The 72,089-nt window shown below is 39.3% G+C and overlaps 2 protein-coding genes across 5 annotated transcripts in view; one reads left to right on the forward strand and one right to left on the reverse strand.

The window, feature by feature from the left end:
- Window positions 1-101, forward strand: part of LOC138907492 (uncharacterized) — a 534-nt gene extending 433 nt beyond the window's left edge. The window contains exon 2 of the mRNA XM_070198091.1: window positions 1-101. This exon is cut by the window's left edge and continues 206 nt beyond it. Within this exon, the coding sequence (XP_070054192.1) occupies window positions 1-101 (101 nt within the window).
- Window positions 102-5,917: 5,816 nt separating this feature from the next.
- Window positions 5,918-29,462, reverse strand: LOC104108499 (uncharacterized). 4 transcript variants are annotated; one of them, XM_009617556.4, is made up of 15 exons: window positions 29,393-29,462; window positions 29,084-29,171; window positions 28,228-28,329; window positions 28,023-28,117; window positions 27,702-27,923; window positions 27,301-27,560; window positions 22,450-22,603; window positions 21,738-21,847; window positions 21,545-21,632; window positions 9,149-9,484; window positions 8,998-9,072; window positions 8,112-8,722; window positions 7,138-7,246; window positions 6,858-7,037; window positions 5,918-6,455 (listed from the first exon to the last, which is right to left on the reverse strand). In XM_009617556.4, exons 5-15 carry the CDS (start codon window positions 27,864-27,866, stop codon window positions 6,279-6,281), a joined length of 2,265 nt encoding a protein of 754 aa, XP_009615851.1. In that variant the 5' UTR covers window positions 27,867-27,923; window positions 28,023-28,117; window positions 28,228-28,329; window positions 29,084-29,171; window positions 29,393-29,462; the 3' UTR covers window positions 5,918-6,278. The 4 variants fall into 4 exon arrangements, with proteins under 4 accessions (XP_009615851.1, XP_009615850.1, XP_009615852.1 ...); XM_009617555.4 differs by having other exon boundaries at window positions 29,252-29,393; XM_009617557.4 differs by lacking the exon at window positions 29,393-29,462 and having other exon boundaries at window positions 27,702-27,908; window positions 29,084-29,380.
- Between the last annotated feature and the right edge of the window lie 42,627 nt (window positions 29,463-72,089).

Below are 72,089 nucleotides of genomic sequence, written 5' to 3' on the forward strand. Positions count from 1 at the left end.
TTGCAGTAAATGCTAATGGAACTATATTTCCCTTAGCTTTTTCTATTTGTACCAATGAAAGCCAAGAGACGTGGATACTATTTTTGAACCACTTGAAATAGCACGTTATCAAACAGCGTTCAAGCATTTGTCTAATATCTTATCGGCATAGTGGTATTTTAAGTTCTGTACAGAATTTGCGTGCATGGCAGGAACTGTATGCCTACCACTGTTACTGTGTGAGGCACCTGAAGGCCAATTTCCACTGTTATTTTAAATGTTAGTTTATTATTTATATGTTAGTAGTTTTATTAATTTATATGATAGTTTTATTATTATATATTTTTGTTTATGACTCACTTATATTTTACTATAATAAAATTAAATAATTAATTTTCATAATTATATAAGATTTAATTATTAAATATTCACATATGGGTTCCGGGCTCGATATTTGAGGTCTAGTAGCACCAAGATATCCTGAATTCTTGTGTTCATGATGAGAAAACTTTCTCGATTTATCACTCAACATGTCTGTTATTTTAAATGTTAGTTTATTATTTATATGTTAGTTTAATATTGTATATGTTAGTTTTATTAATTTATATGTTAGTTTTATTATTATATATTTTTGTTTATGACTCACTTATTTTTTACTATAATAAAATTAAATAATTAATTTTCATAATTATACAAGATTTAATTATTAAATATTAACATATGGGTTCCGGGCTCAATATTTGAGGCCCAGTAGCACCAAGATATCCTGAATTTTTGTTGTTTTCTCATGTTATTTTCTTACGATCGTTGACTAGAATTGGACAGAGTTTGTGTTTGAACTATCAACAATTCTGACGTATTTTTGGGTATAATAGATACTTAAATGATTAATTTCAATAATTACAAGGATACTACGCTAAATGGCACTACATTTTACTACGCTAAAAAGGCACTACATTACAAATATAAGCACTATATTAGGCCACAAGATACCACTAGAGGGAACTAAAGTAACAATTTATCTATTTTACTAGTCTTTAAGCAAATAAATAATCTAAACCAGATAAAAATAACAAATAAATTTAATCACAAAACATTCACAAAAATACATATACCATAGTAAAAAGTAACTTATTAATATTTTTTTTTAACAACTAATAATAATTTCTCTATTTCTACTAACTTTTTTAGCACACTAATATCATAATCCGGATAAAAATAACAAAATAGTTAAATCGCAAAACAATCACAAAACAACATAGAACACATTAAAAACAACTAATATGTATTTTTTATACGAGTTTCAACAAAAACTAAGTCGGAATACCTCGATTTAAGGTTTTAGGAAAGTTGAAGATTTGATGATTTAGAGCCGAAACGAGCCAACTACAACGAGAGAACGCAGGGACCGCTGTAAATTGTTTTGTTTTAATTGGGGGGGGGGGGGATCTGTTTGGTGGGAAAGGGAAGGGGACGATTGATTATGTAGGTATAGGGTTATTAAGGCGCTATACTATAACGCATTAATAAACGGCGCTATGCTTACCCGTCTTTTCATATTCAAGGTATAGTGTCATTTAAAAGGGCGCTATATGTATTTTGGTCACTAACTTATTTTTTCACCTATTTTTGTGTCTTGAGTCCAAAAACTCATTATTTTGGTTCCGGACTCAGTATTTGTACCTTTACACGTGTGTTTTGCCAATTTGTCCCAAGCCCTTCACAAAAAGTCCTTGGAAAAATAAAAGCAGAGAAAATACTACTCCAAAAAGTTATTTAAAATTCTAAATTTTTTACTCGAAAAAGCTCCATATTATACCCCCCTCTAACTCGGTATTCTTATCTAGTTTGGTCAATGATTATTATGTTCCGCGCAACTGTAGTATAAAAATAAAAAAGAACAATGAAATATATATACATATATTACATCTATTTAAAGTTTCTCTCGATTAGCATATCAAAATATTTATTCCCTCACAGCATATAATTTTATGCACCAACGAATGTTGGTAATATATTTTATTTTTCTTTCTCATAATCAACTCTCAAAGAGAAATTCCTTTTTTTTTAAAACATAAAACGTAATATTCAATGGTAACTGCTAAGAATTTTGGTGGGGTACGTGTATACCTAACAAGAACTGGAAATAAAATACACATTTCATTTTCAAAATGATCTAATATGCCAAAAATAATATTAGGTTGCCAGCATCATTCTGTTTCTTTCTAATTATGCAACAAATATAAAAGTTGGAAGTTGTAGGTTGTAACCTTTTGGCTCCACCATTATTCATACAGACAACTGACTTACCAACTATTTATTATACCAAACCTTATTATAAACCTAATATTTATTGAAAATGACCACTCATATGTCTTAACAAACAGGATTTTTCTTTTTTGTTCTTTCTCTAATTCTTTCAATAATTGTACAAAAATAAAAACAATAATGAAAATAAACCGTCAATCGTGAGGTTTTATTTATTTTTTACAGCAGTGATATTTGTGCAAAACTCGATTATTTCACTAAGTTCTTATTACCTCCATTAGTACATGTATTAGGTAACACTATACACCAGACTTTTGACACATGAAAAAATAAAAAAACCCTATGTTTTGTCTCTCGTGAAATTTGATGCATAATCTCTATATTTGTCACACTTTGTTAACCGTATGACCACATAAATACATACGTTCTTAAAATACATATTTTTCTTTGTCCGATAGCTTATATTTTCTCAAATTTGTTGTGCTTATTCTGGATGGCTTCATGTATTGATTATTTACACTATTCCAAATTTCCAATCATATTAGCAAATGCTTTCATTCGTCGTTATTTTATTGAATTGGTATCTTTATCACTGTAAAGTAAAGGGAAAATAATAAGAAAATAATAAATATAAAATATTAGAGTTGCATGATTAAAGTAACTCACCAAACGGCCTAGATGTTGATGTCAGTATCAGCTAACTAATAAAGGTCACTATTTGTCTTCTAATATACTTTCCATAATAAGTCCAATTCAATACATCACACTAAGATACTATAAAATATAACTCCCCCCCCCCTCCCCAAACCCCAAATAAATAAAGAGAAAGGCAGAAAGCTGCTGTTTTGTAATTTACAATCAAAATCATGACCCTCCTATCTCTCCCGGGGAAACCCAACAGAGTAGGTTGCATAATTCTAAGAGAAATATTTGGGGCATATCACTTTTAGCCCGCGCCAGAAACTATTTATATTCGGTAGCTGAAAAGGGTATAAAATTTATATAATTTTTATATATAATAGACAGAATGTATATATACAAAAAATATATATTTTTCGGCTATTATTTTGATAGCGACTATACAATGTCATTTTTTCGAAATAAAATATTTCTCTTTATTTTAGTATTGTGATTTGATTTTTTTCTTTTTGCAAAATCTGGCACATAATTCAATAGCCCATGTTACGCACTGTACAAATAGTTGGTACAAGTTTCTTTTTGGTGTTAGACGGAAAAAAATTAGTCCATATTACCAACCGGTTTTTATTTTTTATTTTTTATTTTTATAAGATAATATAAAGAATTATGACCTCCATTCCAACTAAATGTTAAGAGGAACTGAGGAAATCAATCGAACCACTAGACTCTGAATACCAGATTTTCAAATGAAAACTTTTCTATCTTAAATTTGTACTAATAGTTTATAATTCTCTCCTCAATAAGCTTATCATCTTTTCCAGAACTGAAAGGAAAATCACGGACTCGTTTTTAAATTTCTCTACTAATAAGTTTTCCAACTTCTTATACTTTCTTATAATTAGTATTTCTGTTTTTTTTAGTTTTATAGATTAAATTTCTCGGTGTGCAACTTTGTGTAGTACAATATTATGTAAACACGGGGAATACGACTGTTTGCAATAAATTTGTGCAGAAAAATAAAACTGCAATCACAAACAACTATAAAGAAAAAAGAATTTTATTGATAATATTGCGGGTTACAACTCTATTTATCCCTTGATTCTTCCCTCCCATTTGTTATCCGTAATTTGAGGGCCTTAGCGGCGTAAACGTAGGATGATATACATCTCCTTGATGTATTTGATGATCAAGAAGCATGTAGTAACACTTCATTTTGATTTTGAATGTTGCTAGAACTTTAAGAAACATATTTTGACATGCCTTCGAGCTCTTAATGAATATTCCAAGATTTTAATGGAATTTCGGAGATCGTATATTTGAGTGCATATTGCGGGAGTTTATGGAATTTCTAAGATCATTTTTGAAGGACATATGTAGCCTTATTTATAGGTATGAATTAGGGTTTGGGTGGAGTATACACCAAGTAACCCTAATAGACTCCTAATATTTCAAGAGTCGTCTTGAATTTCAGATTTATCTTGATATGCTAAAACTTCAGTGTCTACAAATGCCCCTACTTCAAGGTTTGTCGAGGTGTAGGCTTGCTGAAACTTGAAGACAAGACTTAAAGTACCCGACCATCACAACAGATAATCTTGAAACTTGTAGTTTTCAATTTGCAGGAGGAAGAGATGAAGGGCAGAACTGTACCACTGGACGTGCCAATTTGTTTGCAATAAATTTGTGCAGAATAATAAAACTGCAATCACAAACAACTATAAAGAAAAAAGAATTTTATTGATAAACATTGCGGGTTACAACTCTGTTTATCCCTTGATTCTTCTCTCCCATTCGTTATCCGTAATTCGAAGGCCTTAGCGGCCTATTTCTCGAACATAGGATGATATACATCTCCTTGATGTATTTGATGATCAAGAAGCATGTAGCAGTACTCCATTTAAATTTTGAATGTTGCTAGAACTTTAAGCAACATATTTGACATGCCTTTGATCTCTTAATGAATATTCCAAGATTTTAATGGAATTTCGGAGATCGTATATTTGAGTGCATATTCTGAGAGTTTATGGAATTTCTGAGATCGTTGTTGAAGGACATATGCAGCCTTATTTATAGGCATGAATCAGGATTTATGTGGAGTAGCCACCAAGTAACCCTAATAGACTCCTAATATTTCAAGAGTCGTCTTGAATTTCAGATTTATCTTGATCTGCTAAAATTTCAGTATCTACAACGACTTCCTTCATCTAGGCCTACTTGGCGATTGCAAAAATATGATAAGTATAAGTCCTATGAGGCTTTCGTGATTGCATAGGTAAGGTATGATAAGTATAATAATTCCTTATTATACAAAGTCATGAGTTCGAACTCTTAGAAAGATAGTAAGGACAACTTTACCCCCTTCATGAAAGGAAAAAAAAATCAAAAATAGCCTGATTTACAATAACTAATTGAAAACTAGCCACAATTTTAAAAGTAATTAAAATTTTGCCATTTTTCATGTAAAAATAAAATCTGAACAAAAATACCCTAGACCAAATCTCCGCTTAGGAAAGAAGTCCAAGTTTACTTTTTGCGAAAGCAGCCATTCTTTTGCAGCTAGGAGACATTGTTGTTATGTTTTCCAGTTATAAGCCATTGTTGTGTGAAAAAAATTTCAAGCGTAATATGCTTGAGCCGAATTTTTTATATATGAGATTCCAACATAATGTGCTAGAGTTCCAATACAATATGTTGAAAGTTCATACGCAGTACCTCCATAGTCCCGCATAGTATGTTGAAACTTTCCGGTGTTTCAGCCAAGGTATTTTGGTCCAAATTTTAACTCCACATAAAGTAGTTGCTATTTTTCAACGACTTTGCAAATGCTGGCTATTTTTCAATTACCTTGGCTAACTCATGTTATTTCACTCCATGGACCTACTCGGCGAATATGAGTGAGTAAACAAAAAAGAAAAAGAAAATACCACCTCCATTATAGCCATAGACCTACAACACCAAAAGACAAGATTGTACAAAATTTGTTCTATATCAACATATACTAGTACAATTAGACGTCAAGGACAAAGGCAAGTTGTTAAAAGGTCACTTTACTATTGCTGGGAGTACACGAGCAATTAGGTCGATTTCCCATCTAATATGGAGTTACGGTATAAAACATGCATTTCATTTTCTTCGTCACAACGGTTCATGTGTACCCGAAACACCCGACGAAAGGGTAAAGAATCTAAAACTTAGAAATTCAAAAGAAAAAAAAGAGTAAATTACTACATTCATGTCTTATTAATCAACACCTCAAAGTTTTTTCTCTAATACATGTTCCAATCTGTTTAGCACAAATTTACCTGCATCATTCAAAACTTTGACACTGAACAAAAGGTTGGTCTTCGAGGAAGAACAAAGGGTTCAACTTCTTGATTTATGTTGAGGTGGCCTCAAGCAGTAACCACTGAATTCATCTCAGCAAGACAACGGCTATATGTTTGGTGGTCAGTAGTGCTATTGAACCCAGGAATGAAGTCTGAGAAAAATCTTAGAACTGCAGCCAGGTGTTGCGAGTCATTAGAAGCATAAGCTGCTTCAAGAAACAATGAAGGCTGGACAGTATTCACCTGAATAAAACTCAATTATGTCAGAATCCTCAGTCGTACAAGAATTTTTTTTCTCAAGTTTGTATAGAGTAAAATCACAACAGAAACAGAAGATAAAGCCCAGTCAGAAACCACATTATGTGGCACATTAGTGAAACAGTGTATCAATAGATGTAAAGTACAGTTGAAGTGGTCAGGCAGGTGTAGTGTGCTAATCTCAACAAACCAATCCCATATCCAACATTGGCATCAAGTACAGAAGACTTAAAAGAATGAAACCTTCAGGCTTTCGCACATGTAAACTTAGCATGCACATATGAAAGAGCTGAACTCAAGGTTCATTTTATCTTTATTATTCTAGTTCTTTGACAGGATTGACGGTTAGGTTTTGGAATTAGCGGATGCAGGGAAACTTAAGAATACCTTAGTTTTCCGGGCATAACGTAAAGCTTCAAGATAGTATCCATCTTGAACAAGTAGCAACACATAGTCATGGTGTAACGTGAGCTCTCTGAGCATATCTAGGCCCAACTTCTTTGTTTGAAAATTCTGCCTGCCTGACGCCAATAATTTCATTGCAACTTCTTTTGAGGGCTCAATTGTCTGAAACACAATAAATACAAGTTTAGGGTCGGGCTCATATGAAGTGTTTATCACAAACTCTTGGCATGTCTTAAAATACACACTACCAAGATTTGCTAACCTTATTCATGATTAACAATCCAAGTTCCGCATAATTTTCATTCCGTGCTAGCAGCTGTATCATCAATATATAAATATTCGGAGGCACTTTCAACCTTTCCAGGTTAGCACTGATAAGAATGGATACATGATCTATAAGATACAGAACGAACAGTCCATGCATCAAAAGAAGATAACTGGTCAAAAAGAAGAACAAGCAACTTTTTGTCCTTTTACCAGCAGTAAGAACATGGTAAAACTGTAGCAGTTCAGACGGATGAGGATTTAGTTATAGACAAGGTGAGTCCTATATTTTAGGAGAAATTTTGGATGGGGTTTGAACAGTTTGGTGGTAAATTTTTCTTAGTAAGTTTTCTTTCGGAAAATTTTCTGAAAAGCAATGAGTGTTTGGATCCAAAAAGGATTGAATATTTTAACGACACTAAAAACTAATTGGCAATCATTTATTTTTTAAGACTATCAATCAAACATCCACATTACTAGTTCATCAAGATCATGTTAGCATTGTAACAATATTCCTGAACAAGCATTAGACTAATAGTAAATTTGTAACATAAAACAACATAAAAAGAAAACAGATAGTAACTTTTCTTTTAAACAAATACATAAACTGGAATAAATTATAAAACTTTTTTGAAAATAACAATATGGATATAATGTAGGTAACTTCTTAAAAAGGATAATAACGTATAAGAAAGGGGGCAAGGGGAAGAAGTGAGATCATTTAAATACCTGTGACCTACTGTTGAGGTAAGTTTGGTTTGACTCAAAACTTCCATTGAAAAAGTCTTGTATATTTCTTTCGGGGTCAAAAATGGATCCTCACAGACGAACTATCTTTTATTAACAGCAGAATTATTGCATCCTATATTACTGAATGTAATATTCAAATTTTTTCTTTCTTTCTAAATGTGATTAGATAGCGATGGCATCAAGGCAGTTACTTATTTATGAGATAGCTCCGAGAGAGCGTACCTGCGTAGGAACTCAACAATGACAGCAACCAAGTAAGACGAATCACCGGCTATTTCTTCCTCTACAGGAGCAAACACAAAGCTGCACAGATCATCAGGGGATATTGCAGCAGAAGTTACCATAGACTCCTGCTGCTCATCGGTTCTTAGGGGAGTGCTACCTGGTCCAGGAGCTTGAGGTTGTATAACAGAAGGCTGAGCTTCAGCACAAGAAATATCTGTGCCCACCAAGTTACCTCCATCTTGTTTACTACTAGATAAATTGACATTTTTAGATTTGCCTCTATTTGGTGCAAAGCTAACATTGTCCTCAGAGTCTGAAGTAAAGGAAGAGGATTTGACAATAGACTTGTCGTGCATGCCACTACCACTTTCTTGTTTTAGTGACCTTTCAGATGCATCTGCTTGATTGATGGATTCGCCAACAGCACTGTTAACATTAGAACCACTGGCTGTTGAACTTCTCTCCACTTTTGATCCTGCCTGATATATTCCAGTTTTTATTGAAAGAGAGAAACAGTTCACTAAGACATCTATTGCCCTCGCGACCATGGGCACAGGTCTTCGTTCCAGAATAATTGTCCGAGCAATTGCCAAACACAACTGTTTAGCCTGAAACAGACAAATTCAGATGGTGAAAATATTAACTCACTGCAAAATATTCAACTAAGACATTTTTGGGAGGTATTATTGATACAACAGTATTAATGTCTCGATGGAGTTAACTTCAGTAAAGGTGAAACTGCTTCTATCCCAACAAATAAACCAGGGAAAATCGCCCATTATATTTTGTAACACAACATGTCACGCATAAAACAGGAAAATTCAACATTTCTATGTGAGCAAGCAGCAGCTGCATTAAAGAAATTAGAACCGAAAGATGAGACCTTTTTTGCTTCCAATTTCCTCCTCTGCAAAAATTCAAGGATTGTTTGCACTTCTGAGCTGCTAGCAGAAATGGCCTGCAAAAGATAAAGACAGTAGTACAGTAACTTCCATATCGTGATATTGACTAGCAATCAGAGATTCAGAATTTACCTCCAGGTCTAAATGGATCTTCCACAAAACTCCATTGGCAATATCACATATAAGGTCCGGAACAAGAAATACCCACTCGTCTGAATAGATGACTGTTTCACCATGATTTGAGTCCTTTCCCTCCGGACCTTCAACATTTTGGCCCATCAATTGAGAGGCTGCAGCATTTGCTCTAGAGAAACCTCTAACTAATAATGGAAGTGGAGCAGATACAGGCGCTCGAGAATCTGCAAATATATCATATATAATAACCACCTTCGCATCCACTTGGTGAACAAGCAGTACATTGTCGACCACACTGACAGCTATCTTGTTGGAATAAACTGGCAAAGAACCCTGGAAGTACAATTAGGAGTCATCAGAGAATAATGAAAAGTTATTTCAGACAAATATTAAATAAAAGTTGGTATCTGCCAATAAATGCAAGCAGAGCAAATACCACATGAAATCCCCCAAAGTGTGACTTTAACCTATTTCATTACGTTAAAGCATCTGTTCGCCCTCAAGTTCTAGAAGAAAGCCAACCTCTCTAATACAATCAAAAAGCAGACCAATATATGTTTTAAGGACAAGAAGCTCCAGAGATGAACTAGAAGTAAGAGCAAATAAAAACAAGACACCATTTCAATTAAACAAAACCCAAAAAAGGGGATGAAAAAATAGAATGTCATGAATATCAGATACACCATATTCCTCTCAGAAATGTTTTAAAAGAGACATTTCTGCCTACACTTGGTCATAAAATACATTCTGATGCACTTGGTCACCTGAATGTTGTCCATTCCTAAGAACTAGTTCAGCATCACTAGTAAAAATCAAATTAGGAGCAACACACACAAATTTATACAGATTATAGAAAATTAACATACTACTCTCTCCGTTCCAATTTATGTGAACCTGTTTGACTGGGCATGGAGTTTAAGAAAAAAGTGAAGACTTTGGGAATTTGTGGTCCTAAATAAGTCAGAATATTTGTATGGCTATAATTCTTTTAAAACTTGTGGTGGTAAACATGCCAGAGTATTTGTGTGGTTATAAAAGCTTCTCATTAAGGGTAGAATTGGAAGTTTAAACTAAATTGTTTCCAAATTTAGAAAGGGGTCATTCTTTTTGGAACGGACCAAAAAGGAAATAGGTTCACATAAACTGGAACGGAGGGAGTAGCATTTTTGTCGTCAGATCAAGAGCGGATGGGAAGAGCCAAATGATCTGGTCAGAAACCTTAGAGAATAAGCTAAAGACAACTAGAAAGTTTGAGAAGGCATAGGAGATGTTAGATTAGGGCTTCAGTCAAACCCTCCACACCCCGCAAGAATGCTACCAAACCCTTCATGTGCCATCATGCACCGCCAGAACCTCCTAGACTTTGTCATTATGCAATGAGTGTAGTCTGCCTCAGTTAGTTTCAAATCCACTTTGTTGGATTCTTGGTGGTGGACTCCTCTTCCAACTCCAACTTAATTTTAAACTTCCTGGTGGTTGGAACCCTATTCCACTAATGTAGACTTTCCATGGGAATCGTTCACTTTCTAGCCATTCCAGTCTTTTCCATACTGCAGCTCGAGGGTCGATTCAGACCATTGTGCAAAATCTTTTGACTACTTTCTGAAAAAAAAATCCAGCAATTTCCAGCAAGTTCAATTTAGGTGGCATTTGTATTGAAAAACTGAAATTCTTTTTCAGTTTTTGCAAAAGGCATTCACAAAAGGGGAGGTGTTACTTGTTATAGAGTTAAATTGGTGATGGAGCCAATTTCAAAAAGGACTACAGTGACCTCGGGAGCCGAGCGTCTATCGGAAACAACCTCTCTATCTTTATAAGGTAGGGGTAAGGTCTGCGTACACACTGGCCTCCCCCGACCCCATTTATGGGAATACACTGGGTTCGTTGTTGTTGTACTACAGTGACCTCGGATAAGGGAAACGGGTTGGTTGAGTAGGATGAATCAGTTCGATAAGTCCAAAACTGCCTTAATACCCAAAAACCAAATGGTTTAAAGGACCAAAATCGAACCGATATCAAACGTAGAGGAAAGAAGGGAGGTTAAGGATGGATCAAGGGGAAGGAAGGAGGGAGAGATCAAGGATGGGAGCCTCCATGAGAGTCAATTAAAGCTTGGAGCATGCAGAAACCGAGGCAAATCTGTTTAACTGGGGGAGAAAGGTGGAGGGCAGCTGTGGGCAGACTCTAAAATTTAAAGATCCTTCTCCGTTGGCCTCTAATCTCGCAAACCGGCCTCCCAGGGATATTGCCGAGTCACTAATGGTCGCTGCCAAGTCCAAGTGGGCCCAAACAACGTGGTTCGAGATTGTCCGAATTGGCGAGGGAACAAATACCTCAATTTTGGGGAATTTTTGGGTATTACTTTTGAGGGCAAGGAGGATAGGGCCATAAAACTTCTACTTGACATTGAATATGACCCAAAGGAGGTAGTGGGGAATAGGAGAGGGAAGGTGAGGATAGCAATAGAGCGGGAGTTGACTAGAAGACATGAAGGGAGGGGGGAACATTATTTATGGTGTATAAGAAAAGGTTTAGGGAAAGAAGGCGGGGAAAGAAGGAGGGAGGGATTAAGGATGGGGAATAGGAAAAATAGTAGTTAACGGATATTAAAATCATTACATGAAACGTGAGAGGGATAGCAGTGTTATCAAAGAGGCGAAAAGCGCAAAAAAGCTCTAAGGTCTGTTGGGGCTTTAAGCGCAAAGTACAAATAAAGCGTGGGCTTTAGTGAAAAAAGTTGCAAATAGAGAAAAAAATACAAATACGTATGTGTAGTCCAAGATTAATAATTATAAGCAAGAATAACGAATATGAACCAAGAAATTGAAAAAACAAATTACGATAAAGTGAAATATTACTCCCTCCGTTCCAATTTATGTGAACCTGTTAAACTGGGCACGGAGTTAAAGAAAAAATAAAGATTTTTAGAATTTGTGGTCCTAAACAAGTCAAAAAGGGGTCCAGAGTATTTGTGTGGTTATAAAAGCTTCTCATTAAGGGTAGAATTGGAAGTTAAGTTAAATTGTTCCCAAATTTAGAAAGGAATCATTTTTTTTGCAACGGACCAAAAAGGAAATAAGTTCACATAAACTGGAACGGAGGGAGTAATTGTTTATGTTACATAGTTATGTAAATAATATGAATTAGACCTAGTTCCACATAGAATAGGAGTATGATACGTATTGTATAAATAGGGCTCATTGTATTATAAATAAACAAAATATCAATAATAGATTTTTCTTCCGTGAATTTTCACATGGTATCAGAGCATTGGTGAGATAATTATCGGTGTGCATCATTCCAACGACATCCGGGAAGAAATCAGTCATCACCGTGCAATTTTCCGGTGACTTAAGAAGTTGTTTGAGTCAAAACCATTTTTTTACGGTGTTGTGCATAAACCAACACCACAATGTTCTCCATCCTCCGGCGACCAAACCCACAAAACACCACCGGAAAAATCCCATCCACATGCCGTCACGCGCCGACCAGAGTGAGATTTTCCGGCGAGATCTATCGACGCGCCGGCACGTGGACCACCTTCCGGCCAATTTCCGACGAAGCTCCTTTTGGACTGATTACTCAAGACGTTATTCTGAGTCTGTCCATTCAAGTTTCATCAAATTCCGACAACCTTTTTTATTTTCCGGCGAGTGAACAGTGTTTTCCCAAAAAAAAAAATGATTTGGCATTCCAAGGTTAACCAATACAAGTTGTAGTCAAGAATTTGAGAAATTGGTTGTATGGAATCCAATACTATGAATAGTTGGATGGTTTCTCTACCGGATTATATTGAGTTCCTTAATACAAAGCATATAAACATACATATTCAGGGATAGCTTCTGTTGTTCAAACAGATAGTAGCGCGACTTGTGTCTCCCAATCTTCAACTCAGAGTCTTGGGTCATTAATTCAAGTGCATCTGATCATATTTCTGATAACAAATCTCTTTTCACTACTATTGCATGTTCTCAATCTCTCCCAATAGTCACAATGGCCAACGACTCTCAAACCATGGCAACTGGAATAGGTCAAGCAAGTCCACTTCCTTTCTTACCTTTAGATTCAGTTCTGTATGCTCCCGGTAGTCCTTTTAATCTCATAGTCGTAAGTCGCTTAGCCAAATCACTTAAATGCTCTATTTTATTTCTTGCTGACCTTGTTTTTATACAGGAACGCAGTACAAAGCGGATCATTGGTACCAAACGTGAATCAGATGGACTTTATTACCTTATCTTTGCAAAATCACATGGACTCACATCTTGTCTTCCTTCAACAACTTGTCATGTTATTGATTCGCCAGATTTATTACATAAACAGATGGGACATCCTAGTTTGTCAAAACTTCAGAAAAAAGGTACCTGGTTTATCTCACTTGTCCACTCTAGAATGTGAGTCATGTCATCTCGGTAAGCATACCCGCTCCCATTTCCCTCGGCGTCTTGATAATCGAGCAGAGTCACCTTTTACTTTAGTCCATTCAAATGTTTGGGGTCGTAGTCGGGCTAGTTCTACCTTAGGATTCCGCTACTTTGTGAGTTTCATTGATGATTATTCTAGATACACTTGGATATTTTTTATGAAGAATCGATCTGAGTTGTTTTCTATTTTCCATATCTTCCACGCTGAAATTCAAAATCAATTTGGGGTTTCTATCTGCACATTTCGTAGTGATAATGCCCTGGAGTATTTGTCTTCCCCATTTCAGCAATTTATGAACTCTCATGGGATTATTCATCAAACATCTTCTCTGTACACATCCCAATAAAATGAGGTAGCTGAAAGAAAGAATAGACATCTTATTGAAACTGCTCGGACTCTACTCATACAATGTCATGTTCCGTTGCGTTTTTGGGGGATGCAGTTCTTACATCTTGCTATCTTATTAATCGTATGCCATCTTCAGCCATCCATAATCAAGTTCCATTCTCTGTCATGTTTCCCCACTTACCTTTGTTCTCCCTTCCACCTCGTATCTTAGGGAGCACGTGTTTTGTTCATAACCTTACTCTAGGAAAAGATAAGTTAGCTCCTCATGCTCTTAAGTGCGGATTTTTGGGTTACTCGAGAACGCAAAAGAGATATCGATGCTATTCTGCTGACCTCTAGCGTTAAAACCCAATCAAACTTCACAGGTCCAGGTAATCACTTAGATATTTCTGAAGTGCTACCAGTTTCATCTCTTGGAGATTCAGTCACTATCTCCCATTCATCTTTCTCTATAATTCCAACTTCACCACCTACAGCTCCAGTTGCAATTCTGCCACCTATAGCTCCAGTTCCACCACCTAGTCCAGTTCAACCTTCTACAGCTGCACCACTCCTGACTTATCATTGTCGTCTGCGCCCAGCATCAGGCCCAGCTGATTCACGTCCTGCACTTGACCCTGCTAATACTGCGAACTTGTCTCCTCTTAGTCAACCGATTGCACTACGGAAAGGTATACGGTCCACACTTAATCCTAATCCCCATTATGTCAGTTTAAGTTACCATCGTCTATCATCACCCCATTGTGCATTTGTATCATCTTTGTCCTCTGTTTCCATCCCTAAGTCTAAAGGTGAAGCATTGTCTCATCCAGGGTGGCGACAGACTATGATTGACGAGATGTCTGCTTTACATACAAGTGGTACTTGGGAGCTTGTCCCTCTTCCTTCGGGTAAATCGACTGTTGGTTGTCGTTGGGTGTATGCAGTCAAAGTTGGTCCATATGGCTAGGTTGATCGACTTAAGGCTCGTTTTGTTGCCAAAGGGTATATTCAGATATTTGGGCTCGATTACAATGATACTTTCTCTCTCGTGGCTAAAATAACATTAGTCCGCCTTTTTCTATCCATGGCTGATGTTCGCCATTGGCCTCTCTATCAATTGGACATTAAGAACGTTTTTCTTCACGGTGACCTTGAGGATGAGGTTTATATAGAGCAACCACCTGGTTTAGTTGCTCGGGGGGAGTCTAGTGGCCTTGTATGTCAGTTGCGCTGGTCCCTCTGTGGTCTAAAACGGTCTCCTCAAGCCTGGTTTGGTATGTTCGGCACAATTATTCAAGAGTTTGGCATGACCCGTAGTGAAGCTGATCACTCTGTGTTTTATCGACATTCTGCTTCAAATCTCAGTATTTATCTGGTGGTTTAAGTTGATGATATTGTCATTACCGGCAATGATCAGGATGGTATTACTAAGTTGAAGCAACATCTCTTTCAGTACTTTCAGACTAAGGATCTGGGCAGATTAAAGTATTTTCTAGGTATTGAAGTCGCTCAGTCTAGCGCAGGTATTGTAATCTCACAACGGAAGTATGCCTTAGACATTATTGAGGAGACAGGAATGACAGGCTGTAGACCTGTTGACACTCTTATAGATCTGAATTCTAAACTTCTACCAGGACAGGGGGAGCCGCTTAGCAATCCTGCAAGATATAGGCGGTTGGTTGGTAAATTAAATTATCTCACAGTGACTAAACCTGACATTTCCTTTCCTGTGAGTGTGGCAAGTCAGTTCCTGGATTCTCCCTGTGATAGTTATTGGGACGCAGTAGTCTGCATTCTTCGATATATAAAATCAGCTCTAGGCAAAGGATTATTATTTGAACATCGAAGCCATAAGCAAATTGGTGGGTACTCAGATGCTGACTGGGCAGGATCACCTTCTAATAGACAGTCTAGGTGTGGATATTGTATTTTAGTAGGAGGTAATTTGGTGTTTTGGAAGAGCAAGAAACAGAATGTGGCTGCTCATCTAGTACAGAAGCAGAATATCAAGCAATGGCTGTGGCAATATGTGAGCTAGTTCGGATCAAACATTTGCTTAATGAGTTGAAATTTGGTGAGATCGGCAAGATGGAACTTGTGTGTGATAATCAAGCTGCCCTTCAGATTGCATCAAATCCGGTGTTCCATGAAAGAACTAAACACATTGAGATTGATCGTCACTTCGTCAGAGAAAAGATACTCTCAGGAGATATTGCTACAAAATTTGTGAAGTCGAATGATCAGCTTGCAGATATTTTCACCAAGTCCCTTACTGGTTCTCGTATTAGTTACATATGTAACAAGCTCGGTACATATGATTTGTATGCACCGGCTTGAGGGGGAGTGCTAGATAGTTATGTATATTATATGAATTAGTCCTAGTCCCACATAGAATAGGAGTATGATATGTATTGTATAAATAGGGCTCACTGTATTATAATTAGAGGTGGAAAATGGGCTATTTGGGCTAAACTTGGGCGGGTCAAAATGGGCTGAGCCAATAAATGGGTCATTGCCCAACCCTGCCCAAAAATTACATGGGCTAAGATGGTTGAGTCAAGATGGGATAAATAATGGGTGATAACCCAACCCGCCCAACTTGATCCAACTTTTGTTCTTTCATATATATTACCAAAAGTTATAAATTTTCTAAAATTACCGTCACAAATTTTTGAAATACTAAATTATCGCTAATTAAGCATAATTACTTTCTACGTTTTACCGATTCATGCCAATACTTCATCACAAACTTTTTCTATTTCAACAGTTATTGAATCAATGCTAATCACGAATAATTAACAAAACTCTCTCGTGATCAATATCAACTAAGCAGTGGCGGAGGCAGGATTTTCGCTAAGGGGGTTCAAAAAAGGAAAAAGTTAAAAAAGATTGTAGCTAGTGGGAATTGAACAAATGACCTTACAAAAGTTTTAAACCCCCTTGACCACCAAGCTATGCTTTTGGGCTATGCCAAGGGGATTCAAAACATAATATATAGAGGTAAAAAACAGATTTTGCCTTATATATATAGTGTAATTTTTCGGCGAAAGGGGTTCGAGTAACCCCCTTCCGCCCCCCTAAATCCGCCCCTGAAACTAAGTGTATGGCTTAGAAGTAGAATTAAATTTAACAAGCAACAATTAAATTATACATATTTTTCTTTCTCACTAGTTATAGCCTCCACCAAAAAAGAATAATTTTTTTTTAGGAATGCAATTATTATGAATTTATAACTGCGGATATTTAAAAATGGATTTTCCAATAGTATAGCTTTTTCAATGATTGATTCTTCTCGAATAATTTTTTGTCCCAAATATATTTAAGACTCTTTTTTGTCTTGATTAGTTTTATTTTAAGTTTCAACCACTCAATGATTGTTGGTGGGCCAAAAAGGTACTACTTTGTAGCAGAAAACGCTAATCCCAGCAAAATCTTCATTACGTATTGACAGGTTAAATTTGGGCTAAACTTTGTCACGGGTCTAGATGGGTTATGCCCAAACCAACCCATCAAGAAAAATGTTTCAAGCCCAAGCCATTAAATGCTAGGCAGGTTGGGCGGTTTACATGGGTTTGGGTTGTTTTTGCCATCCCTAATTATAATTAAACAGAATATCAATAATAGATTTTTCTCTCGTGCATTCTTACAGTTTAGTGTCACCTCTTTAGGATTACTCATTGGCATGAAAAAGTATGTCTTAGAGCCTTCATGACGACACTGAAGCGCTCAACATGTTTTTCCCCTCGCTTCAGGGCTTAAGCGCACCTTTGACAACACTGGGATGAATGACCCAAACAAAAGGGCCATTATCAAGGTAGGAGTTAAGGAATTTGGGGGGGGGGGGGGGGGGAGACCATCCTTGTACTTCTAAGAAACTAAATTATAAGAGATGACATGCTATAGAATCCAAGACTTAGAGAAAACTCGCAAGATTGACAAATAGAAGAGTCCAAATCTCATCGAATCATTTTAAGGAAAAAATGGTAATTCATGGATCTGGACATGCGGACATGGAAGGGATATATAGCAAAGAGCTATTCATGCTGAAGTCTTTTCTATCATAAGTGACCATCCTTGTACTTCTAAGAAACTAAATTGTAAGAGATGACACATGCTATAGAATCTAAGACCTAGAGAAAACTCGCAAGATTGACAAATAGAAGAGAACAAATCTCATCGAATCATTTTAAGGAAAAAATGGTAATTCATGGATCTAAACATGCGGACATGGAAGGGATATATAGCAAAGAGCTATTCATGCTGAAGTCTTTTCTATCATAAGCTGCTGGTGAGGAAGATCAAGACTTTTCCCATTGTTCGGAGTGGGTCTAAGAGCACCTAAAAGAAGTATGTTCTTTTATATAGCTACCAGCATGTAACAACTGCGAACTTGAGAAAGAGGAAAAGAGTTCACATAAGCTGGTCTTTCATGAGTTTTTTTTATTTTATTTTATAATTTCATGAGCTAGCTATCGGGATAAAATTAAACTATATGTTGCTTCACTATCAGGTACCACACTGGTTATGGAGCATAGTATGAAACCTGCTCGAAATCGAATGGTAATGTCAGCCATAGTAAAAGATTTGTCAAGCTGGACTCTCAGGAGGGATAGAGCACAGGAAGTAGGCACCTACAGACTCGTGTGGACTATCCGGAAGGAAAGACACAGTAAAACTTTTGATGGGATCACAATAACTTAGTCCATTTTAGTGATATATTTTGTGAATTTTGGAGCACTTATGATTCTGACTAGATAGTCTTTGAAGAAAACCAAATTTTTGTGTGAGATTTTCTACTTTTTGTATTCCTCTTTATATTGGGACAATCATAACTTCATCACAAATAAGCTGTTGAAGGAAGTAAAAAGCTTGAGAATACCCGAGAGCAGTTTTTCTTAGAGCCCTTGAGACTTTCAAGGATTCCTTCTCTCATTAAGTAAGGGACACCCAGTCGCACTGATAATGATATACTATTCCTACTTAACTTCTTGATTTCTCTAACTACGGGATAACAATAGTTTTGGGTGACCTATTCACAATCAACGGAAACTATTGCCTTCTAATCTAGAAAATGCCCACTAAACTCAGCCTCATTTGAGCAACTAGGGTCTCCTAATTCAGAGGCGGATCTAGGATTTCTAAAACATGGATGCACCACAAAAGAAAGGAGAAAAAAAATACTAAGTGGGAATCGATCCCTATTCCTTTGGGTAAATAACTTAACCTTCAACCTAGTGCACCATTCAACCTTTTTGGAGCATGAGTGCCAGCAAACAATATTAGATCATATATACATAAAATACCTAAGTTGACGGTGAAAGCATGTTTGGGTCGGGAAAATGAATCCTCACTTCTTTCTTTAAACTCAACTCATATCATTATCAAAATAAAATAATAGTAGTGAATATAAGTTAAATATATATATATATATATAGATAATAGTAATAATAATAATAATAAAATTATTAATAACAAAAAAAGTTCTCTAACAAATTTAAAGACTATTCCTATCTAGTAATTATAACCTATATGGATCTTTTTTTTCTATTGTACTCTATCTTTAACTAAGTCTACATTGATAATTGATTCCAAAGATTTGTAGGTCTTTCAAGACAATTTACTTCAATGTGATTTTACGTCTATCTCGTCCATTTCTAACACCTTCATTTACCATAGTTTCACACCTACAGACTAATGCTTCTGTAATGCAATGCAAGACATGACCAAACCATTAACCATCTCAAGTGACCTCTCATTTTGTCCTCAATGCATGCTACTTGCACCTTCCGGCAAATTTGATCATTTTTAATTCGGAAAAGGATTATTTATACCCCTTTACTATTGGAAATTAGTTATCAGTATCCTTCGTTATACTTTTCGAAGGTATTTGCCCTCGCCATTACCTATTTTAATATTTTTACCCCTCAATCTAACGGACAACTCAGACCCATCTTCAAACGGACACGTGGCAACTATCTGTTGATACCCGATTAAATGGCTTACCCATATCAAAGTTCGGATCTTTCCTCCCAAATCCGACTACACTGTGTGCCCTCTTTTTTTTTTTTGGTATCATAAAATTTTAAAAAATGTGCTATAATCATCTTCAACATGCCTTCCATCCATTCTTCCTCATACCCACCCAATGACAAACTCATACCAAAAGCTCGTAGAATCTCGGTCAATTCCATTCATAATTCCAGCATCTCCTTAACACAATATGCCAATTTCACTCAAAATCAAGAAACTTGCTGCAGGCAATCGTATTCATTATCCCCCAAATAGAACTCTAAATTCCAATAGAAAATCAGAGAAATTAATTTTTAGTTTTCTCAAATGCATAATTATTGCTCTTGTTCTTTCTCTTCTACTTGTTTTCTCCTATTCCTCGGCTTGGCCGCCCTTGCTCCTCTCCATTTTCTCGTCACCTCCACTGTTCACGTTGTCGAAATATTGGTCAAGCCACACAAATTTCAACTCAGAACCTCCAAATGGGAAGATCCAATTGAACTTCCTAAAAGTTACCGATCAAAAATGAAATTGTGCAAAATTGAAATGCTTTCATGAGTCTTGAATTAGGGTAACTGAAAACAAAACAAAAACTGATTTTGACTCTTACCCATTTAGATAATTGAAGATAAATTAGCTCTTGGTAGCTTGTGGCTACCTGGTGCCTGCTGGTAGTTTGAGTTTGGTTTTTGCATCATGTAAGAGATTTTGTATCACCATTTTTAAGTGATGGAGTACAGAGAAAAAGAGAGATAGAGAGACAGAGAGAGAAAGAGATTTTTTTATTAATTACTAAGTATATCACCATAATCGTTCGATGTACAGAGAGATAAAAATGGGAGTAAGGTATAAGTTTGTGAAAAAAAGAAGAAGGGGAAGGTGTGGAAGATGGGAAGGGAAAGATCAACTCATTTGGACATGACAGGTGGGGGTATCGGGTCAGGGCTGAACGGGTGGGGTAAATGGGCATGCTTAAGTTGTTTAATATTGTGCCACGTGTCTTATTAAACGAGTCTGTTAGTTGTGGGGGCAAAAATATTAAAATGGGTAGCGGTAAGGATAGATAGATAGTGAAGGAAAGTATAACGGAGGGTACTTATAACTAATTTCCGATAGTAAAGGGACACATTTGGACCTTTTCCGTTTTTAATTTTATCTAATCTTGTATGACCGCCCATCCATCTTAGCATCCGCATCTCTGCAATACTTATCTTGTGGATATGTTGGACTTTAGCAGCCCAATATTCACTACCATTTAGCTTTTTAAAATAGATATGACATAGTTCACTGGAAATAGCTTCCAGCAAATGATTGGTGTATAAGCGTTTTTTCTTCTTCTTTTTGATCGGTGTATAAGCTTATTTATCCATAAGTTATAAGAAGCGTATTCAAATTTAGACCTTTCTGTTATTTTGAGAAGCTACAACACTGTCTCTAACATAATTAGAATCATCAGTACCATTTTTTATAAGTATTAGAACAATCAGATACCATAATCATAGAGCACTAGTTTTCTCTTAATCTATCTCTATAGCCACTACTACTTCAAAGTAATTTCTAAATCTCAAGGGTCAAGAATGCTATGACATATTGCGCAAATATACGCATATCTTGGTGTTGGTAATAGCTTACCTGTTGTATCACGGCATCCCGATAAAATCTGTAACAATGGAGCTGCATTGCTATTCTATCAAGTTGCAGGCAGTAAATCCTACCATAACTGTGAATTAACAGGGAAACATATCTTAATTTAGGTGAAAAATCTACTTAATGAAGATTAGGTGAAAGATCTCACTTAAGGAAAGAAAACAGGAAAAGCTCTTACACTGTGACGATATGAATGTCTTCTGCGGCAAGGACAGGCTTATTATTTGACTCAGATTTTGCCATTGCCATGTCAAACCTCGGCAATCGGACTATTCCCACTGATGAAATCTATAAAACAGAATCAAAACTGACGTCAAACTATCAAAATCAAAAGGATTTCAGTGATGAATGCCACACATCTCACGAATTCTGAACACAAAGGATTGCATCTATTTTAATCTTAAAAGGCATAATAGGACAAATGATATGCCGAGTAAATGAAAAGATCTCACTTTATAAAAAAGAATTCAGCTAAAAGCGGGCTTATCATAAAATGTGAATAACCACTAATTATCCTGAAAGGTGAAGACATGGATATTTCTTCCTTGGAGAACAGATAGTGCTTTCCTACCAGTGAAGCTTCATATACTTCAGCTCTGAAGCTTAAGCTTGAAACCGCCAATCATGAGAAACCTTAAAGACTAGGATGGTAAACTATTCAACCCCACTATAATTTTGATCGTCCTAGAGATTATTAAACCAACCAAAGCAAAAAAAAAACTCTGTTTAAGTTAACTATCCACTATCCAGAGACTTCTTAACAATTGCTTCATTGTATTTATCATGTATCGTCAACAATCATGCTGAATTCTGCAAAGGTGATGTAATGTATTTTCATCCCAACAAGCTAGAGATCTAAACAGAAAAGGCACGAAAGACTAGAAATAAACCTGATATCCTGTAAAGCTCTTGCACTGCATTCCCGAGGCAAGGAGCACCAATCTACTTTCATGAGTATAGACATACCAGCTCACATTCAGTTTCTTAGTCTCTGCCAATTGAAGTGATCTTGATTCAAAATTGCATGAGAATAACTCCAGTCCACTGCAGTTGCGATCTAGATCAGAGACGCATGCCAATAATGTTGAAAATGTTCAAAATCATATATATTTTAGTAATTTAATGGCAAAGCTTGTTTGGAATTGAGCTCCCTTAGGGGTCAAGAACAAAAATGATACTTTTTCCTAATGGCCAGGGTAATATTAGACCAAAAGTTAATGGAGGACAAAGTTGCTCAATTTCGGATAGTACAAGGGCAAATTTGACCCTTTTCCCTAAGTAGAAAGCATTCTACTTCCCAGAAACTTAACCTCTGAGAAACCTTTTTTCTCACTTAAGCGTTAACACAACAAAATTACCAATACCTTGTCCACAGGAAAATCAAATATAATACATAAAAGCTTTTCAGTAATTATCTACCAAAATGCTCATGTGGACAAAGATTTTTAAAGAGGATAAAGGCCCGGTGCAAGTAGCATCCCGCGTTCACGCAAGGCCCGGGGAAGGACTGCACCCTAGGGAGTGTGATGTAGACAGCCTTACACAAGCATCAATGACTGCTTCCACGGCTCGAACCCGTTATCTATGGGTCACGTGTAGACAACTTTGCCGTTGCTTTAAGGCTCCCCATCCGACACATATTCTCTCTTCTTCCTTGCTCCCCATTTATAATCTGTCAATAGTCTTAAGTTACTTCACAATTTCTAATCCCATGTATGCCCTTTATCTGTGCTATCAATCACGCCCATAATTTTCTCTTTCTATGTCCTCATAACTATGTTACATGTAATCTTCATTTGCCTTGACGTACTTGTGTGGAATGGTTCGTGATATTTAAGAATATGCGAAAAACTTACTTAAGGTTTAGCATATCTATACCGAATAATTACTCATGTATATATAAGTTATCACTTGTATTTACTTTGATTTTAAACAACTTTGTTTCTTTAGTTTAGGAACTGAAACCTTTTAAGCATCCTTAAATCATTTTTTTTCCTTTTATTTAAAAGCAAGGTATTCTCAATGCTCATTAAAAATTTCATTTTCCTTAGAGCACTATTTCTTTTTCCTTTCTACACTAGAACAATTGAACTCTTTCGCTTTCATTTTAGTTAAGCAAAAGAAAATTAAATAATTTATACAGAGTGAGTGTTGCTGGCAAAGCACAAGTGAACAACTAGTTAGGACGAATTAATTATCATTCAATGCGAATATTAGCTACTAGGCACACAGAGTGATGCTACAAGATTTCTAGTTGGATGGGGTTGCATAGCTTGAGACAAAAGGTAGTTACGGGAATAAATTATGGATTTGGAGGGGGGGGGGGGGGTTACTAAGGTGCAGTTTAGTTATCTGACAAACATGCAAATGTGTCCGCCTATTTCAAGATAAAGTTTCACCAATGCTTGGTGTAATAATCATATTTACCATAATGTCCAGTCCAATACGTTTCGTGATATTACTGCATTTTAAAATTCGGTCCGACAGGTATGGAATGTGTTCGCCTATTTCAAGATAATGTTTCATCCATGCTCGGTGTTGTAATCATATTTACCATAATGTCCAGTCCAATAAGTTTCATGATATTACTGCATTTTATAATTCGGTCATAGCATTATTTGGACCAAGTTTGACGACTCAAAATTTAAGTTCACATTTAGACAAATTCAATGTGCAAATTATGTGAAAGAATCTAGGCATCCAACATAGCACCTTAAGGCCATGGGTGGAGATTGTGGAGTAGGCGCAGACCTTTATAAACCCCTTTGGACGCCCTTATACAATCCATGAGGGACTGTGCATGTGTAACCCGAAATTGGGGTTCAGACATGAACACTAAGGCCATCTCCAACCCTTGCCTCCATTTTCTCCTCCATAATGGAGTAAACTCCAAAATGGAGTAAAGTTACTCCAACCATTACTCCATTTTTTACTCCAAAAAAGAATATTCCATTTTATATTCTTCTCCCTCTTCAATATTATATTATTATCTTTTATTTAAATTTTATTTTCTTATTTCTATTAAAGAATTCTATCTTTTTTTCTTTTTTACATATTCATCACATATAATTTATATTCCTTTCTTATATAACCATTTAATATAAAATTATTTTATACCATAAATTTTTAAATAATATAATTTGTAAGCAAATATTATAGATTATATATATTAACGGATAATTCAAATAAAAGTGAAATCATTGAGATACAAGATAATTAAATACATCTAATATTTTATATTTGCACCATTCATTTTTTGAGATGATTGTATATTTTTTGTACAATTATCACTTATAATAAAATTAACTTACAATTTTACATAAAAATAATAAATGCACGAAAATTAATTTATCAAAATTATACGCCAAAGTTAAGATGTAAAATTAATATTCTAAAAATATTACATAAACATAATTAGGTATATATGAAGACATAAATTAAAAGAGTTAAATAATAACAATAATAATAAAGTAATGATGAATACTAATGGAAGAGATGAATAGTGTCACTCCAAACTTGGAGTAACACTATTCATCCCCCATTTTGCAGCCAAAAATGGGGGAGCATTGGAGCCCATTTTGGCAAAAACTGACTGCATTTTGGAGAAATGCAGCAGCGTTGGAGATGCTTTAAATGCAGAGGGGTGACCTCTAAAGGCAGAGCTATGGATCTGAGAATAGGCTTACAAAAGGTTTTAATACCACGTAAAAGAGAAAATGACCAAAATTGTCCCCTAAGTTTAAAAGTTGATCTAACTTTATCCTTCAAATTTCACATTGAACATAAAATGTCCTCCAAGTTTGCATTTTTGGGTCACTTGTGGTCTCTAGCAAATGGAGAGTGTTAAATTTAACAGAAGAAAACTAGAAACATGCGACAAATGCAGCCATTCTCCTTCATCTGTGGAAACTTCTTTCTGCTATAACCTAAATTGCGCGGACTCTTCGATTTTGGTGCCGTCCCCGTCCGGATACGGGACGGATATGGGGACGGGGACGGGATACGTCCCGGATACGGTCAACTGACTTCGGACACTTTGACCGGAGTCCATCGACAAATTTGGGAGAAAATTTGAGATTTTGATTTCTCAAAATCAAAAATAAAACAGATTTAGAACAATGAAAGAATAATGTCCATCTTGGAGAATGAAAGATTGAATTGTACAATATTCATGTAAGTATTTCACAGATTGAATATCTCTCAAAATTTACAATATTTTTATAGCTCTTTTTTTTATTAGTCGAATTCCCGCACCCGTATCCATATCCGGATCCGCACCCCCGAATCTTAAAATTTAGATTTTGCCGAATCCGATACTCGGATCCGTCCCCGTATCTGATACCCGCACCCGAGTCCGAGCAACTTGGGCTATACCAGTTTTTGCCTCATATAACCCATCTATAACAGATGATAATGAATTAATAGCAAAATTTTGCTCTTCTTCAGGAAAATGCTTCAACTTATCCGGGCAGGGTTAACATTTTCATCAGTACCGAAGCACGTGCTAATCAACAACTTATTAGAGATTGCGTATTAATATATTTCATCATCTGCCAACAAGTAAACCAAGGTGCACATCTTTATACTTATTTCCTTTACATATATAAAGAGATAATCTTTCCCACTTTCTCAAACAACTTACCAGCATCGCGTCTTCACACAAACACAAGCAGCCCATTAGCCCAGTCATAGATTGAACATTTAGAAGGAGTTCTCACTTTATAGTAGAATAATCCGTGTCAGCATTTGGTGCACATCTCAACTTCACAATACATTCCAACCTTGACAGTAAAGCAAGCAAGTCACTAAGGAATATCAGTACTCAAACCTTGTTTTCCTTTTTTTTTTTTTGATAACCATGGTATCCGGGCTAGCTTGCGCGCACCTCGGCTAATACCACGGGAGACCTTGTTTTCCTTTTTTCCCAAGGTTCTTCACCATTTTCCAAAAAGAATAGGCGTTCCCACCTTCACTGCAGATTGCCTAACCAAGCAACTTTATTTCATATGAAACTTTAGTTTCGCCCATACCCACTTGGAAAAGGAATCAAATTCTTCCCAGGGAAAAAGAGGCTCTTCGGGACTGACCACAAACTTTGCATTTATAGCCAAACTCATCACCTCAAGGTTAGACTTTAGTGATCCATCAACAATACTGCTTCTCTGCAACAGAGGCAATACACTCAAATTTCTGCCAATCTGCTTCTTTTATCCCCAAAGACTGCATTATTTTTCCCTCCATGTCAATTGATTCAGCGTTATCTCTAAACCCAAAACCACTATGAACTGCAACATTATTCTCCAACTCCATTAAACAATAACAAACATTCTTTCAGGCTTCACAATAACAGGCTGTTTAGTTTGGATTCTGAAACTGATTTCTAGATAGTTGATTATTGCCTCATTAAACAATTGTCAGCTGTTTGCTGAAAAGTGCTCCTTTCTCTTTGTACCAAACTCTAGTTATGAGTATGAAAATGACTAAATTCTGAAATAAATAAGGTAAATATATCCAAACTAAACATGCGAATATACCGAATATCATAAAGATCAATCTGAGGAGGTTAATTTTAAAGTCAATTATGCCAATTTCAGAAAGACAAAAAGTAGCTTGAGTTACTAATGCAAATCCATTTTTTCTTTTGTTGGGTAAACATTTAAGAACCATGAAGTAATCAAATAGTTATGTTTGAAAGCCAATAAAGACAAGAAACTTAAGAGATAAGTATTTGTGCTATATACCTGGTCTTCACAAAGACAATATCACACGTCGGAGAATCTGTCCAAAAGAATCCAAGAATCCTTTCTGATTCAGACCTGCACTTGTGACTGAAAGTATCCCCACTCTCTCTGTTCCGGATATGAACCTCAAGAGGGGATCGTTGTACAGCCAAAAGCTTTAAATCTAAAGAATATCGAATGGACAAAACTGGACCTTCGCCTATTAAATCAGAGGACGGGGTCACATTTGGATCAAATGGAACTGTTTTCCAAGAAAAAACCTGCAAAAGGAGTGACCGCTATTTAGTTCAATGATAAGAGGCAGCAAAGAAATATTGCAGTATCATTCGTCAAAACGTCAATGCCGACCATGTTTGATTAAGTATAAATTTTGAGATCATCTTTCCTTCTCAGCATTTTACCTGATCAAATGTGAGTACAATAAGCTGTTTCGTGCCATCATCATAAAAACTATTTCTTGCTCCTGGGATGTTGCTTCTTAAGGGTGGATACTGGATATACACATGTGATAGAGCACCAGAACTACCAAAACCAGAAGGCTGAGAAGAAGATGCTTTTGCTGACATGTTTCACTTCCCCCTATGTAGAACTACTGACCTGAGAAACACCTAAACTATGCCAAACTGCAAATGAGAAAATAATAATGGTGCAACGAGTTATATGCTAAAACATTATAATTAAGCGAACAATACCATCCTTCAAAAACAACTAAAACGTCAAACCTTTTCATGGATGATTTAACTTTCAACAACAGCTGCTTTTCACTCTGATATGCGCACACACACACACTATTCAACTTTCAACACTTTCTTCTTAGCTGTTAAATAAACAAGAAAAACATCAGGCAAACGAAGGAATGACATAATACCTGTGGTACACACTTTGAGAACTTTTCTTTATCAAATAATGATGGTGAGTTTATCATACCACACTCTGCATGCAGCTCCTTAATTCAAGGAATTCTTTTAAACACATATCACGTTCTACTTCTGGAACCTTTGCCGCAACACAACTGCCGTACACTTTCGCCTGTGTTTTATGAAGAGCAATAGAAATAAGTAGTTAAAAGATCCCGGTGCTTTCAATATTCCTCAATCTCTGACAAAAGGATTATGGAAACAATTGAAACACCACCAGGAGGATCAGCTAGGTGGCGGGTCTCATTTTAAGTATAATTCATCTCCTACATTATCTGAAGGTCATCAGGTCATAATTTAAGATACGCATAAAAAATCATCCTCCTCCTCCTTTCAACCTTTCTGAAACTAGAGTTAATTCTAATTACCACAAGCCTCAATTGACATGTAACAAAGTCTTGTAGGAGAGACCACCCACCCCCACCCACCAAATATCTTTTTTATGTCATAATTCTTTGAACTATCCTACTCATAACAAATCAAGTATACATGATCATATAAATCCAAAGAATATCAAGAAAACATCAAAAATTCACCAAAGGACGAATAAAGTTTACTTCTTTATGTATAAAATATAAGAAAAAACAAACAATGAAAGGAAATGATATCAAGAAAACATCAAATATATACCATGGGACATAAAAAGTTTACTTCTTTAGTTATATGCATAAAGTTTAAGAACAAACAAACAAACAATGAAAAGAATAAAGGAAGTTAAGGGATACCCAGGCCATATTGGACAAACCTGATATTTACCATGGGACATAAAAAGTTTATTTCTTTAGTTACATGCATAAAATTTAAGAACAAACAAACAAACAATGAAAAGAATAAAGGAAGTTAAGGGATACCCATATTGGACAAACCTGAGCTGAACAATTCAACAATACTTTCTTGAAAATTGAAGTAGTTGCAGCAGCAGCTGTTGGGTTCTTCTCTTTCATCATCACATGCCTAAAACACACACTTTCCGATCCTCAACAAACATTTCCTCAAATAATTCAAAAATTAACAAAATTAATGAATAAATTCACCTAAATCGTTGAAAATTAGTTAAGGCTGTTAAGCATCTGAATTGAAACTATTAGTAATTTATTTAGTGCACTTTTTCTGACTCTTTTCTGCAAATTTCCGAGGTGAATTTCGAGAAAGGAAGTAGAAAGCTGGAGGTCTACCTAACAGTCTTCGCCTCATGTAGGCCCGATGCCAAATAGACTACGATTTGGCCCAAATTAGTTATGTTAAGGGGCGAAGTGCATAAATAGCCCATTTTAGGACCCCTATTTAAAGAATAGCCGAAATTTATAATTTTAAAGTTTAATTGCCTATGAATCAACTTTAGACATACCGGTTTGAAGTTGAAAATAGCGAGTCTCAAGTTTTCAAGTTAAGTATTACGATTATGAAGTTAGGATTCGCCTAAGCTTGAAGTTCAAATTCAAACCTTGAGTAGAGGTTTGAAGTTAAGCTTTTGCAGCGCCTACATCCATACGTGAGCTCTGAATTTGAAGTCTTGTTTTAAAGCTTTAGACCCTCGAGTATGAATTTAGGCTTTTGTAGAATCCAACTTTTGATTCGAGGATCTGAATAAAGAGAAGAAGAATAAGAAAATAGCAATGCTTTTAGGTTCAGTCTAAAGTTTGTGAAAACTGACTAAACTTTAAATAATTTTTAAGAATTGAACATACTTTAATCAGTATTTTTAAAGGAATTTTTCTGGGCGAGCCCTGGAGCGAGACGTACCAAACGCACTGAAGTATACTGGCGGGGCGTAAGTACCATAGGGCGTAAGCCTCAACATTCCGAGCGTTTGCCTAGGCATAAGTCCCAACGTTCTAAGTATTCATTTGGGACATCAGCCCCGAGAAATTTTTCAAATTTGAGCTGAAATTGCTTAATAGTTTTTTTAAACTTAAATATCCAAAAGTTAACTCTAGTAAATTTCAAACTAAAAATCTTAAAAGCTAAATTTTTCTTTCTAATTGTTTATTTTAATTTCATAATTTACTAATGAGTAACAAATACATTTTAGACATTTGTTTGCAAAGTGCAAACTATAAAGCAAAGAGTTTTGTCCTCTAATTCTTACTTTGCTTTCACACTTGCGTTTTGCTTCTTTATACTTCATTTTCTTCAATTTTTTTTTTTTTTTTTGTATTTTTTATTTATTCCTTTCAAGTTAATTTTTGGTTTTAGAATTTCATTCAATATCTCTCTAGTCTATCTATATCTATACTATATTAAAAGTACGAAACCTCTATCGAATATTGTTCGCCTTTTTTACCCCTTTAAAATAGATTTTATATTGGATAAAATTATAATTATAAATTAATTATTTTTCTAATATTTAGGAATTTCAAATCAACTAAAAAAGTGGTTATTAAAACATTCCTTATTTGAAATTATGCAAAGTCCCTAATATTTAGGAACTTCATTCACATGCGGAATTTGTATCGTTAACTTTTTTTTTAATCCTAATTAGACTATTCAAGATCATACGTGTGCATGAATTTTCATTCTTTCTTCCTATTTTTTTATGGTAGACTAGAAACTCATGTTTTAGTCATAGTTTGTACTCTAATCACTGCATTCTACCTGTGGTTGTTATTAATTAATGGTGATTTGCGCTTATTACGTATTTTATGCCTTGCATGAAATGATTTCGAGCTATTAAGATGATTTGGAGCTAATTTTAACAAGTTGGAGCTTTGAAGCCTGAGTAAAGCCCAAAATATTAAGTCGGGATCACGTTCGGGGGTCGGGAGCCAAGTTTGGATATCAAAAATTTGGCAAAAATAAAATACTTTGTAAAATATACACAGTCGCGCTGCGTGGGGCGGCGTGGCAGTGTAAATCTGTTGAGGTCCGTTAGAAATCGCTCTCTGAACTTTTCCACTAGCACACCGCGTGGGGCGGCGCATGTACAATTTTCTTAGAGTATTTTTCTGTTTTCTACTTGAAAAGGGTAGTTTCGTTCGGGCCCTCTCCTATATAGTATAAATACACCAAAAAGGCATTTTTGAAGTGACTTTTGACCTTGGAAGCTTTTGGAGAGCATTGGTATCACGCCCCAAAACCGAGGAGCGCGATCGGCGCTCAACCGAGTGAACCCGACCGAGCAAGCCTATTAGATTTTCTTCTACCCAAACTCATCCACGACTAGAGATAATATGTATTTTCATTAATTAGACAAAAAGGTGTTCATATCTACAATACAAATCCATTACCAATAGTTTCATCATTTTTAAAGTCTCAAATTGACAAGTAATTGTAATGACCCGGCCGGTAGTTTCGAGAGTTATAACCCCGTTTTTCCCATTTCTACTTCTTTTTGTGTTATTCAGCTATATTATGTTATATCGGGTTAGTTGGTTCGGGAACCGGAGTGGTTTCAGAGTGAATTGAGATACTTAGTCTCTTAAGTAGAAACTTAAGTTGGAAAAGTTAACCGGATATAGACCTATGTGTAAACAATCTCGAATTTGAATTCTGATGGTTCTTTAGCTTCTTTAGGTAATTTTGGACTTAGGAGTGCGTCCGGAATGTGATTTGGAGGTCCGTGGTAGAATTATGTTTGAATTGGCGAAATTAAAAATTTGGCGATTTCGGTCGGCAGTGAAAAATTTGATATCAGGGTCGGAATGGAATTCCGAAAGTTGGAGTAGGTTTGTAGTGTCATTTGTGACGTGTGTGCAAAATTTGAGGTCATTCAGACATGGTTTGGTTGGTTTAGGCATCGGTTGCCGAATTTGGAAATTTAGAAGTTATTAGGCTTGAATCCGAGGGTAATTTGGTGTTTGGATGTTGTTTTGAGTGATTCGAAGGTTCGACTAAGTTTTTATGTTGATATAGAACTTGTTGGTATCTTTGGTTGAGGTCCTGAGGGCCTCGGAATGATTTCGGAAGGTTAATGGATTTGTCAAAGTTGGAATTTGCAGCTGGAGCTACTGCTTCTGCTATTTCCGCACCTACGAAAGAAAGGGTCGCAGGTGCGAGGCCACTGGTGCACAGGGGGAATGCGCAGGTGCGGGCGATGCTGGGCCAAGGCTGGGAACGCAGGTGCGAATAATTGGCCGCATATGCGAGCCCACAGGTGCGAGGCTTTGAGCGCAGATGCGGAGATGTGAATTTTGGGCTGGTTTCGTAGATGCGCACCAGGGACCGCAGATGCGAGTCCGCAGGTGCGGAAGCTGGGGGATTAAGTGAGTTGCAGAGGTGCGTCTCCTTGGACCGCAGGTGCGAGAAAATGGCCGAAGGTGCGAAAAACCTGGGCAGAAACCATAAATAGAACCCTTCGCGATTTTGGTGCATTCTTCACCATTTCTATTCAGTTTTTGGAGTTTTTGGGAGAGATTTGAAGAGGGAATCAATGGGATTTCATTGAGGTAAGTTACTTAAGCCCTAATACTTGTATATATGATGATTTTCCGTTATTTAATCATGGTAATTAGTGAAAATCAGGGGTTAGGGCTTGGAATTTTTAAAAAGTAATTTAAGGATTTGAAGGACCAAACGATGCCGAATTTTGATGATTTTGGTATGGTTAGACTCGTGAGTGAATGAGCTTTCTAGTTTTGTAAATTTTGTCGGATTTCGAGATGTGGTCCCGGGGCCGGGTTTGTGCCAATTTCGGGTTTTGGTCTAATTTTATAGCTTTTCTTATGGAATTCATTCCATTAGCGCGTATTGATGGTATTGTACTGATTGTGAATAGATTCGGAGCATTTGGAGGCCGAGTCCAAAGGCAAGATCATTGCGGGGTAGAGATTTGACCGGTTTGAGGTAAGTAACGATTGTAAATCTAGTCCTGAGGGTATGAAACCCCGAATTTTGTATCATTCTACTATTTTTAGTGACGCACATGCTAGGTGACGGGCGTGTGGGCGTGCACTGTTAGGGATTGTGACTTGGTCCGTCCCGTAGCAACTGTAAAGTTGCATACTTTGTTGAAACTATATGATACTTATATGTTTAGAAAAAGTTTCTGTAAATTTGGGCTGAATGCCATGTTTGGGCCTTGTGCCAGTGCTGTTTGGACCCTTAGGGGCTGTTTCTTACCATCCTCATTGTTTTCAATTGAAAATCTATACTCAGTCATGTTTATACTTGTTTACCGCATAACTCAGTTTTATGACTCTATTTTGATGCACATAAATGTTTTGGGCCGAATGTCCTATTTTACTGAAATGCCCGAGTGGCTTGAGAGGTTTATGACTGAGTGAGGCCGAGGGCCTGATTTGTGAGGATGAGTGTGGATCGGGGCTGCCCGCCTGCAGCATACTTTATTATTACAGCACGTGAGTTGTTCGTGCAGATTATAGCGCTTGAGCTGAAGGAGCCCCTCCGGAGTCTGTACACACCCCCAGTGAGCGCAGGTACCTACTGAGTGCGAGTGCGATTGCCGAGTGCCGAGTGCTGAGTGACTGGGAGGCATGAGTGATTGTGAGGTATGCCCGAGTGGCACGAGTGACTGTGAAGTTTTGCCCGAGGGGCTGTTTATGATTTCATCATTTTTGCTCACCTTTGCATTTTCCTCTGTTTGAAAACTATTGGAAAATATCTTTAAATAATTTTTACTGGAACTGGGTTTAAACGAGATATTTTGATTCAAATCCTGATTTTAAAAACATGTGGTATTTTACTGATATTTCCTTATATGAACGTTATATGCTTTATTGCTCGTCACTACTGCTTAGTCTTTATTTATTATTGTTACTTACTGAGTTGGCATGCTCACGTTACTCCCTGCACCTTGTGTGCAGATTCAGGTGTAGCTAGACACGGTAGCGGTTATTGATTGTTCTAGTTGCAGATTTTCTTGGAGATAGCAAGGTAGTTGTTCGGCGATCGCAGCCCCTGCTCTTCTCCCCCTTATCTTCCTCTAGTTGTATTTAGCTATTTTTCAGGCTGAGTTAACCTTGATATTGTTAGACAGATTGTAGTAGATGCTCATGACTAGTGCCACCCCGATGTCGGGCATTTCCTTCCACACTTTTATTTTGATTGGAACTCCTTTACGGATATTTTTATGTTAAATAACATTGAAATTATCTTTGAAATGAAAATATCGGTTTGTTTTGGAAATGAGTCGGCTTGCCTAGTTCCACGATAGGCGCCATCACGACAGGGGTTAGTTTGGGTCGTGACATATTGGTATCAGAGCCTAGGTTACATAGGTCTCACGAGTCATGAGCGGGTTTAGTAGAGTCTTGCGGATCGGTACGGAGACGTCTGTACTTATCTTCGAGAGGCTGCAGAACCTTTAGGAAACTCCACATTCTTGAATTCTTGTCGTGCGAATCTGTTGATTCTAGTAACTAAACATCTGTTGTTTCATTCTCTCACAGATGGTGAGGACTCGTACTATAGGTCAGGAGGGCCAGCCACCAGTACCACCAGCCAGGGCTGCGAGAGGCCGAGGCCGCGGTAGAGGGCGTGGTAGGGGAAGAGGTACAACCCGTACAACAGCTGGGGCAGTACCTGCAGATCACCGGTTGTCCCAAATTGGGACCAGGTTCCAGTTGTTGATGCACCAGCTCAGGCACCACCTGTGCCTATTGTGATTCCAGGCCTTCAGGAGGCCCTAGCTTAGATTCTAACATCGTGTACTGGCCTTGCTCAGGCGGTCTCTATTTCGACGGCCGTAGCCACTTCTCAAGCCATGTGAGGCACTCAGACTCCCGTCGCTCGCACACCCAAGTAGGTTATTCAGGGACTTCAGACACCAGAGGCACCACCAGCCCAGTCGGTTGCTGTTGCTCAGGATTATATGGTTCCTGCTATGCCTGAGGATGATCAGCGTAGGTTGGAGAGGTTTGGGAGACTACAGCCACCACCTTTCAGTGGCACAGAGAGAGAGGATGCTCAGGACTTTTTGGACAGGTGTGAGAGGATACTCCACACTGCTGGATTCTGGAGACTTGTGGGGTCTCATTCACTACCTTTCAGTTTTCTGGGGATGCACTCAGATGGTGGGAGACTTACGAGAGGCGTAGGACTGTTAGCGCAGCACCCCTTACTTGGCAGCAGTTCTCCGTGGTCTTTTTGGAGAAGTTCGTGCCTCGACCCCACAGAGAGGAGCTGCGCAGACAGTTTGAGCGGCTTTGCCAGGGTGATATGTCTGTGACACAGTATGAGATGTGATTCTCTGAGTTGGCTCGTCATACGATCTGGTTGGTTCCCACAGACAGGGAAAGGATCATGAGGTTTATTGATGGTCTCACTTATCAGCTACAGTTGCTCATGACCAGAGAGAGGGTTTCGGGTGCTACTTTTGAAGAGGTTGTCGACATTGCTCGACAGATTGAGATGTTTCGCGGTCAGGAGAAGGATGAGAGGGAGGCCAAGAGGCCTCGTGGTCAGGGTGGATTCAGCAGTGCTCCTTTTGGGGGGTCATTTCCAGCACGGTAAAGTTCGTCATTTCAGACAGGCTTAGTCAGCTCGGCCATTTCATCGGGGTGCATCATCTGGCCATGGTTCTCACTCTTCTCATCAGGGCCACTCATCACTTAGTGCCCTAACAGTTCAAAGTTCGTCCCGTGCTCCACCTGTTCAGGGCTCTTCCATGCTAGGTTCTTCTACCAGTCATCCCGGTGCTAGGGGTTCCCTTCAGTTTCCGCCGCTAACACCGGGGAGTTATTTTGAGTGTGGGGAGCTTGGGCATATGTGGAGGCAGTGTCCTCGTCATCATGGAGGTCTATCTCATCAGAGGAGTCATCCTCCGACTACAACACCAGTTACCTCACCACCCGCCTAGTCAGCTAGGGGTGGAGGTCAGTCAGCTAGGGGTTGCCCTAGAGGGAGAGGCAGATCAAGGGGTGGTCAGGCCTGTTTCTATACTCTCCCCGCCAGACCAAATGCTATTGCTTCAGATGCTGTGATTACAGGTATTGTCTCAGTTTGTCACTGAGATGCCTCAGTATTATTTGACCCCGGTTCCACGTATTCATATATTTTCTTATATTTCGCCCATTTTCTGGATATGCCCCGTGAGTCCTTAGTTTCATCTGTACATGTATCTACTCCTATGGATGATACTATTATTGTGGACCGCTATATCAGTCATGTGTGGTGACTATTGGGGGTCTGGAGACCCGAGTGGATCTATTTTTGCTCAGTATGGTTGACTTTGATGTGATATTGGGTATGGATTGGTTATCTCCATGTCATGTTGTTCTAGATTGTCACGCTAAGACGGTGACGTTGACTATGTCGGGAATTCCGAGGGTTGAGTGGAGCGGTTCTGTAGATTATGTACCAAGTAGGGTGATTTCATATTTTAAGGCTCAGCGCATGGTTGAGAAGGGTTGTCTATCGTATTTGGCTTTTGTGAGGGATGTTAGTGCAGAGAATCCTGTCATTGATTTTTGTTCCGACAGTACGTGATTTTTTGGATGTGTTTCCTGTATACCTGCTGGGCATGCCGCCTGACAGGGATATTGACTTTGGTATTGATTTGGTGCCGGGCACTCAGCCCATTTCTATTCCACCGTGTCATTTGGAATCGGCGGAGTTAAAGAAATTGAAAGAGCAGCTTTAGGAACTCCTTGATAAGGGGTTTATTCGGCCTAGTGTGTCACCTTGGGGTGTACCGGTTCTATTTGTGAAGAAGAAGGATGGTTCCATGAGAATGTGTATTGATTAGAGGCAGTTGAACAAAGTCACAGTCAAGAACAAGTATCCTTTGCCTCGTATTGATGATTTATTCGACCAGCTTCAGGAAGCGAGGGTGTTCTCCAAGATAGATTTGAGGTCTGGTTATCACCAGCTGAAGATTCAGGATTCAGATATTCTTAAGACAGCTTTCAGGACCCGATATGGCTATTATGAGTTCTTGGTGATGTCTTTTGGGCTGACCAATGCCCCAGTAGCGTTCATGCATATGATGAACGGTGTATTCCAGCCCTATTTGGACTCATTCATTGTTGTATTCATTGATGACATCCTGGTGTACTCTCGTAGCCAGGAGGAGCATGCTCAGCATTTGAAGATTGTATTACAGAGATTGATGGAGGAGAAGCTTTATGCAAAGTTCTCCAAATGTGAGTTTTGTCTCAGTTCAATAGCATTCTTGGGGCACGTGGTGTCCGGTGAGGGTATTCAGGTGGACCCGAAGAAGATAGAGGCGGTACAAAGTTGGCCCAGACTATCCTCAGCCACAGAGATTAGGAGTTTTCTTGGTTTGGCGGGTTACTACCGTCGCTTTGTGGAGGAATTTTCATCTATTGCATCGTCCTTGACCAAATTGACCCAAAAGGGTTCTCCATTAAGGTGGTCGGATGAGTGTGAGGAGAGCTTTCAGAAGCTCAAGACTGCTTTGACCACAGCTCCAGTGTTAGTTCTGCCATCAGCTTCAGGTTCTTACACCGTGTATTGTGATGCCTCGAGGATAGGCATTGGTTGTGTTTTGATGCAGGAGGGTAGGGTGATCGCCTATGCCTCGCGCCAGTTGAAGACCCATGAGAAGAACTATCATGTCCATGATCTTGAGTTAGCAACCATTGTTTATGCCTTGAAGATTTGGCGTCATTATTTGTATGGGGTTCATTGTGAGATCTATACTGATCACCGGAGTCTGCAGTATCTGTTAAAGCAGAAGGATCTTAATTTGCATCAGCGAAGATGGTTAGAGCTTCTTATGGACTATGATATCACTATTTTTGTACCATCCGGGGAAGGCTAATGTAGTGGCCGATGCTTTGAGTCGCCGGGTAGAGAGTTTGGGGAGTTTAGCATATCTTCCAGCAGCAGAGAGACCTTTGGCATTGGATGTTCAGGCCTTAGCGGGCCAGCTTGTCAGATTGGATATTTCGGAGCCTAGTCGGGTATTGGCTTGTGTGGTCTCCAAGTCTTCTCTTTATGATCGTATCAGGGAGCGTCAGTATGATAACCCCCACTTGCTCGTTCTTCAGGACATGGTTCGGAGAGGTGATGCTAGGGATGTGACTATTGGTGATGACGGCGTGCTGAGAATGCAGGGCCAGATATGTGTGCCTAATGTAGATGGGCTTCGAGAGTTGATTCTTGAGGAGGCCCACAGCTCGCGGTATTCCATACATCCGGGTGCCGCAAAGATGTACCAGGATTTGAGGCAGCACTATTGGTGGAGGCGGATGAATAAAAATATAGTTGAGTTTATGGCTCGGTGTCTCAACTGTCAGCAGGTTAAGTATGAGCATCAGAGACTGGGTGGCTTGCTTTAGAGATTAGAGATCCCATAGTGGAAGTGAGAGCGGATCACTATGGACTTTGTAGTTGGGCTCCCACGGACTTCGAGGGAGTTCGATGCTATTTGGGTTATTGTGGATCGGCTGACCAAGTCCGCGTACTTCATTCCAGTTGGTACTACTTACTCTTCAGAGTGGTTAGCTGAGATTTACATCAGAGAGATCGTTCGCCTGCATGGTGTCCTAGTTTCCATCATTTCAGATAGGGGTACTCAGTTCACATCGCAGTTTTGGAGGGCCGTGCAACAAAAGTTGGGTACTCAGGTTGAGTTGAGCATGACTTTTCACCCTCAGATGGGCAGGCAGTCCGAGCGCACTATTCAGATATTGGAGAACATGTTGCGTGCTTGTGTCATTAACTTTGGGGGTTCATGGGACCAGTTTCTGCCACTCGCGGAGTTTACATATAACAATAGTTATCAGTTGAGTATTCAGATGGCTCCGTACGAGGCTTTATATAGGAGGAGGTGTAGATCTCCGGTTGGATGGTTTGAGCCGGGTGAGGCTAGGCTCTTAGGTACAGACTTGGTTCAGGATGCATTAGATAAGGTGAAATTGATTCGGGAGCGGCTTCGCACGGCGCAGTCTAGGCAGAAGAGCTACGCGGATAGGAAGGTCCGTGATGTGTCTTTTATGGTTGGGGAGAAGGTTTTGCTGAAGGTATCACCCATGAAGGGTGTTATGAGGTTTGGGAAGAGGGGCAAGTGGAGCCCCCGGTTCATTGGGCCTTTTGAGGTGCTTCAGAAAATAGGAGAGATGGCTTATAAGCTTGCCTTGCCACCTAGCTTGTCGAGTGTGCATCCAGTGTTTCATGTTTCCATGCTTCGGAAGTATATTGGAGATCCGTCCCATGTTTTGGATTTCAGCAAGGTTCAGTTGGAGGGTGATATGACTTATGATTTGGAGCCGGTGGTTATTTTGGATCGGCAGGTTTGAAGGTTGAGGTCAAAGGATATAGCTTCAGTGAAGGTGTAATGGAGAGGTCTGCCTATGGAGGAGGCCACCTGGGAGACCGAGCGGGAGATGCGGAGCAGATATCCACGCCTATTCGAGGCTCCAGGTATGTTTCTAGACCCGTTCGAGGACGAACGGATATTTAAGAGGTGGAGGATGTAACGACCCGGCCGGTCGTTTTGAGAGTTATAGCCCCGTTTTCCAAATTTCTATTTCTTTTTGTGTTATTCAGCTATATTATGTTATATCGGGTTAGTTGTTTCTTGACCGGAGTGGTTTCAGAGTAAATTGAGACACTTAGTCTCTTAAGTAGAAACTTAAGTTGGAAAAGTCAACCGGATGTTGACCTATGTATAAACGATCTCGGATTTGAATTCGGATGGTTCCATTAGCTCCGTTAGGTAATTTTGGACTTAGGAGTGCATCCGGAATGTGATTTGGAGGTTCGTGGTAGAATTAGGCTTGAATTAGCGAAATTGGAAATTTAGCGATTTCGGTCGGCAGTGGAAAATTTGATATCGGGGTCGGAATGGAATTTCGGAAGTTGGAGTAAGTTCGTACTGTCATTTGTGATGTGTGTGCAAATTTTGAGGTCATTCGGACGTGGTTTGGTTGGTTTAGGCATCGGTTGTCGAATTTGAAAATTTAGAAGTTCTTAGGCTTGAATTCGAGGCTAATTCGGTGTTTGGATGTTGTTTTGAGTGATTTGAAGGTTCGACTAAGTTAGTATGTTGATATAGGACTTGTTGGTATCTTTGGTTGAGGTCCTGAGTGCCTCGGGATGATTTCGGAAGGTTAACGGATTTCTCGAAGTTGGAATTTGCAGCTGGAGCTGCTGCTTATGCTATTTTCGCACCTGCGAAAGAAAGGGTCGTAGGTGCGAGGCCGCTGGTGCGCGTGGGGAGTGCGCAGGTGCGGGCGACACTGGGCCAAGGCTGGGAACGCAGGTGCGAAGAATTGGCCGCATCTGCGAGCCCGTAGGTGCGAGGCTTTGAGCGCAGATGCAGAGATGTGAATTTTGGGCTGGTTTCGCAGATGCGCACCAGGGACCGCAGATGCGAGTCCGCAGGTGCGGTAAAGGTGTCCGTATGTGCGGAAGCTGGGGGATTAAGTAAGTTGCACAAGTGCGGCTCCTTGGACCACACGTGCGGTCGTGTGGGTGCGAGAAAATGGCCGCAGGTGCGAAAAACCTGGGCAGAAACCATAAATAGAACCCTTCGCGATTTTGGTGCATTCTTCACTATTTCTATTCGGTTTTTGGAGCTTTTGGGAGAGATTTGAAGAGGGAATCAAAGGGGTTTTGTTGAGGTAAGTTACTTGAGACCTAATACTTGTATATATGGTGATTTTCCGTTGTTTAATCATAGTAATTAGTGAAAATGAGGGGTTAGGGCTTGAATATTTGGAAAGTAATTTAAGGATTTGAAGGACCAAACGATGCCGGATTTTGATGAATTTGGTATGGTTAGACTCGTGAGTGAATGAGATTTCTAGTTTTATGAATTTTGTCAGATTTCGAGACGTGGGCCCGGGGGACGGGTTTAAGCCAATTTCGGGTTTTGGTCTAATTTTGTAACTTTTCTTGTGGAATTCATTCCATTAGCGTGTATTGATGGTATTGTACTGATTGTGAATAGATTCGGAGCATTTGGAGGCCGTGTGTAGAGGCAAGATCATTGCGGGGTAGAGATTTGACCGGTTAGAGATAAGTAACGATTGTAAATCTAGTCTTGAGGGTATGAAACCCCGGATTTTGTATCATTCTACTATTTTTAGTGATGCACATGCTAGGTGATGGGCATGTGGGCGTGCACTGTTAGGGATTGTGACTTGGTCCGTCCCGTAGCAACTGTAAAGTTGCATACTTTGTTGAAACTATATAATACTTATATGTTTAGAAAGAGTTTCTATAAATTTGGGCCGAATGCCATGTTTGGGCCTTGTGCCAGTGCTGTTTGGACCCTTAGGGGCTGTTTCTTACCATCCTCATTGTTTTCGATTGAAAATCTATACTCAGTCATGTTTATACTTGTTTACCGCATAACTCAATTTTATGACTCTATTTTGATGCACATAAATGTTTTGGGCCGAATGTCCTGTTTTACTGAAATGCCCGAGTGGCATGAGAGGTTTATGACTGAGTGAGGCCGAGGGCCTGATTTGTGAGGATGAGTGTGGATCGGGGCTGCTCGCCTGCAGCATACTTTATTATTACAGCACATGAGTTGTCCGTGCAGATTAAAGCGCTTGGGCTGAAGGAGCCCCTCCGGAGTCTATACACACCCCCAGTGAGCGCAGGTACTTACTGAGTGCGAGTGCGAGTGCCGAGTGCTGAGTAACTGGGAGGCATGAGTGATTGTGAGGTATGTCCGAGTGGCAAGAGTGATTGTGAGGTATGCCTGAGTGGCAAGAGTGATTGTAAGGTATACCCGAGTGGCACGAGTGACTGTGAGGTTTTGCCCGAGGGGCTGTTTATGATTTCATCATTTTTGCTCACTTTTGCATTTTCCTCTGTTTGAAAACTGTTGAAAAATATCTTTAAATGATTTTTACAGAAACTGGGTTTAAACGAGATATTTTTATTCAAATCCTGATTTTAAAAGCATGTGGTATTTTACTGAGATTTCCTGATATGAAGGTTATACGCTTTATTGCTCGTCACTACTGCTCAGTCTTTATTTATTGTTGTTACTTACTGAGTTGGCGTGCTCACATTACTCCCTGCACCTTGTGTGTAGATTCAGGTGTAGCTGGACATGGTAGCGGTTATTGATTGTTCTGGTTGCAGATTTTTTTGGAGATAACAAGGTAGCTGTTTGGCGATCGTAGCCCCTGCTCTTCTCTCTCTTATCTTCCTCTAGTTGTATTTAGCTATTTTCCAGGCTGAGTTAGCCTTGATATTGTTAGAAAGATTGTAGTAGATGCTCATGACTAGTGACACCCCGATGTCTGGCTTTTCCTTCCGCACTTTTATTTTGATTGGAACTCCTTTACGAAGGTTTTTATGTTAAATAACATTAAAATTATCTTTAAAATGAAAATATCAGTTTGTTTTGGAAATGAGTCGGCTTGCCTAGTTCCACGATAGGCGCCATCACGACAGGGGTTAGTTTGGGTCGTGACAGTAATACAACCACAACAAAACATATTTGACTTTCCCAGCACCAATACACAACCCACACTATGTCTACGGAGCCTCTATAGATAAAGAAGAGTACAAGGCTATACCTCAAACAGAATACACAAGGTACAAAAGATTCATGACCCTGGGATGAAGTGGGGCTCACCAAGTCAGTTGGGAAGAAGGTGTGCTGCTATCACTGATCAATATCTCCTGCTGTGGAATCACCTACATCCATTTAAAGATGCAGCGCCCCCGGCAAAATGGATGTTAGTACTGCCGAATAGCACTAATATGTATAACTAAACACCCTCTCAATAGAATGACAAATAATACAAACAAGATTATCATAATGTCAATGGAAGCTTTAATCAACATCAAACCTTAATTTAGGATCAAGACAGTGTTTCAATTAATTTCCATATCTCATATTGGGAGATTTTTAGTATCGATATACCATTGTCCATAATACCATTATTCACAATACCAGTACTACCGTACTCTCAGCATGGAGTCCGATCACGACCCGATTGGCTAGGCTATCTCATTAATATCAATACCACTGTCTTTAACATGGAGTCCGATCACGACCCGACCGGCTAGGCTATCCATTAGGGACATCAGCCACAATCACAATTTCAATTTACAATTTCCAACACAGTCACCACCATGTGTGTGGCATGGTGTCCGATCACGACCCGATCGGCTAGGTTGTCTTATTAGAGACATCAACCTTTATGTATCAATCATCGCATTTCATATTACTTTCACATCTTTTCATTTCATTGGCACTAATGGCCATCATTATAAGATCATTCTTGGCACATTTGCCGTATTTAGTATTTCATGCTCACCTTTTCACTTTCTTACATCAACATCATCAACAATAACAATAACAATTCAAATCAAGGTATATAGTACACATGTGAGCAATTAAGAGTCTAAGGCACATAGAGATTCTTCACAAAATTTGGCATAATAGCCTTCGTTTGAACTTGACTTGAAGTCGAAACATTATTAATGCACAACCCATATTTTAAAACATCCTCAATCGATAACATAACATGAATAAAATATTTGGGATACTTGTTGAACATATATCTTTCAACCCAATCCAATTTTATAATGAACCACTCGAGACTTACATAATTCACATGAATATTGTGGGATCCAATTCTAAGAGAATATTTTAGCCAACATACATCAATCGAGCTTCCTTAAACTCTAAAACGTTTCGAAATTCTTAGCAACTTCAATCTATTTTAGAAATATAACAAATTGAACCAAAATTAGGAAGATGGTTATGGTTCTAGCTCATTTGAGCATTTTATCAAACACTAGGTGTGCATTAAGATTTCAAGGTCCTTTTATGGAGGATTTCATTATCCCACAACCCAATCTTTACCAGTTTTAGCTCAATAATCTTCATACACCCTTTGATAATACATGCATGTAAAATAAACAACTCTCATGCCCAAAAATTATCTTCTTAATTACCAATTTCTAGACAAAACTCGAAATTGAGGGTTAGGGTGTAGAATCTTACCTCTAGGATGAAGACCTAGTGAGTTTTCCTTCCTAATCTTCCAAACTTGAGCAAGAATTGAAGAACAATTATTGAAGAACACCTTCTCACTCTAGGGCACTCTCTCTCACTCTAAAATGTCAGATTATAGCTCAAAAATGGCCCAAAGAGTATATTTAACGAAGTAGGATCGGGTTTTAAAAACCCAAAAATGGAGCTCCGGAACAAGATCTGCGGTCGCATATGCGACCGCATAATGGTTATGCGGACCGCATATCGGTCGCATAATCGGTGTCCAATACTAGAAAACATCTGTCTGTGTATGTGGTCACTATGCGGCCCGCATACCTGTTCTGCGGTCGCATAGTGATCGCAGAACAGTTATGCGGTCGCATAGTCGACCGCAGATTTCATCCAAACTGGTCCTCTTCTGCCTCACTTCTGCGGCTATTATGCGGCCCGCAGAGTGATTCTGCGATCGCATAATGGACCGTGGAAATGTGTTTTTCCGCCTAAAATTTTCTTTTACTTTCCGATGCATTGTTTAACCTAAAAATCCGAGCCGCTCTTTTGCAAAAATTTTACGGGGCCTTGCAATTGGAGGTTATAAGACATAAGATTTCATCATCTTTCCATCAATTTAATACGGGAGTTGGGATTGAAACGTTAGGTTGATATTTTCTTACTTTTTAATTATATTTGTGATGACTTTCTCCATGATTATGGAGTAGTTTAACTTAGGGTTTGTCATGGATTGGTGACTTGGTTATTGTTTATGGATTTGACTATTGGTTAATTGCTTTAGTTTATTGGAGAAGCTTTAATTTTAGTTGTGATTTTATTCTTTATAGTGCTTAATCGAAAGAGGAACATCTTATTGAATTCCATTGCAGCGTATGCCTTAGTTTATTTTGGTGATTCTTTGAAGTAATCGAGAGAGATTTTTGAGTTACCGTTTAAACTAAGATTGAGAAATATTCGCGAGAAATTTCTCTTAGATCATTCCTACAAATTGATTCTTGCAAGTTTCACTTCACATTAGTTTATTTGAAAGCGTTAGATTTTATCGAGAGAGGAGTCTGAATCGTAAGTATAAGCTGATCACCTATTGAATTCGTGAGAATCGATAGAACCTCAAGAGTGAAATATAACAGTGTCATATCCAGGATAGCAGTCTCGCACCTATCATGTTAAACCCCTTATTTTTTGTCTTGATAATAACCCATTGCTTTACTCCCTAGTTTTCTGTGATCAATTACTTCTTGCTTTGATTTTAGTAGTTAATTGTAGTTCATAATGAACCCAACAAAAAATATTAATCATCTCGAATAGCGCTAAACCAGAAATTACTTGAACATTATTTAAATCCAATCCCTGTAGAGACGATAATTAAACTATACTATCTTTGGATAGCGAGCATCAATTTCGTATTGTGTTTTGCGCTCGTCAAATTTTGGCACCGCTACCAGGAATCGAACTCGGGTCACCCGTGTGACATGCGGGAATACTCACCACTATACTATATGTGTGTTTGTTTTCTTGTGTTTTGTTTGAATTTTTTTGTTTGACTTTTCCCGACGATGGATTTTCTCGACTGTTTTCTCGAGGGAGCGAAGTCGAAGAAAAAATATTTTGCTTTTCTTAGGTAGTGTAATAAGTCCCCATTGGTTTTTCTTTGTGCCGCGGTTCTTTTCCAAGGGTTTTGCTTGAACCGGATGTAGTTAGTTTTTCTTTTGTTTGGAAATTTGAAGTCTTGTACTATGGTACTAAATGGAGATGACTTTTCTTAACTTTGTTGTGCCTTGAGAGTAGTGAGTGCCTTAGTTATGACGCCTAGGCTCAGTTCTTGACTGATGTATAAGTGCCTTAAAATGTTTGATTTTGGTATTGCTTAACTCCTTCCACAACCCCAATCTCCCTCTGTAGGATATCGTAATGGCACCTAATCTTTAAGACTAGGTAAGCCTAACATACATGAAGAAATAACAGAAATAATAATAGAATTTCAAATTTAAAACCAACCAGCTACCATAAAAGAACTTCACAATACAAATGACAAATAACTCCCAAAATCTGGTAAAACTGAGTCGTAAGCTCTACACGAGTATACTAAAACATACCTAATACATCACAATCTAAATAAGAGTACGCAATAAAAAATGGAAGGGTAGAGGGTGACTCTGAGGCTTGTGAATACCGACAGGTATACCTTGAAGTCTCTGATCCGAAAGCTCAACTTCGTGGTGCCTAGCCTGGTAAGAAGTACCTAGATCTGCACAAAAAGATGTGCATAAGCGTAGTATGAGTACACCATAACAGTTCCTAGTAAATATCAAGCCAAAACTCGATAGAGTAGTTACGAGGCCAGGTCAAGACACATACTAGAATAGGAATAAGAAATTGAACAAGTATAATACAGTCTAAGACTGTACACAAGGAAAATGAGGCAAATAAGAAATACAACAAGATAGACTACAACTGAATGTAAAGCAATCAATGCAACAGGAAAGGATAAGAACATCAAGGAAATAATACAGACAAAATACAAGTAAGTTAAATGAGAGATAACAACAAGAATCATATCCGAGGTACCGCCTCATATTCTCATTTCACAATTTCAATTACAATTTTTTCTTATATCACCGCGGAAGCCTTACATTTAGTTTTAAAAATTATTTTTTCCCGAAAGAGATACCCGCGTTTTAGCCCAACTTATCACACCGCGTGGCTTCAAGTAGTTCCCCTACTAGCAATACGTATATCAAGCCTACCTTATCTCACCGCATGCATATTAACCCTTATCCTTATACCACCGTATGTGTATCAATATCACAATATATCACAACTCACATCTCAAGTGCCCCAATACCACAACTTTCTAAAAGAATCAACAATAACAATGTGCCCACAATAAATAGCCCATGGCTCAACCACAATGTGTACAAGAGTCTCAATAATAACAACTGAAAGTGAATAACTCAACAAGAATGGTATTTCAACAATTTACAACTTTGGCTCAATGTGATCACGACTTTTACAACTTCAACACCAAAACTCAACAATAAGATATTCCCAGAAATAACAACTTCAAGAAAGGTAACTCAACAGTCAAGTAATTAACAAGGCAATAAGAAAACAATAACTTCAACTAAGCATGTAAGGACAAATAACAAGTAAGAGATGGGAAAGTATTAACAATGTCAAATAAAGCGTGTAAGGATGGATTAACGATGATGGTAATATCATGTTATGACAATTCGATTAAAGGCATGAAAAGAATCTACATAGCTTAAACCGGTCAACTACCATATATAGCCCGTGTACCCACTCGTCACCTTGTGTACACGGCCTTTACGTACCACAAATGACACAAAACAACTCAAATCCTAAGGGGTAATTCCCCCACACAAAGTTAGGCAAGATACTTACCTCAAACAAGCTAACTCAATCCTCTAGTAAGACTTTTTCCGCAAATATTCGACTCTGAACAGCTCGAATCTAGCCAAAATAACTTTATACCATAAATACAAACCATAGAAAACTATTCCGGATAATAAAGTTACAGTCTTTAAAGAAAAACAAAAAGTCAACACCGGGCTTGCGTCTCGAAACCCAACCAAACATATAAAATCCGAACACCCATTCAATAACGAGTCCAACCATACTAAAACTATTCAATTCTGACCTCAAATCGACCTTCAAATCCTCAAAATGTAGCTTATGAAGGTTTTCACAATATTTCCCAATTTTTTCAAATCCAAACACTAATTAAATGATCAAAACAATGATGGATTTATGTATAATAGTCAAATCCGAGTTAAAATCACTTACCCCGATCAACTCCTTGAAAATCTCTCTCAAAATTGCCCAAAACCGACCTCTATAACTCAAAATATGGATAATGAAATAAAACCCTCGATCTGCCCCTATTTAGCCCAGTGGTTTCGCTTCTGCGGATCAATAGCCGCATCTACGGATCCGCACCTGCGGAAAATTCATCGCATATGTGGCTTTTCATTAAGCCCAGGGAATATCCCATATGCGGACTCTAGAGTGCATCTGCGGAACTTAACCGCTTCTGCGGAGAAACAACCGCACTTGTGGTCACAGCTTGCCAGCCCAACCCTCGCTTTTGCGGCTCACAGGACGCTTTTGCGGTGCCACACATGCGGCCCAAAGTGCGTAGGTGCGATTGGACCAGAACCTTAGCTGGACAGAATTCTTCCAGGTTCAAAATAAATTTCAGATTCAATCCGAATCACATCCGGGGCCCCCGAGACCCATCCAGGCATACCATCAAGTTCCAAAACACCTAGCAAAACTAGTGGAGGCCTAAAATCACATCAAACAACATTGATTTGACGAATCACAATCCAATTCAAACCTATTGAAACCATGAACATCTAACTTCCAAAACTAATGTTGATTCATACTAAACCAATTCCGATTGACCTTAAATTTTGCACACAAGTCATAAATGACACAATGGGCCTATTCTAATTCCCACAATCGGGATCTGACTCGATATTAATAAAGTCAACTCTCGGTCAAACTTCACAATCTTCCAAAACTTTAACTTTCAAACTTCCACCAATTCCAGCCAAAATGACTTACGGACCTCCGAATTAACATACGAATATGCTCCTAAGTACAAAATCACTATACGAAGCTATCAGAACCATCAAAACTCCATTCCGGAGTCGTCTATACAAAAGTCAAACTCCGGTCAACTCTTTCAACTTAAGCTTTCAACTTTGGGACTAAGCATTCCATTTTACTCCGAAACTTATCCGAAGCCAAACCAACCATCTCGACAAGTCACACAACCATAATATAACACATAGGAGGAAATAAAATGGAGAACATGGATAAAATAATCAAAACGACCAGCCGGGTTTCTATATTTGCTTGCGTGGTTTCTTGGTCTTCTTTATATGATTGCATCAGAGCGCATTAGTATGATGACCCTTATTTGCTTGTCCTTAAGGACACGGTATAACACGGTGATGGAAAAGAGGTTTCTATCGGATATGACAGTGTGTTGCGGATAAAGGACCGATTATGTATGCCCAATGTGGATGGGTTACGTGAGTTGATTCTTTAGGAGGCCCACAGTTCGTGGTACTCCATTCATCCAAGTGCCGCTAAGATGTATCAGGATTTGAGGAAGCACTATTGGTGGAGGAGAATGAATAAAGACATAGTGGAGTATGTAGCTCAGTACCTAAATTGTCAGCAGGTGAAGTATGAGCACAAGAGTCCAAGAGGTTTGCTTCAGAGACTTGAGATTACCGAGTAAAAATGGGAGCGGGTTACCATAGACTTCGTTGTTGGGCTCCCACAGACTCAGAAGACTACCTATTCTTCAGAGCAGCTGGCTCAGGTCTAAATCTGCAAGATTGTTCGACTTCATGGCATGTCGCTATCTATCGTCTCTGATCGGGGCACGCTGTTTACGTCTCTCTTTTGGAGAGACATACAATGTGAGTTAGGCGCATGGGTTGAGTTGAGTATAACATTCCACCCCCAGACGGATGGACAGTCCGAGCGCACCATTCAAATATTGGAGGATATGCTTCGTGCTTGTGTTATGGATTTTAGGGATTCTTGGGATCAGTTCTTGCCTCTTGCGGAGTTTGCCTACAATAACAACTACCAATTAAGTATTCAGATGGCTCCTTATGAGGCCCTATCTGGGAGACGGTGTCGTTCCCTAGTTGGTTGGTTTGAGCCGGGAGAGGCTAAGTTATTAGGCACAGATTTGGTTCGAGATGCCTTTGGAGAAGGTCAAGTTGATCCAGGATCTTCTTCGTACAACCCAATCTAGACAGAAGAGTTATGCGAATCAGAATGTTTGTGATGTTGCATTCATGGTTGGAGAGCGAGTCTTGCTCCAGATTTCACCCATGAAGGGTGTGATGAGGTTCAGAAAGAAGGGCAAGTTGAGCCCTAGGTATATTGGGCTTTTTGAGATCCTTGAGAGAATTGATGAGGTGGCCTACAAGCTTGCATTGCCACCTAGTCTATCTGTAGTTCATTCGATGTTTCATTTTTCCATGCTCCGAAAGTATTACGGTGATTCGTCCTATGTTTTAGATTTTAGCTCATTCCAATTGGACAAGGATTTGTCTTATGTTGAGGAGCCGGTGGCCATTTTGGACGGGCAGATCTGAAAGTTAGGGTCAAAGAACATTGCTTCAGTAAAGGTTCAGTTGAGGGGTCAACCATTTAGGGAGGCGACTTGGGAGACCGAACATGATATGAGTAGCCGTTATCCTCATCTTTTCATCACTTAAGGTATGTCTCTATACTCGTTCGAGGACGAACGTTTGTTTTAAGATGGGGAGGGGTCAGTATAGACCTCACAAGGGACACCGTACAAATAGTTCCGCCAAATCTTCAAGGCATGAACAATAGCTTCCAACTCCAAGTCATGGACATGAAAATTCTTCTCAAGAACCTTCAGCTGCCTAGACGCTTTGTCACGCCCTGAACCTGGGCCTGGACGTAACACGACACCCGATGCCTGACTACATGTGACCGAGCAAACCAACTGGCTAACTAAATCAATATGTGATATCATAACATACTGAATGTGGAAGATAAAATAACACATGTTGATATAATGAAAGTCTGAATGATATAAATCAAGTGCGAAAATACTAATATAAGTCTGAAACATATATGTAGCAACATTGCTTAATATGAAAAGCATGTGACTCTGTCTAACTGTTACTCTAGTCTATGAAGCCTCTAATGAAATACTAAAAACACCAATTATCTGTAAATATTGGAAGACTATAAAGTAATGATAATGGCCCGAAAGAACTGGGGCTCACCCAATAAATGGTACGAGAATCCTAGCGCTCTGAATTGTCAACCTGTAAATCATTACCTGCATCGTAAGATATAGGCCTCGGGCAAAAGGGACGTCAGTACATTTGAATTGCACTGGTATGTAAAACAACTAAAATAAAGAACTGTAAATGTTGGAACTGAAACTGAGCTGATAACCGAGAACTTATAACCGAAAACTGAAATGATAACTAATAACCAATAACTGAAATGATATATGATAATTGATAACTGCTGAAACTGAAGCATGAAATGGTAACTGATAATTGATAACTGATAACTAAACTGAACAAATGAAGTAAGGATATGAATACTCCATCTTCTTAATGATGAACCACCTATTTATCTGAATAAACTATGGCCTTGGGCCCAATATATATGTGCACAAGCTACGGCCTCAGTACCAAGTATACGTATACATAACTACGACCTCAGGCCCAAAAATGCATAAAGAATAAACTATGGCCTCAGGCCCAAACATGCACAAAGCATAAACTACGACCTGATGCCCAAATATGCACAAAGCATAAACTACAGCCTCAGGCCTAAATATGTATAAAGCATATAAATACGGCCTCAGAACCAAATACATGTGTTCAACATTTAGGAATTTAAACTCAGGAACTGAGAATCATACTGCAATACATGATACTGAATCACACTGAGTTACATGATACTGAAATACTGATTAGGACTAGACTGAGACATGTATTCTTTAACTGATTTTGAAAACCGAAACTTCAATTGTTTATGACATGCTGAGAAATCTAGACTGAGACTCATGGGCATCAAATCCAAGTCCATATTGATTACGTATTGAGCTCACAACGTTCGGAATGAAAGACATGAACGAGTTACGAAGCTAGAGAATAGAAGTTCTTAAACTATTTAAGGAACTAGGCTTAACTATATATTTCTGAGGCAATTAGTAACGTTGTAAAAGAAATGTAGTGTAGGGAGAATCATTAACATTCCAAAACATAGAGAGTTAGCCTCACATACCTCGACTCTGGTCCTTTTAAGTGTATCACTATATTCGTCGCCTCTTTCAACGATAATCTATGGCAATATATATCAAGAGGAACCAATATTAGAACTAATGCTCATGTTTTAGTCACTTAGGCATTTTATCAAACACCTTATGGGCGTAAAGCCTCATAGCCCTTAGTAATTGGTCTTTGCTTCCCCAAGTTCTCATTCTACTACTTCTAGGTGATTCTACAATCCCAAATAGATGTAACTAACACCATTTCTCATCACCCAAATGTTTACAACAATCATAAGTCAACAATACAAAACCCTAGCATAATTCATATGGTTCTCTTTATCAAACCCATTTACTATTTTCTCAAAACTCATCAATTCATAGCTATAAATGATTTGGGAGTAGAATCATTACCTTTTTGACGTTCAATCCTCTTGATTTCGAGTTCTAAGGTTTCTTTTCTCAATAATGGTATCTCGATCGAATATCTAATGATTTGAAGGATTTATCCATGTTAATAAGGTGTTGTAGAATTGAAATTAAATTATAATCATCGTTAAAACTTACCTTGGATGATGGAGGGACTTTGGGGAAGTTGGGTTCCTGAGACCTCCCCTTTCTAGAGAAAATGTACGTGTTTGAGGTGTGGGGGATGAGGTAGGGTTTAAATAAGTGTATGCGTCCCAAAAATTTAGGAGGAAATAAAAGTAGCTCGGATAAGCATCGTCGGCGCGGGGCATCGTTAGGGGCGCCAAAACTACAGTGCCTTGCACTATCAGGGGCGCTGACTTTAATGCCCCAGACAGTGCCTTGCACTGTCAGGGGCACTGAGGTTAATGCCCTGGACAGTGTCTTGCAATGTCTATGGCCGTGAGTTTTCATGGCCTTGCACTATCTAAGGCTATAAGACGGACCTCCTATAAACTTAGTCGATTCTATCAAATTTTATACACCTCACTCCCGGTCTTGATTCCAACACAACTATTTCCACCATAATCATAATCATCCCGATAGGACTTCACATGTCTAAAAGGTCACATTAATACTCATTTAACGCATCCACAACTAATCTGGATTTACATAGTGTTACATTATCTCCCCTTGGGATTATTCATCCTCGAATGATTGTCCTTATTATAACTACAACTAACTCTGGACCTTAACGGGACAGATAGACACCTGTGAAAGCTGAACCGTCATGAACACATGCATACTAAACTGAATGAATACACGATTACTAAACTGCTGAGATGCTGAACTGAATAGGTACTAAACTGAAAGGCTACTGAACTGACTGAATACTGAAAGACATGGAGATTATAACATAAGGTCTGAATGAGAAGGTTAGTTACCTTCAATATTTCTCGAAAACACCTGCTAGTAAATAGAGCATAACATTAGTTTCAAAGGGCATCATAATACGCATAACATTAAACATATACATGAATCTTGGTCTGTTATGGATATGTGAATTCTGAACTAACATGGATATATGAATACTGAACTGGCACAAATATTTGAGTACTGAACTGAAGTGAATATCTAAGCACTGAACTGACATCAATATCTGAGTACTAAGCTGACATGCATATCTGAGTACTGGACTGACATGGGTATCTGAGTACTGAACTAACATGAATATCTGAGTACTAAGCAAACATGAATATCTGAGTACTGGACTGACATGAGTATCTGAGTACTGGAAAGTTGAATGTTATAATATGACACGTGAAATACTAGGTTACAAACACAAATTCTAGCTAAAACTCTAACTTGTAAGCTACTTGCCCGATCCTTCACAGGATCCTATATGGACCGATGTATCTGGGATTGAGCTTTCCTTTCTTCCCAAATCTTATAACACCTTTCATGGGAAAAACTTTCAGAAATATCCAATCATCAACCTGAAACTCAAGGCCTCTATGTTGAACGTTCGAATAGGACTTTTGGCGACTCTAAGCTATCTTCAAATGCTCTTGAATCAACTTGAATTTATTCATAGCTTGATAGACCAAATTTGGTCCCAACAACTCTGCTTCGCCAACTTCGAACCAACCAATTGGCGATCTACACTTACGCCCATACAAATCATGCTTTCAAAATGAGCGAGATGATCCTATTATAAAGTCCTTATTTACCATCCCCACTAAAGGATATGTGTATTCAGTGGTAAAACGATGGCCTTTTTGCTGCTTGACTTTCACTTGCTGACAATTCAAACACTTGGCCATAAAGTCTACGATGTTCTTTTTCATGTCGTTCCACCAATAAATATCCTTGCAATCATGATACATCTTTGGGGAACCTAGGTGAATAGAATACCTAGAATTATGGGCTTATAACATGATCCTCCTTCTCTAAGTCCATCTATGTCTGGAATACACAATTCGTCTTGGCACCTTAAAGTGCCATCATCTCCGCCCTTTTCAAAAGCCCTCATCTTATGCTTGTGAATCCTCTCTTTCAGCTGCAACAAGTAGGGATTATCAAACTATTTCTCCTTCACTTCAGCTACTAAGGAGGAACAAGTCCTGTTATGGACAATAATTCCACCATCTTCGGAGTCTGAAAGTCGAACTCCTAACTTGGCAACCCGGTGAACTTCTTTCATCACAGTTCTCTTGTCTGCCTCAATAATGAGCTATACTTCCCATACTTGATTATATCTTTAAGGTAATTCCTGAAAACACTTATAGTGTTGTTGTGAGCTAAGTCTCTGACCATTGCTCGAAAGATTAGAGTCTCGTGCAATGGCACTACCCTTTGACACATTATTGGCCATGATTTTATAGTTTTTATATCCCAAGCTAACTATGTGGGTTTCAAATCTCCAACTGGACTTATTGACGATTTTCACATATCCACCTTAGACCAAATGTCTTATACTTGCGGATCCTTCTCTTTTGTTGGGATCCAAATAACTTTCCTTATCTTCTACAATTCTTTGCACTTTATGAAAAAAAATGACTCATTTTCCAACATACTTCTAAGCAATCTTTCTTACTAGGAAAAAGTAAATTATTCACATAAACGGAAAGCTAATGTATTCAAAACTATCATACACAATCTTAATTATGTAACTCCGCTCACACTAACAATCTTGGGGGAAACCCCTTTTTGATAACTCTTAAAGGATATTCTTCTGTAGTTTACTCTCTTACTGCCCAGCTGATTGTTTTTCCAGTACCACTTTGCTTCAGGTTTAACTTAAACTCTTTTGGTTCTAACACATGTTCGGTGTTTCAAATTGTTACACACTCACTAATGTTAACCTAGCTAAGTAAATCAAATCGCACCTCTACTAGCTCTGCTGAAATTGCTAATTCACTGTATCTACTCAAAACTTACTTACTATTGTTTTATTAACCACCTGCTAGCATCATATTTTCTTGGTCTCCTTTGAATGACTAAAGTGAAGCATAAGGTTATTCCTAACTTCTCTCACCATCCGACCTTATTCTACGGTAGCCTACTATTTTTTTAAAAATATTATGTACATAGATCACACTTAGGAAAATTTTATTTGTCTTAAACAAAATTTGAATATCTAACCCCAAATATTCTACACAATTCAAAATTAGATCAGACTATAAACATTTGGGGCAAACACTTACTCACATAACATACGGGGGACTGTCATATCCTTTATCTCACAATAATAGCTGCTTCTTATTGTAACTTAGTAACGTGGTACTTTCTAGTTCTAATATGAATAAATCAGAACAATTTAAAATCATTCCCTGAAATTCAATATCGATTGCTCTTGATTCTCATTTGGTACATCAAATCTTCTTAGTCATATGCATGAATCGTACGAAAGACATATATTTGGTAATAACACACTTTTCTAACTCCTATTTATTTTGCCCTTAGGCTCTAGTCTGTCCAAAATTATAATGATCAATCTATGCCTGCTACGATTAAATTCTTAACATGTTACACTGTGGGTTCTGACATCTGAACTATCATCATCCAACCCGTGGCTCCATTCCCAAGAATTAAAATAAAATTGTTCTATGAGGTAAAACATATATGGATACACTACCATACACAAACATGTCCTTCAAAGTATATCATCATCTCATAAATCACTTCCTGCACCGTCTGGCGACTCTTGGGTCTTAATCTGGACCTAAAAATGGGGAGATTTTTCTATAATTACTGTTACTTACATTTTCTTTTATCACCCATAGGCATCACTGTATACTCAGAAGTCACCAAAATTTGGATACACTAAAAATTGGAGATCTAGTAACTGAATTACTGGCATACTGGATAACCATAAACCTGCTAATTGAAAGACTGTACAACTGGTAACTGAGGTAAACTGATAACCATAAAATATGATAACTGCTTCTGTACTTTCCAATAATGTTATACTCTAATATGTACTACTATCGATTGTATCCCACTTTCAACATCCTCTCAAGTCTTATTTGTTACCAACCTGTACTCCATAATTATACCCCAATAGGCTATCATATCCTCTAGGACCTTGGGTTTTTTCTGCACGTTGCTTGGCATTCGATACGTCTGGAATACGATAGGAACAGAAGGCTACCTATTGCTCTAAGTTTCATGCCACGATCTAGAGTAGAAAGAGATGAGACAATCCTGAATGTCTTGGTAGTTACTCATTTATATGTGTGGCCGACACACACATATAAAGGATACTCCACTGGACACGGCTTCATAGACTCCCTAGGACACCTCAACCTGGCTTTGATACCAAGCTTTGTCACGCCCTGAACCTGGGCCTAGACATAACTTGACACCCGGTGCCTGACTACATATGACCGAGCGAACCAACAGGATGACTGAATCAACATGTGATATCATAACATACTGAATGCGGAAGATATACTAACACATGTTGATATACTGAAAGTCTGAATGATATAAATCAAGTGCGGAAACACTAATATAAGTCTGAAACATATATGTAGCAACATTGCTTAACATGAAAAGCCTCTGACTTTGTCTAACTGTTACTCTAGTCTATGAAGCCTCTAATGAAATACTGAAAACACCAATTGTCTGTAAATATTGGAAGACTATAAAGTAATGATAATGCCCCGAAAGAACTGGGGCTCACCCAATAGATGGTACGAGATCCTAGCGCTCTAAATCATTAACCTGTAAATCATTACCTGTATCGTGAGATGCAGGCCCCGTGTAATAGGGACGTCAGTACATTTGAATTGTACTAGTATTTAAAACAACTGAAATAAAAAACTGTAAATGCTAGAGCTGAATGAGAACTTATAACCAAAAACTGAAATGATAACTAATAACTGATAACTGAAATGATAACTGATAACTGATAACTGATAACTGCTGAAACTGAAGCATGAAATGGTAATTGATAACTGATAACTGAACTGAACAAAGGAAGTTAGGATATGAATACTCCATATTCTTAATGATGAACCACCTTTTTTCTGAATAAACTATGGTCTCGGGCCAAATATATATGTGCACAAGCTATGCCCTCAGACCCAAGTATACGTATACATAACTACGGCCTCAGGCCCAAAAATGCATAAAGCATAAACTACGGTCTCAGGCCCAAACATGCATAAAGTATAAACTACGGTCCCAGGCCCAAACATGCATAAAACATAAACTACGGCCTCAGGCCCAAATATGCATAAAGCATATAAACTACGACCTCAAGCGCAAATACAGGTGTTCAACATTCAGGAATTTAAACTCAGGAACTGAGAATCATACTGCAATACATGATACTGAATCATACTGAGTTACATGATACTGGAATACTGAATAGGACTAGACTGAGGCATGTATTCTTGAACTGATTTTGAAAATCGAAACTTCAATTGTTTATGACATGCTGAGAAATCTAGACTGAGACTCATGGGCATCAAACCCAAGTCCATATTGATTACGCACTGAGCTCACAACGTTCAGAATTAAAGTCATGAACGAGTTACGAAGCTAGAGAATAGAAGTTCTGAAACTATTCAAGGAACTAGGCTTAACTATATATTTCTGAGGCAATTAGTAACATTGTAAAAGAAACGTAGTGTAGGGAGAATCATTAACATTCCCAAATCACTCCCAGTCTTTATTCCAACACCACTGTTTCCACCCATAATCATAATCATCCCGATAGGACTTCACATGTTTAAAAGGTCATATTAATACTCATTTAACACATCCATAACTAATCTGAATTTACAGAGTGTTACACGCGTAGGCAATCACCTTACCGTCTTGCATTAACACCGCGCCAAGGGCCACTCTTGATGCACCACAATACACATTGTAAGACCCCGAACCCGTAGGCCTAATACTGGGCTTGTAGTCAAACCAGTCTTGATCTTTTGAAAGCTTTCTTCACACTCCTCGGACCATCTGAAAGGAGCACCCTTCTGGGTCAATCTGGTCATAGGTGCAACAATGGATGATAAAACCTCTACGAAACGACGGTAATAATCAGCCAAACCAAGGAAACTCCGGATCTGTGTAGCGGAAGATGGCCTGGGCCAACTCTGCACTGCTTCAATCTTCTTCGGATTTACTTTGATCCCCTCACTCGACACTACATGACCCCAAAATACCACCGAATCAAGCTAGAATTCACACTTTGAGAATTTTTCATACAACTTCTTTTCCCTCAAGGTCTGAAGCACAATCCTCAAATGCTGCTCATAATTCTTCCGGCTGCAAGAGTACACAAAGATGCCGTCAATAAACACAATGATGAATGAATCAAGATAGGGCTGGAATACGCTATTCATCAGGTGCATGAGTGCTGCTGGGGCGTTTGTCAGCCCAAATGACATTATAAAGAACTCGTAGTGACCATACCGAGTCCTAAAAGCTGTCTTCGGGATATCCGGATCCCGAATCTTCGGTTGATGATACCCTGACCGCAAATCTGTTACACCCTATATTTTCGTATGTAAAAATGCGTCGTAAGCAAACTAATGTAGGACAAAAAAATGAGATAATATTTAAAAGTATATAAAGTAAGTTAATCATGTTACCTCTGAGGTTACAAATATTGAAGATCATGAACAACAAGTACAAAGAGGGTTGGACAGTTCAGAAGCTAAAGCAATTAAATAAAACAATGTTTCATCGAAAGTCGACAAGTTGGAAATGTTATAACATGTACCTTTGGGGTGAGACTAGGGTGATTAACATGATAAAGAGATTATGTTATGATTTATATTAGTCGTATTACATCCGTGTGTTATGTTTTTAAGTCAAGCGAGTTGTGGAACAAAAGTCGATGAAAGTCATCACAAGTTACATTCATAAGTTTTACTGAAACTTTGGGTCAAATGTAACTGCGATTTTCTCCCAATATACTTAGAGTTATGGGGTGTTCCACCGATCAAATTAAAGATCTATGAGTCTATTTTCCAACGCATTAAACCATTTGTCAATACGATATCGGAGTAGAGAGATATGTGCATTTTTGCGATACTGCGCAAGCTGCTAGGTGACAAGTAGGTGTGTCACCTACTTGCTTAAATGAAAGCCCAAAAATGGGCCATTTCGGGTCGTCCAAAGAGGCCTTTTAAGGGCCTATTTTCTTCATATATTAGACTTAAAATAGAGCATAATAACCAGATATAAGCTCTGCAAAGAATCCTCCCAAAAATTTCCCACAAACCCTAATTGATTTTCTCTCCCTTTCAAGTTCCAATTGGAGGTAAAACTTAGAGTTTGAAGAACCAAGATAGGAGCTGAGTTATCCAACAAATAAGGTGAGTTTACTGCTCTCTTTCATCCATTTTTTCTTCTGTAAATTCATGGTAAGTCGTTCTATACTTGTAAGAACTCACGGGATGGTGATCGGAAGCCGTGAGTTCGAGTTATTCACTTGTAGCGGACTGTTTTGTGGACTGTTTTGTGTTGCTGTTGGGCTGCGTGTTTTATTACTATTTTGTGGAGTTTTGGAGGAGGAAGGGGGTTTATAAACACCATATAAATGTAGGGTGGTTGGCTGGTCGTTCGTCATAACATTTTCGGGTCGTTTGACACTACTACGGTGGTCGTTTTGTGTACGAAGAGATTGGGGTGTGTTGGGCTGTTTTGTAGTATTTGATGGTGTATATAGGGCTGGAAAATGATGTATATATGTTGTTATTGTTCTGTCCTTGTATTGTTGGTGTTATCTTGAAGTTGGAGGAAGGGCATATTATAGGGGAGATGCTGCCCGTTTTAATACAAAATAGGTTTGTCGTTCGTTGTGCGATAGTTGTACCTTTCGTAACTTAACGATAGTATTATTATCATTCTTGTAGATTAAGGTGCGAAGAGGTGAGTTCAACTTGGTGATTGAAAAGATTGTGATAAGGTATGTTAAGGCTAAGCCTTCCTTCATTTTGGCATGATCTCATAGCTACATGTGTTAGTAATGAGACAAAAAGAGAAGTTCATATTCATGAATTTATTCACACTATTCTAGTCTCATAAGTTACAATATTATTCCTTATCGAGACTCTATATTCAATTTTAGTATTGTCTTCTTTCAGTCAAGAGAGCAGCAAGCCTATATATACAGTATTACAGTATTTTCATTACCATCGAGCTATAATCGATGGGCAGGCCCCTATTGGGCAACCTCTGATCAGATGGAAAGTTATATACCGAGCCTACTGTGGCCGAGCGCCTATGAGCGAGCCCAGCATGGTCGAGATACATAGCCTAGTATGGCCGAGCGCCTATGAGCGAGCCTACTATGGCACAGCAGTTATATATACCGAGCCTTATAAGGCCGTACAATTATTTTACTTACTATATTGAAGGAGTTGAGTCAGTATCAGCAGGTAAGTATATCTCCAGATCATCTTTGACTCCCAGTTAATTTCAGTTATCATATTATCAGTTCAGTTTCAGATTTCAGTTATTTTATTGCCTTACATACTCGGTACATTATTTCGTACTGACGTCCCTTTTTTGGGGGCGCTGCATTTCATGCGTGCAGGTTCAGACAGACAGACGGGTAGACCTCCTCAGTAGGTGTTTCCCGAGTTTCGCCTGATCGGTAAGCTCCACGTCTTTCGGAGTTGCCAGGACTAGAGTTTTGTGTACATCTTATGTATATCTGTATATATGTTATGGGTAGGTCGGGGCCCTGTTCCGATCACAGTACATCTATCAGTAGAGGCTTGTAGGCATATCCTGTTGGTTAGTGCATTATGTTGGGTTTGTATAAATTGGTGGTTTGTCAGCTGTAGTAGCTATGACGGCCTTGTCGGCCTAGCTTTATATTGATATTTAGTTAGTGCTAGTTTCCATTCAGTTTTATATTTTGCTTCGCAAATTGTCTTGCAAGGTGGCCCCATGGCCAAAGTATGACATTATGTGTTCAGAGTCCCTTAGTCGCAATTTGGTACGCCAGGTTAGGTGAGGCACGGGGTGCTTGTCTCGCTCCTAGGTTCGGGGCGTGACAAACTTGGTATCAGAGCAGTTCTGTCCTAGGGAGTCTACAAGCCGTGTCTAGTAGGGTCTTGTTTATAGATGTGTTGTGCACCACATTATATAAGCAAGGAACTACAGGGCATTTAGGAGTTGGTTACACTTCTTTGAAATCTAAATCGTGCTATAGAACTGAGTTATAGGAAATTTGAATTAAACTTATGTGTTGGTGTTTGCATGCACAGATGACGGTGACTAGGAAGACTACGGCTAGCCAGAGGAGAGATACAGTAGTAGGTGAGGGGACCAACAGGGGACCCCCAGTAGATGGGGCCCAGTCTGAGGCTCAAGGGGAGACCCCTACTCAGCCATTACCGGCTCCTCCACCAACTACGGAGATTCCTAGGGAAACCGCACATCCAGTTCCCCCTCCACTTCCATCAGATCAGGACTTAAGGAGTGCGGTGCATTTGTTGACACAGTTGGTAGCTACCCAGCAACATGCTAGGGCATCAGCTAGTGCAGGAACTTCTGAGGGGTCTGGGAGTTCAAGGGTCCGAGAGTTTATTGCTTTGAGTCCCCCAGAGTTCACGGGGACAGATCAGAGGGAGGACCCGCAGGATTTCATAGATCAGCTTCACAGGATCTTTCGTGTTATGCATGCCACGGAGAAAGAGGCAGTTGAGCTAGCAGCTTTTCGACTCCGAGATATAGCCATCCTTTGGTATGAGGGATGGGAGAGGTCCAGGGGACGTGATACACCTCCAGCTATTTGGGAGAATTTTTCAGATGCTTTCCTTGACCAGTACTTACCGCGGGAGATCCGACAGGCTCGAGTCGATCAGTTTCTAGCCCTCAAGCAGGGTAATATGAGTGTTCGAGAGTATAGTCTCCGTTTTGACTCATTGGCCAGATATGCACCATCTATAGTTTCTACTATGCGGGACAGGATTCACAGGTTTATAGCAGGGTTAGCCCCAGAGTTAACCGAGGCATGTGCCACCGCTGCATTGCAGGATAGTATGGATATCTCCCGGATTCAGGCATTCGCCCAGAATATAGAAAGGGGTAGGCGTCGGCAGCAGGGTACAGAGAGGGCTGAGCAAGGGCAACGTAAGAGGATGAGATTTCCCAGGTCTCAGGAGCAATCTCAGGGTAGTTATAGGACCCAGTACTTCGGACGGCCACCTAGGCCTCCGCCACCTCAGTTACAGGGTTACGGGTATGACCGCTATACTCAGTCAGGACCAGGTGAGAGCTCACGGGCGTCGGGTTTGCAGCGACAACGAGGTTCTGCGCAGACATGGTCATTTCCTCCGCGGTGTGACATCTGTGGTAGAGGACACTTGGGTCAATGCCGAGCAGGTTCTGATGCTTGTTATACATGTGGGCGTCCGGGGCATATGATGCGAGATTGCCCAAATAGAGATTCTGGGGGAATGGCACAACCAGCGAGTTCAGCAACAGGATCGTCTATGTCCGTGCATCCTTCAAGGCGTGAGTCTCAGTCTTCGGTTGGTAGAGGTCGAGGCAGAGGTAGAGGTTCCAGTTCAAGTGGTAATCAGAACCGTATCTATGCTTTAGCGGGTCGACAGGACCAGGAGTCTTCACCAGACGTTGTGACAGGTATATTAACCATTTGCTCTCACGATGCTTATGCTTTGATAGACCCAGGATCTACTTTATCGTATATTACCCTATTTGTCGCGAGGAAGTTTGGTATAGTGCCTGAAATACTAAGTGATCCTTTTGCGGTATCTACACCGGTCGGAGAATCGATTATTGCTAGACGGGTTTACCGAGGTTGTACGGTGACAATTTGTAGTCGTCAGACCTCAGCTGACCTAGTTGAGCTAGAGATGATGGACTTTGATGCTATCATGGGCATGGACTGGTTGGCAGCTTGCTATGCCACAGTTGATTGCCGAGCAAAGGTAGCCAAATTTCATTTTCCGGGTGAGCCAGTCCTTGAATGGGTAGGTAATACACCAACACCCAGAGGTAGGTTTATTTCCTATCTGAAGGCGAGGAAAATGATCGCAAAAGGGTGCATTTATCATATTGTGTGAGTTAGAGATGCAGATGCTGAGATACCTACACTTCAGTCTATTCCCATAGTCAAAGAGTATGCAGATGTGTTTCCAGATGAGCTTCCAGGTATTCCTCCAGAGCGAGAGATTGATTGTAGCATCGATTTGCTTCCAGGAACTCAACCAATATCCGTCCCTCCGTATAGAATGGCACCTGCCGAATTGAAGGAGTTGAAGGAGCAGTTAAAAGATTTGCTGGAGAAAGGTTACATTAGGCCCAGTACCTCACCTTGGGGTGCACCGGTACTATTTGTGCGGAAGAAAGACGGCTCGCTGAGGATGTGTATCGATTATAGGCAGTTGAACAAGGTAACTATTAAGAATAAGTATCCACTTCCAAGGATCGATGACTTGTTTGATCAGTTGCAGGGAGCTAGATGCTTTTCCAAGATTGATTTGAGGTCGGGGTACCACCAGGTCAGAGTTCGGGAAAAAGATATTTCGAAGACAGCCTTCAGGACCCGATATGGCCACTTCGGGTTCCTTGTCATGTCCTTCGGGTTGAATAATGCACCCGCTGTATTTATGGACTTGATGAATAGCCTATTCCGGCCATTTTTAGATCTGTTCGTGATAGTATTTATTGATGATATTCTGGTTTATTCCCGTTCAGAGGATGAGCATGCGGACCACCTACGAGCGGTACTCCAAACCCTCCGTGATCGTAAGTTGTATGCTAAGTTTTCTAAATGTGAGTTCTGGTTGAAGTCTGTAGCATTCTTGGGGCATATTGTATCAGATGAAGGGATAAAGGTGGACACTCAGAAGATTGAGGCCGTGAAATCTTGGCCTAGACCTACCACTCCGACAGAGGTTCGTAGCTTTCTAGGCTTAGCAGGATACTATCGAAGGTTCGTAGAGGGTTTTTCTTCCCTTTCGGCACCATTGACGAAGTTGACACAGAAAGAAACTAAGTTTCAATGGACAGAGGCTTGTGAGCAGAGTTTCCAAGAGCTTAAGAACAAGTTGACCTCAGCTCCAGTTCTAACACTTCCAGAGGGTCTAGAGGGTTATGCCGTGTATTGTGATGCATCAGGTGTCGGGTTAGGATGTGTCCTGATGCAACATGGGAAGGTAATTGCATATGCTTCAAGGCAGTTGAGGAAGCACGAGAAGAATTATCCGACCCACGACCTCGAGTTAGCTGCGGTTGTCCATGCACTTAAGATATGGCGGCATTATTTATATGGTGTTCATGTTGATATATTTACTGATCATAAAAGCCTACAATATATTTTCAAGCAGAAAGAGTTGAATTTGCGATAGAGGCGATGGCTTGAGTTATTGAAAGATTACGATGTTAACATTCTCTACCATCCAGGGAAAGCTAATGTTGTAGCAGATGCCTTAAGTCGCCGATCTATGGGTAGCTTAGCACATGTAGAGCCCGAGAAAAGACAATTAGCTAGAGATATTCATCAATTGGCTTCGTTGGGGGTTCGGTTAGTAGATTCTGAGGATGGTGGAGTTGTAATCCAAAACACTGCAAAATCATCCCTCATAGCTGAAGTCAAGGAAAGGCAGTACGAGGACCCAGAGTTGGTCGAGTTGAGAGAGCGAGTTCCGCAGCAGAAGAAGCCATTGTTAGAGCTCAAGGGAGATGGGGTTCTCAGATACAAGGGTCGTTTGTGTGTTCCAGATGTAGCAGGGCTACGAGACAGGATTATGTCAGAGGCACATTATTCATGGTATTCCATCCACCCTGGATCGACGAAGATGTATCATGACATTAAGGATATGTACTGGTGGAATGATATGAAGAAGAACATTGCTGAGTTTGTCGCCCAATGTACTAGTTGCCAGCAAGTGAAGGTAGAACACCAGAAGCCCGGAGGGCTAATGCAGACTATAGAGATCCCGACATGGAAATGGGAGGCGATAAACATGGACTTTATCATGGGTTTACCTCGTTCTAATCGTAAGTTCGATTCCATATGGGTGATAGTCGATAGGCTCATGAAATCAGCTCACTTCCTACCGGTCAGATCTACATATACAGCAGAAGATTATGCAAAGTTATATATTAAGGAGATAGTGCGGCTACACGGAGTACCAGTTTCTATTATATCTGACCGTGGGGCTCAGTTTACAGCACATTTTTGGAGGTCATTTCAGAGAGGTCTAGGGACTCAGGTGAATCTCAGCACAGCTTTTCATCCATAGACTGATGGACAAGCCGAGCGCACAATTCAGACGCTCGAGGATATGTTACGAGTATGTGTGTTGGATTTTAAAAGAAGTTGGGATGAACATCTACCTCTTATCGAGTTTGCATATAATAACAGTTACCACTCCAGTATCCAGATGGCTCCGTACGAGGCTTTGTATGGGCGTAAGTGCAGATCTCTTATAGGGTGGTTTGATGTTGGAGAATCTGGGTTACATAGGCCAGACCTGGTTCAGCAGGCCATAGAGAAAATAAAGGTTATCCGGGAGCGACTGTTGACAGCTCAGAGTCGTCAGAAGTCATATTTTGACGTGCGGCGATGAGACTTAGAGTTCAGGATTAATGACTGGGTATTCTTAAAGGTATCACCTATGAAGGGCGTGATGAGGTTTGGCAAGAAAGGAAAGCTTAGCCCACGGTATATTGGGCCTTATAGGATCATTCGGAGAGTGGGCCAACTAGCTTATGAGTTAGAGTTGCCCTCAGAATTGGAGTCTGTCCATCCGGTTTTTCACGTATCTATGCTACGGAAGTGCATTGGCGATCCTACCCGAGTGGTGCCCACGGATGATGTACAGATTACAAAGGACTTGTCATATGAGGAAATTCCAGTTGCCATCCTAGACCGACAAATCCGCAATCTACGAAATAAGGAGGTAGCTTCCGTAAAGGTTTTATGGAGGAGCAAGAATGTAGAAGAGATGACGTGGGAATCGGAGGAAGAAATGAAGTCTAAATACCCCCACCTATTTCAAAATGAAGATATGGTTCGAGATGGGACGCTACAACATAGCTCTATGTAGGCTAGCAGGTCATCAGGTAAGCTTTTATTTTTCACTTTCAATATTTATGATTTACGGTCGGTGAGGCAAATTGCTGCTATTTATAAAGATTGGCCATGTGTGGCATGCATAGTATGTTTCTGGCTACGTGCAGGTTGGTTTTAACCTAGTGTACCAAGGATACTCTGGAAAAAGTTTCCAAAGTCTCCAAGAGTAAACATTCGAGGACGAATGTTCCCAAGGGGGGAGTGATGTTACACCCTATATTTTCGTATGTAAAAATGCGTCGTAAGCAAACTAATGTAGGACAAAAAAAATGAGATAATATTTAAAAGTATATAAAGTAAGTTAATCATGTTACCTCTGAGGTTACAAATATTGAAGATCATGAACAACAAGTACAAAGAGGGTTGGACAGTTCAGAAGCTAAAGCAATTAAATAAAACAATGTTTCATCGAAAGTCGACAAGTTGGAAATGTTATAACATGTACCTTTGGGGTGAGACTAGGGTGATTAACATGATAAAGAGATTATGTTATGATTTATATTAGTCGTATTACATCCGTGTGTTATGTTTTTAAGTCAAGCGAGTTGTGGAACAAAAGTCGATGAAAGTCATCACAAGTTACATTCATAAGTTTTACTGAAACTTTGGGTCAAATGTAACTGCGATTTTCTCCCAATATACTTAGAGTTATGGGGTGTTCCACCGATAAAATTAAAGATCTATGAGTCTATTTTCCAACGCATTAAACCATTTGTCAATACGACATCGGAGTAGAGAGATATGTGCATTTTTGCGATACTGCGCAAGCTGCTAGGTGACAAGTAGGTGTGTCACCTACTTGCTTAAATGAAAGCCCAAAAATGGGCCATTTCGGGTCGTCCAAAGAGGCCTTTTAAGGGCTTATTTTCTTCATATATTAGACTTAAAATAGAGCATAATAACCAGACATAAGCTCTGCAAAGAATCCTCCCAAAAATTTCCCACAAACCCTAATTGATTTTCTCTCCCTTTCAAGTTCCAATTGGAGGTAAAACTTAGAGTTTGAAGAACCAAGATAGGAGCTGAGTTATCCAACAAATAAGGTGAGTTTACTGCTCTATTTCATCCATTTTTTCTTCTGTAAATTCATGGTAAGTCGTTCTATACTTGTAAGAACTCACGGGATGGTGATCGGAAGCCGTGAGTTCGAGTTATTCACTTGTAGCGGACTGTTTTGTGGACTGTTTTGTGTTGCTGTTGGGCTGCGTGTTTTATTACTATTTTGTGGAGTTTTGGAGGAGGAAGGGGGTTTATAAACACCATATAAATGTAGGGTGGTTGGCTGGTCATTCGTCATAACATTTTCGGGTCGTTTGACACTACTACGGTGGTCGTTTTGTGTACGAAGAGATTGGGGTGTGTTGGGCTGTTTTGTAGTATTTGATGGTGTATATAGGGCTGGAAAATGATGTATATATGTTGTTATTGTTCTGTCCTTGTATTGTTGGTGTTATCTTGAAGTTGGAGGAAGGGCATATTATAGGGGAGATGCTGCCCGTTTTAATACAAAATAGGTTTGTCGTTCGTTGTGCGATAGTTGTACCTTTCGTAACTTAACGATAGTATTATTATCATTCTTGTAGATTAAGGTGCGAAGAGGTGAGTTCAACTTGGTGATTGAAAAGATTGTGATAAGGTATGTTAAGGCTAAGCCTTCCTTCATTTTGGCATGATCTCGTAGCTACATGTGTTAGTAATGAGACAAAAAGAGAAGTTCATATTCATGAATTTATTCACACTATTCTAGTCTCATAAGTTACAATATTATTCCTTATCGAGACTCTATATTCAATTTTAGTATTGTCTTCTTTCAGTCAAGAGAGCAGCAAGCCTATATATACAGTATTACAGTATTTTCATTACCATCGAGCTATAATCGATGGGCAGGCCCCTATTGGGCAACCTCTGATCAGATGGAAAGTTATATACCGAGCCTACTGTGGCCGAGCGCCTATGAGCGAGCCCAGCATGGTCGAGATACATAGCCTAGTATGGCCGAGCGCCTATGAGCGAGCCTACTATGGCACAGCAGTTATATATACCGAGCCTTATAAGGCCGTACAATTATTTTACTTACTATATTGAAGGAGTTGAGTCAGTATCAGCAGGTAAGTATATCTCCAGATCATCTTTGACTCCCAGTTAATTTCAGTTATCATATTATCAGTTCAGTTTCAGATTTCAGTTATTTTATTGCCTTACATACTCGGTACATTATTTCGTACTGACGTCCCTTTTTTTGGGGGCGCTGCATTTCATGCGTGCAGGTTCAGACAGACAGACGGGTAGACCTCCTCAGTAGGTGTTTCCCGAGTTTCGCCTGATCGGTAAGCTCCACGTCTTTCGGAGTTGCCAGGACTAGAGTTTTGTGTACATCTTATGTATATCTGTATATATGTTATGGGTAGGTCGGGGCCCTGTTCCGATCACAGTACATCTATCAGTAGAGGCTTGTAGGCATATCCTGTTGGTTAGTGCATTATGTTGGGTTTGTATAAATTGGTGGTTTGTCAGCTGTAGTAGCTATGACGGCCTTGTCGGCCTAGCTTTATATTGATATTTAGTTAGTGCTAGTTTCCATTCAGTTTTATATTTTGCTTCGCAAATTGTCTTGCAAGGTGGCCCCATGGCCAAAGTATGACATTATGTGTTCAGAGTCCCTTAGTCGCAATTTGGTACGCCAGGTTAGGTGAGGCACGGGGTGCTTGTCTCGCTCCTAGGTTCGGGGCGTGACAAAATCAATCTTTGAGAACACTCTGGCACCCTATAGCTGATCAAATAAGTCATCAATGCGTGGCAATGGGTACATGTTCTTCACTGTAACCTTGTTCAACTACCGATAATCAATACACATATGCATAAAACCATCCTTCTTCTTCACGAACAAAATCGGAGCACCCCAAGGTGACATACTAGGCCGAATGAAACCCTTATCAAGTAACTCTTGCAACTTCTCCTTTAACTCCTTCAACTCTGCTGGGGCCATACGATACGGTGGAATAGAAATGGGTTGAGTGCCCGACAACAAGTCAATGCCAAAATCGATATCTCTATCGGGCGGCATACCTGGAAGATTTACCAGAAATACATCAGGATAGTCTCTCACTAACAAAACTGACTCAACGGTAGGAGTATCAATACTGACATCTCTCACAAAGGCTAGGTATGCATCACACCCCCTTCTCAACCATCCGATGTGCCTAAGGAAGGACACAACCCTGCTAGGAACATAATCCAAAGTACCGTTACACTCCAACCACGGTAGACCTGGCATAGCCAAAGTCATCATCTTGGCGTAACAATCAAGAATAGCATGATAGGGATACAACTAGTCCATGCCCAAGATAACATCAAATTCAACCATACTGAGAAATAATAGATCAACTTTGGTCTCAAAACCACCAATAACAACTAAACACGACTGATACACATGGTCAACAATAATAAAATCTCCCACAGGTGTGGACACATAAATAGGAGAGCTCAAAGAATCACGAGATATACCAAAATACAGAGCAAAGTAAGATGATACATATGAGTAAGTGGATCCTTGATCAAATAAGACTGATACATCTCTTAGAAAAAATGGAACAATACCTTTGATAACTGCGTTTGATGCAACCTCCTCCGTCCTACCCGGAAAAGCATAACTTCTAGCCTGGCCTCCCCCTCTAGTGCGACCGCTACTCGCCTGACCCCCACCCCTAGCTGGCTGTGTAAGTGGAGCAACAACTGGAGTAGTTACCACGGCCTGAGATTTCTGGGGACCCTGTGGAATATGTGGAGTGTGAGTAATTGGTGGAGGTGAACCCCTCCTGAGTCTAGGGCAGTCCCTTACCATATGAGGAGTATCACCACACTAAAAATAAGATCTCGGAGGACATGGCTACTAAAACTGGCTCAAGCTTGGTCGACTGGACTGACCGCTGAAAGTACCCCGTGCAGGCGGTGCACTAGACAGTGGCAGCGCATAATGGGCAACCTGAGACCTGGAAGTAGCCGGAGTACCACTAGAAGCTGGGAGTGCTAAATAAATTGGATGGCTCATATAGCCTCTACCATGATGGGCTGCAACTAGGGTACGTGCACCACTATACCCGCTAGAATCTCGAGGCCTCTTGGCCTCCCTGTCCTCTCTCTCTCTCTCGGCCCCACATGCCCCCAACCTTCGTGCGATCTCTACCACCTATTGATATGAGCTATCTGTATCCAACTCTCGAGCCATGCTGAATCTAATACCATAGTTGAGCCCCTTGATAAATTGATAGACCCGCTTTCTGACTGTAGAAACCAAGGCACGTGCATGTCTGGACAACTCACTGAATCTGACAACCTACTCTGACACTATCATGTTACCCTGGCGCAACTGGTCAAACTCCGCGCGTCATGCATCCCAAAGGTTCTGGGGGACAAACTCTCTCAAGAACATCTTTGCAAACTAGGCCCATATGAGTGAAGCTGCATCGGCTGGGCTACCCTCCTTGTAGGACCGCCACCACTGATACACTGGTCCTGACAGCTGGAATGTAGCAAAAGCAACCCCTCTCGTCTCCACAATACCTATGGGTGAGGAGAATACAATGGCACTTTTCTAGAAAACCCTGTGCATCCTCTATAGCTAGGTCGCTGAAAGTAGGAGGATGGTACTTCTTGTACCTCTCAAGTCTAAGTTGCTTCTCCCCAGATGTTACTGCCCTAACCTCCGACTGAACCGAAATAACAGGCTACACTGGTATAACCTCTGGGACCTGATCGATATGGACCCGCTGCTCTGGGGTACGCACCGCAGGTGCTCTGGCTGCACCACGTGCCCCTCGTCGACTTCTTCCCCTGCCCCTCCCCAATCTCTCGCAGCTCTAGCAGGGGGCGCGGGTGGCTGATCGTCGGATCCAGTGGTGCATATCCTCACCATCTGTGAGAGAATAGAAAAACAAAGATTAAGAATTTCGAAGTCAACAAATTCGCGCGATAAGGAATCAAGGAAGTGAAGTTTCCTAACAGTTCCATAGACTCTCGATGTCACGACCCAAAACCCACTATAGGTCGCAAAGGCGCCCAACGTCGCCGTTAGGCAAGCTAACGGTGAACATCCAACTTAATCGTTCATTTTATTATTTTTAAAATCATGAATCTTATTAGATAGAGAGATCAATACAATTAAAATAGTAGGTATGTACAATTTCAATGAAATATAAAGTAAAAGTGTGTCCATGTAAGCAACATCATAAACAAATTCTAGAACACCCTAAAACCCGGTATCACAAGTGCATGAGCATCTACTAGGAAGTACAATAGTAATACCACATTTGTCTGGAATACAAGATAAACAGGATAATGTAAATAATTATGATGGCAACTCCTTATGCTGCGGATCGAAACATGGGATGCAACTCACTGTGAAGTCCCCGTAATAGCTGCGCCTTTGCACCCAAAAGACCACTAGAAATATACACCTGCACAATAAGTGCAGAAGTGTAGCATGGGTACGTAAATTAACGCGTACCCAGTAAGTATCTAGCCTAACCCCGGAGAAGTAGTGATGATGGGTTGACATCGACAGTTACTAGTGGTCCAATAAATCAAGTACAGTAGAAAGTAAACAAGTATGAATTATGGTAATTAAACAGTGAAAACAAATATAGGTACATGATACGATCCTTATCTGAACAGTAAACACAAGTCCTCAAATATAGGTTACCTCCTCAAATGGAGTATATAATA

This window comes from Nicotiana tomentosiformis, chromosome 3, assembly GCF_000390325.3.
Source record: "Nicotiana tomentosiformis chromosome 3, ASM39032v3, whole genome shotgun sequence".
NCBI lineage: Eukaryota > Viridiplantae > Streptophyta > Magnoliopsida > Solanales > Solanaceae > Nicotiana > Nicotiana tomentosiformis.

Coding starts and splice junctions, on each gene's coding strand:
- LOC104108499 (XM_009617556.4), bottom strand. CDS start 27,866: ATGTCAGCAAAAGCATCTTCTTCTCAGCCTTCTGGTTTTGGTAGTTCT. Junction 22,604..27,300: donor ATTGTCTTTGTGAAGACCAG/GTATATAGCACA, acceptor TCGCAACTGCAG/TGGACTGGAGTTATTCTCAT. Junction 21,848..22,449: donor AGAGCTTTACAGGATATCAG/GTTTATTTCTAG, acceptor TCTGTTTTATAG/ATTTCATCAGTGGGAATAGT.